The 54,403-nt window shown below is 41.0% G+C and overlaps 1 long non-coding RNA gene across 2 annotated transcripts; it reads left to right on the top strand.

The window, feature by feature from the left end:
• Positions 1 to 25,689: 25,689 nt before the first annotated feature.
• LOC308589876 lies at positions 25,690 to 35,880 on the top strand. 2 transcript variants are annotated; one of them, XR_014009526.1, is made up of 3 exons: positions 25,690 to 25,732; positions 28,787 to 28,945; positions 35,632 to 35,880. It is a non-coding gene; the product is annotated as an uncharacterized lncRNA (long non-coding RNA). The 2 variants fall into 2 exon arrangements; XR_014009527.1 differs by lacking the exon at positions 35,632 to 35,880 and adding an exon at positions 34,867 to 34,975.
• The last annotated feature ends 18,523 nt before the right edge of the window (positions 35,881 to 54,403 follow it).

Genomic DNA, 54,403 nt, shown 5'->3' with positions numbered 1-54,403 from the left:
AATGAAATTGTATTTTGCAGAAACCACAGAGATTATAAATATAGCATTATCATTTTTCATCATGTACCAGTAAACTAAGATGTCTGGTGGAAATTTGATGCAAGGCATTTGTAGCCTTCACATCAGGAAAGGGCTGCCTCACTGTGTTCTGATATAGGATTCTGAAAGTGGGATGGAAATGGTACAACTACCAATATACACTTTATTTATTCAATTTATATCCCACTTTTTTCTCTCCAATGAGCACAAGGTGGCATACATGGTTCTCCCTCATCCTCATTTAACCCCCACAACAATCCTGTGAGGTGGGTTAGGCTGAGAGGCAGTGAGTGGCCCAAGGTCACCCAGTGAGCTCCTGGCCCTAGTTCAGCACTAACCACTATTCCTCACTGAAAATGTAGTCTAGCAGCTTAATGTCATAACACAATTACTGCATTGATCTTTGTTGAAGCATGTTGCAGCCATGAGACATTCTACAGTGGGGATCTGCAGTGTCTGGTTTCCTGGGGGGGTGGCATTTGGGAGAAAACTGGAGAAGTAGGGTAGAATATTGTTACCAGATGTCCCCTTTTCCCGGGGACAGTCCCCGGATTTACAAATCTGTCCCCGGACAAAATCCGTCCCCAGAATGTCCCCTGATTTCATTTAATGTCCCCGAATTTATATTTTAAGTGTTGTAGATTTATTAGTAGGGGATGAATGTTGTGTGGTTGCTAGTTGCTAGTTCAAATATGGACACTGGGATGCAGAGAGGGGGGGTATGGGGAAGTCCAAGAAAAGAGGTTTATGAAAATATCTTTGAAATTATTTTGTATGTTTGTTTTGTTTTGTGTTTGTTTGTTTTTCTTAAAAATGTTGTAAAACCAATAAAAATTTATTAAAAAAAAAAAATGAATGTTGTGTGGTTGGTTCAATGGCACAAGACACATCATATGGTGACTTCCTGTGAGGCAAAATGGCGGGCGCCATGGCAGTGAGCAGCTCCTGAAGCCAGCCAGAGCCAACTGCGCTACCAGGCTGGGTCCGGGCTGCTGAGACTGCCGCTGCCACTGCCATTGTCAAGGGAGAACTGGGGACAGCTGGAGCATCAACTGGGGGAACCGCTGACCTCCCCACCCCCGTGACCCAAATTGAGCTGGGAGCGTGAGCGCCCTACCGGCCGACTGCCCAGCTGTGCTCTGGGGCCAGAAAAACCCTGGAGCCGATGCAGTGAAAACGAGGAGAGGAGGAGAAGGAAGAGAGAGAAAGAGGAACGAGAAAAAAGACGGGAGCCCTGACCTTGCCGCGTCGCTGCCACCACCGCCATTTAGGAGGAGAGGTAGGAGAGCACCGGGAGGGCAAGGAGACGTGGCCAAGCCCAGGCCCGGCTCGAGCCTACGCCACGGCGGCTAGCACTCCAAGAGAGCAAGCCAGGGCTCAGAGGAAGGCTGCGTGACAGAGGAGACTACAGAAGAGAAGATATTACTTCTTTAAAAAAACAAAAACAAAAAACCCAAACTTTTTTAATAAGCTTTTTTTCCCTTTACAAAAAAAAGTGTCCCCGGATTATTTGGAAAAAAAATTGGTAACCTTAGGTAAAATTAAACACATTACTTTCCCATCTGCAGATTCTACTCTGCAAATGTGACCTGCCCCTAGAGAATCAGGGGAGAACAGAATAGTCTGTTCCACTCTGTGACATTTTGACAGAGAATGGAATGTTCTATTCTACCCAAACCTGTGTGAATTGCAGAAGACAGGATTGCTTCTACAGTTCACTGTGGGTGTACACACATTGGCAGAACTCAGCAGAACTGAGACCCTTTGCATATACTTAAAGCCATCCAGTATGCTTTTATTTTTGGTGGTTTTTTGGGGGGGGGAAGAGGGGCTGTAAAAGACATCACTACCACAACAGATCATCAGATTGTTCACTTCAGGAATGTAATGCAGATTATTTCCACAACCTCTTCCACAGTGAAGCCCTTAGATACTATTAAGATGTGTTGATAAAAACTGCACCAACTGTTTCATTGATGGTCTTGGAACATATGAGGGTTGGGTTAGAGTGTCTAGTCATATGTAACTTACCCAGTGCTGCTCTCTCCCTCCCTCCCTCCCTCCCCCCCTCTCTCTCTGTATGTCTGCTTGATACTCACCATGAAGTTGCTGCAGTAAGTGCCACGCTTTGAACATTTGGGGGGGGGGGGGTAAGTGCTGGTACTCTGTACCATTGAGTACCCCCAGAAGAAAGCATTGCCTGCACCGCACTAGTCCTCACCTGGCATGCCCCCAGGTCCTTCAAGGCAGGAATTTGCAAGCAAAATCCTCTTTTCCTTCACAGGGGGCCTCTGTTTATTTCTAGGCTATGTCCAGAACTTGCTGCCAAACAGGCGATTTTAACTATGTTCTGGAAATTCTGTTATGCTCGCTGGAATATACAGTACCAGCCCAAACTCCAGTGGTAGTAGAATTTTGTTCCCCTCTTACTGATGACTGGCAGATGAATCTGGGGAACATATGATTGCAAAGGTTATGCAAAGTTGGAACCCCATGCCTTGCCACAAACAGTAGTTATTCTGCTGGTGTTCTATGTGAAAGGAAATAACTGAAACATTGGGAAACAAATTACATATGTTTCTAGATCTGCTTGGAAACTTTCATATGTTTATATAACAGAACCATTCTAATTGTGACTGTTTTGCAAGTGAATGGATGTGGATCAGTGTACCAGGCCCTTAGCTCTCTTGTCCTTAAAATGCATTCTGTGAAATGAGGTCTGTATCTGTTAATAATGTTTAACCTTTCTAAAGTGGCATCTAAGATTAAAACATGGGTGTAATGTGTTGCTTTTTCATATTATTGTACAGTCTGCTTTAGCTGAATACCTGTCAACACTTAGTGTACTTATCAGATGCATAGCTGTTTTAAATGTAATCTGTAACCATTAGCAGATGCTGCAGCATGCGGCTATATTGGATATCCACCTGTCTCTGGCATGTTAGGAGCCTGAAAATCCTTTCCCAGCTGAGAAAGTGTGAGCGTATGCAAGAGCAATTTCAAAATGTTTCTGCCTCTCGACATAAATATCAGTTTTACTTTTAAGGAACCTTGAATGTTCCCATGAATGCATCTGTTAGTGAAATCTACACAGGACCAAGTTATCTCATCAAATGGCTACAACTTTCCTGATGCTATTGTAAACATCCACAAAAGATAGGTGGCACAGCCAACAGGTAAAACCCAAGGATAAAATGAAATAATGTGCTTTGGTAGAACCAGAAAGATGGAAAGCAGGTCTGAGGAAGAAAAAAAGGGAAAGGAAAGTGCCTCATGTATTTAAAACATTGTAGTCTGGACTTGGCTCAGCAAGTTGATCTGTAAGATGTAGTCAGCCTTTAATTTAATAACTACAGTGGTACCTCTACTTACGAATGCAATCCATTTCGAGGTGCCGTTTGCACCCTGAAAAGTCTGTAAGTAGAGTGCCACTACTGCACATGCGCGAAGCATGATAGAGTGCTTCTGTGCATGCGCAAAGCATGCAAATCGTTTCTGAGCATGTGCGTGGGGCGAACCCGGAAGTAAACACTTCCGGGTTTGCCACATTCGTAACCTGAAAAGCCACAATGTGAAGCAAACATAACACAAGACATGACTGTAAATTGTATGCTTATTTAGAAACAAAATAAGGAAGAGTGTGGTAGAAATATCTTAACCTATTTTTACAGTAACAGTAATTTACACCGCTCTTAATTTACATCCGTTTAGCAAAATGATTATCTTTTATGCATATTCTCACATATGGAAGAGAAACATAACCTAGTTTTTACCCAATAGTTGCATTCCCAGTTGCAATGTACCTTAACTCAGAACATTATGATTAAGTGAGGAAATGCATTTTAAGCAATAAAATCATAATCTACTTCTGCATCTCCATTTATAATTGCATAAAGACAGAGATATTTCACATAAGCTCTGTTTAAATATGCTTAAGCATACACCCAGCAACTGAATTCAATATATGTTAACTGAATTCAATATATATTATCAGTTAATCATTGAACTGTGACATTTCACTTGAGTTTCAGAGTAATATATCTCTTCTTAATAGCAGGTAAGTTGATAACAAACAGATTTTGGTTTGCAATGGAATTGCAGAGCATGCGAGGTGATCTGTCTGTTGCTTTTCTGGTTGTAAATATTCATGTAAGTAAAATGAAAGAGCTGTTAATTGGCCAATGCACCAGTAAACCAGCAGTCAACATGGCAAAGTTGTATTTTGCATTTCCTCCATCTTATATGTAAACTCTGTATGTTATACTAGAGCAATGAGTTCAGAGAGTACTACTAGCCTGGCAACAAACCCCATTATTGTTTTAACAAAGTGGCCATTGCACAAAGGGGTTGTATTTCCCAGGAATAAAGACTGAAGGAGACATTTGTATACCTTTCAGCACTATGCTTATGGTATCTCAATAAACATCAAGGCATCTACATCCAAGCAAACCTGCGCACATGATATGTAGCAGTAGTCTCATAATGGGATTGCAGCTGTCAGGCAGCTTAGCAGGAATGATTTGCCACATTTGCCTTTAACAGGCTACTGAAGTATTGACAGCGCAGTTGCTTTGTGCCCCATCATAGCTACACATACCATGAGGCGTAAGGATTGAAAATATACCAAGGTGCTGTCTTTATTATTAGCCTATTTAGTACTTTGAATCCAAAGTGCTTGGCACTTCAATTTTTACAAATCAGAGAACTGAACAGCTTGCTCCTATGCGTTTACTCCTATGTTTACTTCAGCCACACTTTGCCCAATGAAATTGACTTCCGGCTTGCAACTGTGCATGTTCATATGAGTCTAGCTCCAGTGGCAGTCTTTTTGAAGCCACCCAGAATCTCCCATATGAATTTGGCTTCTGTCTTATATTCTTCCTACTGAATCTTCCTACTGAATCAGTCTCAAAGTGGCACCACAGAAGCTGCCTTTGTGTATTCTGCAGCCCTGATCACGCAGCATTCCAGAACATGTTTCTACACTGTCTTTTCTCAGTGTGTGGATGTTTGGGTCAGGGCCAGGGCCAGGAAGATTTGTGACATCAGGAATGACCCCAAAGGCACAGCCCTGCTTCCTCTTAATCACGTGGCGTTGCCGCCATGCAATTAACCTATGAAGGGGGCTACAGTGGGTTGTAGAACTGATTTCATGATCAAACTATCAGGTGTGTGCCTAAATTCAGTTTGAATTATCAGCTTTTGGCATGGCTAGGTTGATCTTGCTGTACCCAGCACTGGAAGCCAATTTGCTAATAGGTTTTGATAGGGTCTGGAGAAGCAAAATGAACACCTTTAATATGACATTGTGCATAACAACACTTTTATCAAATCACCATCTCCAAAATAATAAGAGATTTGCACCTTTAATGATGCTCTGTTGCTTCATTAACAGATAGCACTGTGTCTTCTCTGGGGAAGGAATAAATCCTTATACTTGTGTTTAGAAAAATGAGAAAGAGAGAAAGATCAGCATGAAGGTGTTATGAGGACATGGATATCCTCCTCCTAATCCACAGCGATTAGTGGCATATCTGCATTGATGCTACTTTGCATAAGAATATCCTTTTGCCCTTGACTTTATCACAGGCTAAACTTAATGGGCCAGGAGCTTTCATTCATTTCAAACTAGGTTACATCCAAGATGAATTTGGCTCTCAAATACAAGACTGAGTGCATGGTAATAACATAAAAAACCTGTAATCAGGAGGACTTAACCATTCTGTCCTAGCAGTCAGCAACCTCCAGCTACTGTAGCGACATTGCATCAAATAACTATGAAATTCTAGGGGGGTGGGAAGAGTCTTCTTTTCATCATAAATACTGTTCTCAAATTAGTATTTAATGGATTTGCACAGAGTTTGGTAGCTGCAGCTTGCAATACTAACTTTTGTAGTGCTTTGGTTAAATTGGTAATCAGCCTAAAAACGTCTTAGGACTGACCCTTTTTGTGTCTTAGAGAAGTGAATGAAAACTGTATATAGGTGCCTTTGTCTGATGTAATAGGCCTTTCTCTGAGTCTCCTTCCTGTCAGAGATGATGTGGGCAGTGTTTGCAGAGAGTGCCTTGTCAGTCGTGGTGCCCTGGTCTGGAGCTCATGTCCTATCCAGCACCAGCTGAAGGTTACTTTGATCAGTGGTGAGAACCACTGATTTGGACAAACCATGCCTATTTTTCCTGGACCTGACATTATATATCACATCAGGCATATACAAGTTCAAGCTGTGGCTAAAGGATGAAGAGTGGAGAGTAATCTTTGAATGCAAACTTTTGCAGCAAAAATGGACACCTTTTTATTTGGAATCAACTTTTGGTTGCAAAGGAAGAATTGGGAGGGCATTTTGAGTGCACTCCTGATTCTTCCCTTACATTCCCTGTCTTGAATTCAAAGGTCTTCCTTTGCAGAGGCAGCTTCAGTTTAAGTGGTGCCTGCAAAAGGGGGGGAAATGATCACTTGACGGCACATTTAGTGTTTGCTCCTTATTCTTTCCTTTGAAATACAAGTACTATCTCCTGGTGGCATGGTGTCATCAGGTGATTGGCAGAATGGCAGTTGGGAGGGTCTGTCCAGTTGTCAAAGGGGCCCATGGAGGTGGGTTAGTTCAACATCCATCCTGCTGGCTGGATCTAGTTTTCCATCTGTCATTTAGATTGACTCACTTTATTCTGAACTTATGATGAAATTCTAGCTGCTTTGCTTACTTGTGTGGCTTACTTGGTTTTATAATTATTTTTAATCATCCTTTGTATGGTGCCCTGAGTAAACATTCTCAACATCACTCAAATAAATAAAAAATAAAAGCTCCACATGTTCCTATCAGAATCCTACACAGGCAAGAGATGGAGTCAGGGTGAAAAGGCAAGCAGACACAGTTCTCTGAGCCCACCCCTGCTTCTGCCTCTCTTGGCTTGGCTCTGTCCCTGCTTTGTCACAGTTCAGCTAGAACTGACCCTTCTAGCATCAGTCAGATTTACTCCGCTATAGCCTGTGAAGAGCAGCAGGGAGCCTAAACCTGTGTCAACCCAATCACGGCCATGGTGGATGATCTGCACCTAGAGATGGCTGGGCAAAACTATATCCTGCTCTATTATTAGCTCTTGCAAAAGCTTTTGTTGCCAGTGACAATGAGGTGTTTGTTACGATGGGATTAGCTGGTGCTTCGGGACCTATCTCTGTTGTATATATGCCTGGCAAGGACAAGCCATTACTGCATCTTCATGCCTGAAAAAGCTAAAGGAGATGGATTTCTCCAGGTCTTACAACAGGGGTCAGGGGTCAGCAAACTTTTTCAGCAGGAGGCCGGTCCACTGTCCCTCAGATCTTGTGGGGGGCTGGACTATATTTTTTGGGGGTGGGGATGAACAAATTCCTATGCCCCACAAATAAGCCAGAGATGCATTTTAAATAAAAGAACACATTCTACTCATGTAAAAACACACTGATTCCCGGACCGTCTGCAGGCCAGATTTAGAAGGCAATTGGGCCAGATCTGGCCTCCAGGCCTTAGTTTGCCTACCCATGTCATACAATGACAAAAGGCACAGAACCTGTGTCCAAAAAGGGGGGACAAACCCATCATAGGGAAAATCTTGTTCTAGCCCAGGGGTCTGCAACCTTTAAGACAAAAAGAGCCACTTGGACCCGTTTCCGAAGGAAAAAAAACTGGGAGCCGCAAAACTCGTCATTATAAAAATAACTTTTTTGTCATTTTTTTATTATTTCTTTGTTTGACCCCTCAGAATTACTCTTCCTCATAGAAATAAACGTTAAATTAACAAGTTACCTTTTTGTGTGTGTGTGTTCTTCACTCCCCTTCAAAACAGTGACCAGCGTACATGCCCCTTACAATGTAGCGGGCGGGCGGGCGGGCGGGCGGGCGGGAAGGTGACGTTGGGATGGTGCGTGACTAACGCACGCATCGCCCCCATGCGACGTCACAGCCAGTACAGCGCCCGTCACAGTGGGGAGTGTCGGGGCGCACAATGCGCCTCCTCCCCTCGCTAGTATCCGCCCCGGAGCCGCGGCAAAGGTGTAAAAGAGCCACATGTGGCTCTGGAGCCGCGGGTTGCAGACCCCTGTTCTAGCCCCACATCATTGCAGTGTGTACATGATGCACATTATTCCCATGTACAGGCAGCTCCCCATTTTGCAGAGGTTGCATTCTGGGTCATTGCACATGTCAGTGGTCATGCATAAGCCCATTCCGCCCCCATCCCCCTCAGGGGCAAAAAGCAGCACACGCAAAAGCAGTTGTGATTACATTGGTTGCATGCAAAGTGGTCATTCCCTGTATACATAATGCCAGTCATTTCAATGTGTACATGATGCAAATTGACAAAATGCTAAAAATTGGGCATGGATTCCAAGTTTGGTACTATCGATGCATTGATGACAGCCTTTAATGAACACCATCCTCATCCAAATCAAGCCCTGAAGTCACTCTGCTTACTTAGTGCCTTTTCATGGTTGGCAGCTAAATACAAATGGGACAATTAAGATGGTATGTACACAATAATGAGCCAATGGAAATTGTTGTTTTGTATGAGGCATGAGTGCACTTACTATTGCTGAGATACAGCCCTTTCTGGTCAGTTAGGTTCATAGACTTGGTTCATAGAATTTTCCAAATGGGGTTTTTGTTCCCTAGAAGCCCCAACACTAAAATCAAATCCCAGAATTTGAAAGTGGCACAGCAGCACTTTGTGGTCAGCAATCCCTCTGTTTACACAAACTTACCATAACATATCTTGGACTTATTTTCCTAAAATCTGGCAGTTTTAGAAAAATAAGCCTGAGATCAGTGGCGTAGCGTGGGGGGTGCAGGGGGGGCCGGCCGCACCGGGCGCAACATCTGGGGGTTAGGGTTAGGGGGCGCAAATCCACGGGTTAGGGGGCGCAAATCCACGGGTTAGGGGGCGCAAATTACTTGCCTTGCCCCGGGTGCTGACAACCCACGCTACGCCACTGCCTGAGATATAGAATTATTAATGGTTTGCAAGAAGGCACTATGCAAAGAGCTCAACTGCATAAGGCCCTTATAAATTATGTGAACCTAACCATGTCTCTTGACTGAGAGTTTGCCAATTGATGCTAAAGTACAGTCTGTAATGCATTTCACAGTAGGTAAAACTGTGTGGAATACAATGCCATTTCTGTCTTAGAGTTTACATAAAGCTCCTATGTTTATATAAACATATGACAAACATACTATTCTGCTCCCATATAAGATTTGGAAAGTCAAACAAAGAAGCTCTGCTTTGCCTTCATGACACAAAAGATATTGTCCATAACCCCTTTTAGCTTACCAGCTTCTTTCAAACAACTATAACTTCCCAGATATACTTTGCATTTTGAAGGCCTTGTTGACATACTGCTAGGGTAATATGTCATGCATCATGGATCTTGGCTGGGTTCCTAAAGGCGTTTCATCAAAGGAAGATGACACTGAACCTCATGGATTCTACTGCCCCTTTCTTCATTTATATATTTAGAAAAAGCTGAGCTGCATATTCAGCTCTTTTGAAAACATATATACTGTAGTCCCTTTGCCAAAAGAACATACGTATCTGTCAGAATTTAAACCTTTGAAATAGTGCTTTCCTTCTATTTTCTTTCTTGACATGCATTTCCTTGGTTCTTCCATGGCTATTTGTGCTAAGCTAGTGGGAATGAGTGCTGTCGAGAGCTGCTATGGCTTTTACTTGGTGATTTAAAGATGAGGGACAGTCACTCATCTTCTTGCATCAGGACAAACTTCTGTCTTCCTAAAAACATCATGACCAGAAAAAGTCTCAAATATAGGATCCAAAGAACTAAGTGAATACCTCGTTTGGTCCTGTTTGCTGTCTTTCTTAGGGGGAATTGGGGGGCAAGTTCCTATTAGGAGGCAACTGGCTCAGCAGTCTTTTGTAAGGGGTGACAAGGGAATAGAATTATTTCATATTATTTTATTATTTTATTTCTACTTCATTTCATTTTTTAAAAAAAGTTATTTCATTTTCCATTTGCCTGAACTGCATTCATGTTGCTTTTGTTTTTCATGGGTTATTAGTTCATTTGTTTTTGTTTTTCATTCATTTTCTCTCCCATTTATTTCAACAGGAGACCCAGCCAGTCTTATGTTGCCTAGAACTTTGGTGTTTTCCATCCAAATGTCATGAAATTTGCAGCCATTCCCGCATCAGACCTCCACATTTCAGATAGATGGGACAACATACCTCCATTTTATAAGCCCAAATTGATATCTGACAATTTCATTGCACTTTTTCTCCCTTCCTCCATCCCTAAGAACTCCTTGTGAGCTGAACACAAAGCTCTAGCCAAGATAAATCCATGCAACTAGAAACAAATGACTTGAAATTAAGCAAACTGTCATTTTCATTTCATTCATTTTAATTCCCATTTGTTTCCACTATAAAAGCAACTGAAACAAATGGGGCTTCTTTTCATTTTTCATTCATTTTTTTTTTTAATGAATGCAACCTCTGGACCCTTGCAGTGAAATGCACATTCTAATGCAAAATAGTATTGGTTTTGGTTGCCTTGACAATAAGGGTGTATCCCTTGTTCCTACAGCAGCACATTAGCTGCCTACCTAAACCTGCACCCCAAACATAAAGATGAAATCGCAGTTCCACTATGTGTCAAATAAAAATTGTGATTACACTGCAGTAGGCCAGCACCTGGTCAGTGTTGCAGCCAAGGTCAGGCTATGACTGCCATGACTCTCCAAAGGTCCTCTTTGTGCCTTTGTGCACCACCACCCCTTTAACACAGACGTCAGTGTTTGAACTTGGGCCTTTCTGCATGCAAAGGATCTGCCCTGCCCCAGAGCTATGGCCCCTACCATCGCCAAAGTCACTGTCAAGAAGCAATGCTAGGGATGTCTGAAACACTGTGTCAAGGTCTATAGAATTTAATCCCAGCTCATTTCCAGTAACCGTTCCAAGTCTTTAATTTGAAAAGGATGACTAACAGATTTCCAACGAGTCTTTTTTGGAGGGGCCAGCACTGCAGAAACTTGGTTTTAATTTAAAGGATGCCCCTGTCAATGCAAAGTGGCTGTTAATTACTCTCCATATTTTATTCATGGTCCCTTTAGAGACTCTTTATATGAAGGCAATCTAAAGACAACATAAATGAGAACCTTGCATAGCATTTTTTTCATAAACTGCGGTGTTTTCTCCTGTCATTTCAGCATTGCAAATCTCTTGGATCTCAAGCGTGCATTGGAATGCCTGTAGCGAGAAGAGGAACCGAGTCAATTATAAATAAATATAGGCAGCTGGGAGCATTTTTCGATAAGCAACAATAATTTTAAGAAATCTCTCCTGCCACAACGTCCCCTTTTATTTTATTTTGTCTTTTTGTCTTCTGTTTCTTTGTTTGGAGGTGAGCAGGGTGGCGGTGGTAATATATGAACCTGATTTACATCTTGTAGATGCTAGTTGTAGGTAACTGGCAATGTTATTTGTTAGGTGTGGGAAAGGTAATATTAGGAATGGGTGGATCAGTTTGGCGCTTGATTTGTATTTTTTATTTGTATTAAAAAACTAATAATTTTATGCAAGAGATGCTATCTGTGCATGAACATATACCACCCAGAACACAGAGAGACATAATTTTTTAAAACAATAATAATGGTTGAGGTTATTTATTCATGAGCTACCTCTTTGCCACCAGCAACATACAAAAATTGAAGATCAGGTTAGTTTCTACAACAGTGTGATAGAAATATACCTGCATGGTACATAAATGAAGGATTCATCTAGAGCAGTGGGTCTAGAGCAGGTATGGTCATGAGGCCATACCAGGTTGGTTGCAGCAAAGCTATTGCTGCCATGTTGGATTCCAGCTTAGGCTGACCAGACCACAGGAGTACTACATGCATGTTAGGACTAGGAAATACTCTTCTGATGAGATGCTTATGTTATCCATTTTCACAAGTGCTGCAATGTGGCAGGAGAAAGGCGTGAGACATTTTTAATACTGTGCATATTGTTGGCTAACCACAATATGCTTTTCTAGCGCTATTAACTATAAATCAAAAGTGAAAATGTGAATGTAGGTCCCATGTTGCAGCTTGGGAGTCAGAGACCTCACTCCTGTCCGCAACCATGCTGCAGCATTCTGCACTAACCAAATAACTCTATTCAAAGCAGATTTCAGAGTTTTCATTTCTTCCTTGCCTTTCATCTGCATGTTAATTAGCCAGTTGTTAGCTTGAAAAATTCAAGCATACTCTGGTAAATTGCCTCATGTAGGATAAGAACTAGCATAGTGTAATGGTTAGATGTTTGACAGTGAAGAGCTGCTTTGAAATCTTCACATAGCCATGAAATTCACTGGGTGACCCTATACCAGTTCCTCACCATCTCCCAACATAACTAATTCTTCATAGAATCATAGAGTTGGAAGAGACCACAAGGGCCATCGGGTCCAACCCCCTGCCAAGCAGGAAACACCATCAGAGCACTCCTGACATATGGTTGTCAAGCCTCTGCTTAAAGACCTCCAAAGTAGGAGACTCCACCACACTCCTTGGCAGCAAATTCCACTGTCGAACAGCTCTTACTGTCAGGAAGTTCTTCCTAATGTTTAGGTGGAATCTTCTTTCTTGTAGTTTGGATCCATTGCTCCGTGTCCGCTTCTCTGGAGCAGCAGAAAACAACCTTTCTCCCTCCTCTATGTGACATCCTTTTATATATTTGAACATGGCTATCATATCACCCCTTAACCTCCTCTTCTCCAGGCTAAACATGCCCAGCTCCCTTAGCCGTTCCTCATAAGGCATCGTTTCCAGGCCTTTGACCATTTTGGTTGCCCTCCTCTGGACACGTTCCAGTTTGTCAGTGTCCTTCTTGAACTGTGGTGCCCAGAACTGGACACAGTACTCCAGGTGAGGTCTGACCAGAGCAGAATACAGTGGCACTATTACTTCCCTTGATCTAGATGCTATACTCCTATTGATGCAGCCCAGAATTGCATTGGCTTTTTTAGCTGCCGCGTCACACTGTTGGCTCATGTCACAATGTCTTGTAGAACCATTGTGATGGAAGGGCTGAAGACACCAGGGGTGGCCAGTTTTGGTGTCATTAACCAACATGAACAATGTTCAGGAATGATGGGAGCTGTCCATAATATCTATGTGGGCTATTGCTGATGTCTTCCCTCCCTAGATAAGGGACAATATTTATTTGCAGTTTGAGCTTTCTTTGCCTACTCTGAATAGAGGCAGAACTGTGCTGCTAAGAATTTCTTTAGGCAAAACTAAGAGCTTTTTGTAATTCTTAGGGGAAAGTTTGGAAAGCCAGTTAAATTAAATAAAGATGGTGTTCATAGACTTGGGACAGTTCTTCTACAGAGCGGTGTAGCTGCCCTAAGAACATTTACTTATCTGGGCATAAATAAAGGATGATTGTGGGAAATTAGAATGTTTTGGAAACCTATGCATTACTCATGAAGATTAATTACAGAGCCTTCTCCCATTGAACTTAGTGCAAAAAGATTCCGTTGACGCTTAGCAAGCAGACTGCGCCTACAGTTGGCTTTGTTTGTCTTGTAATGTCAAATAATCTTTCAGACACTCCATCGGCCTAGTATATTCCAGCCATCATTTATTCATCTCTCTTGGCTAGACTCAACAGAATCTTGCTGTGAGTGTAGTTGGCCAATATTTTGGAAGACACATCTCCTTGGGGCATGGTGACCTGTAGTATGGAAAGAATGCAAGCTAAAGTGATATAACCATGGTTTTTATTTACTGTCAAGTTGGTGAGTGGCACAGTGATGTTTGTATTCTTATCACCGCGTGCTAACATACCGTATGTATATTATTGTGAAGCTCACTGGCGTAACAGACACGGTTTCAGCAGAAAGATGAAAATAATGGCTAGAAGTCACTTGCCTGAATACACACTTTGACATATGCAGTAACAATAATCAAGGTAGTACATTTTAGGTAAATGCATTACAATTGGCATGATAGCCTAATTGCAGAGAAGGACTCACTTTTGTCTGACATAACAACTAGGGTTGTCTTCTTGCAGTGATAGTGTCTATACTTTACACACACAGATGCTGTCCCTCCCATTCTGTTCTTCAACTGGTCACAAAATTATTCAGGATGGTGCGGGGAGCCAAGCAGACTGTGAAGAGCTTCAAAAAATATATATTTACACGCCAGCCCAATCTCTTAGTGGTGCGAGATTCCAGGGGTACCAGCCATATTTACCAGGGTCTGTGTTTCCTTTAAAAATGAGACACAGTGGAGACTGTAGTGTCTTTATGAAATATGGTTTATTTATACATATATATAACATGAGCCTAAGATGGAGGGGCTCCAAGAGGGTCCTGTTTCTCCCATTACTGCCTCCTTGGATTCACATTGCTCTGATCCCCCCTTTTCCAGCTTGCAAACTGCTTGCAAAATGCAACTCTTTTTCCTTCTGCTTACATCATCACCAGCTGCAATACCAAAGTAAAAACTCTGCTTTTGCCTCTGATATCTGTCTCTCAGCTCAGGATGGCTGGCATTTTTTTTTCTTCCATCAAACCTTTATTGGCGTCACTTACAAACATTCAGAATAAATAAGCCAATGCGATCTCGTCGCCATTTCAACAGTACAGTCATTTGCCAAAGGGAAGAAGAGGCGAGCAATCTATTTCACCTCTGTGGGTCTCCAGCAAGGGCAGGGTCCTGTAGCGTACTTCGGCGGCAGAAAATCAAATAGAGGAACTTAGCTACTGTCTTGGTGAGCTCCTGGTCTCTCCCCTGTAATAAGAAGTGTATAACCTCTGTCTCAGGTTTCCATATTGGAATACATAGGTGGTCTAAGAATTGTTGGCAGAGATCATCATACATTTTACATTTAAGGGCCATGTGAGCTAGAGTTTCCACCAGGTGGGCATCACATGGGCAGATCCTATCTCCTTCTGCCATACCCACAAACCTACCCCAAAGGAGGTTAGAAGGATTACAACTGAACCTAGCCAGCGAAAAAGTCCTTCTTTCTTGCGGGTTAAACAAAAATTGTAAATAATTAAGGTTAAATTCCTTCACCCAAGAGAGTCGAAAATAAAGAGGGGGACATGTTTTTCCCACAGCTGAGATTAGTTCCTGGCAATCTATGTCCCACAGCCTAGTTTTTAACATGGGCTTGGTGACTGAAAAAGCCACAGCACCCAGAAGATCCTCTGAAAGCCCAAGTTGACGTATCTTTGTGCAGAACAGTTGTAGCCCTGGGGAAGGAAAGGAGTCTGACAGAATTTCGCATATTCTTTGCCTGCTAATGTCTCATTTAATGGTTCACCTACCAGGCCATGACTAGGCTTTGTTCCCCTAATAACCCACACTCAACAAGCTATCACCAGGCTGGCCTGGCTTGTATTTCAACATAAGCTGCATCTAGGGCTTCAGTGTTTGGCACAATTTCATTGCCCAAACCTTCATTAATTCTAACTTTAATTGGACCCTGGAATTTAGGGTATTTTGCATCCCACAAACTCATAACAATATACTCAGTAAATGAGAAAAAAAAGGCAAATGAGGTTCAGGTCAAGGTCCATATTACCTAGGTCAAAATCTATCAGAGGGTGCATTCCAAAAGTGGGTGGACCAGATCCAAAGGTAAGTGCAGGCATACATGCACACAACACATGCCCTTAAGACATACGCAATCACACAACACACTTAACACTACCACACATCCTAAACACACACACACACACAGTTCACACACCTCTTGCTCAGCTGCAAGTTCAATGTGGAGATGCTATTTAGTGTGACAAAATTAACATAGACCAGGATTCTCATAGACCAGGATAATAGTAACCAGCTGCATGGAGTGCAATTGAAATGTTTGTTAGAGTTGCTATTTGTTTTGCTTTGAGCTGTGGCAGGGAAGGAGAAGTAGGCAGACGAAGCACTTCGCCTGTGTGCAGCTCTTGCCCTGCCTAGAGCTCTTCTTCCTTGGAGTTATAAAGGGAGATGTGGGAAGTGTATCTCTTCTCATGTTGACCAAATGTTGACAATACTCCTCTGGTGATCCCCAAGCTCGCCAGAAATGCTCCCATGAAGATGTCTAGAAACTGTTTCAGAGGCTGAAGCTTAGTGAGGATTATTTCCAGATACTATGTAGTTGGGGAGAGGTTCCCCCCACCAAGGATAACATTTAGGATAATCCGCCAGGGATAATGTCCCCACTGCTACTACCTTTGCTACCACTACACTTCGTGGAGGATATTTTAAAGCAACCATGTTGTCACGGCTGCCATAGCAACCAAGAAATGTTATAAGGGGCTGACGGGCTACTCAAAAAGTCTTTTTGGACCAGTTCCAGCCTGCTCCACCAATTTCCCACCCCTGACATATACAAGGATTGTCTTATCAGATTAGTTTTTGTCAAAAAGTCAAAATGTCAACTCCATGTTAGAAAGCGGCAGATGCCATGCTAAGAATCATTAGGAAAGGGATGTAAAGTATACTTGCAAGTACCACAATGTCCTTATACTATACTCACATGTGCAGCCATGTTTGAGTATACCTTGAGTAGCTCCATCTCAAAAAGAAAATAACCAATCAGAAAGGGAGTGTAATAATCAGGGAGATGGGGAACCACCTTCCCTTTGAGAAAATGTGAAAGGGTCTCTTGAATTTAAGGGGAAAGAAAGGAGATGATAGCTGTGTGCAGAAAGTAGATACTAAGGAACTTTTATAATTTTCTCTTAATACAGTGGTGCCCCGCAAGACGAATGCCTCGCAAGACGAAAAACTCGCTAGACGAAAGGGTTTTTCGGTTTTGCGTTGCTTCGCTAGACGAATTTCCCTATGGGCGTGCTTCGCAAGACGAAAATGTCTTGCACTTTTTTTTAAAAGCCGCTTGAAGAGGCGCAGTTGCGACGGACCGTGCTTCGCAAGACGAAAAACATCGCAAGACGAAAAGACTCGCGGAACGAATTATTTTCGTCTTGCGAGGCACCACTGTACTGGATTTTGGAGTCTTCCAGTGTAATCGACTGGCAGTAGATTCAGGGACAGATAGTGGAAATGCTTATTCGCACAAAATGTAATTAATATGTGAATTTACAACCACAGAATTTTATGGTGGCCACTAGCTTAGAAAACTTTTTAAAGGATTGGCCTCCTTCATGAAATGCATATCTCTGATGGCTATCATTTATAGCTGCTAAATGCAACCCCCAGTTTCAGAGACAGCATGGGAAACAATGAGAAGAGGGCTATTCACCTCAACCCCTGCTGGTGGACTTCCAGGACAGAACAGACCTTTGGTCTCACCCAGCAGGACTGTTCATAAATTCTTATCTCTTGCCCATCCTCCTCCTTTGCCTACAAGAGACAAAAGTAGAGCCCAGCTGGCCACAGTAGTACATAAAGAAGGAAGATGATGAAAATGCATATGAAGATATGGAAAGGGTGTTGTAGTAGAAACCCCAAATTAATCTTTCCAAATATGCATAGTCAGTGCAACTCATGAGAATGAGACATGAATCAGAACTTTAAAATGTAAGATATAGAGTAATTGCCAGCATTCACATTTTGTAGAATACAGACAATAATAAATGATCCTGAATGTGAACTAGGACCTGATTCAAATTTGCTAAAATCCTCTCCTCGTGCCATTGTCAGAATTGTTTACAATCTTGGCCATGATTTCATGTCTAAGCCTTCAACTTTCACTTGACCTTGCCTAAAAGCTGTGATACATACATAGTGGTGCCCCTGTCTTGGAGTTTTAGATATCGTAGACTTGACCCACCCTATCCTGGACCATAATTGTTTTAAGTGCTGTCTGGTGCCTGACCCACAGATTGTTCCCAGTGGCCTGATCCTGTCAAAACCCTTAAAGGAGTTGATACTAGAAATTCTGTTCTTACTGTGTTGCGGCCAACTAAGTGCCCTTTCATTTCAAAAGTGAACACATAATCACTCTTTAAAGTTTAAACAGCAATTGATTCTAAACTAGGAAAAATGCACAGGTCCAAAAATGAAATTTATAATAAATAACTCTGACCCTATGCACTGACAAGAACTGGAAATTAAGTATTCTCTTATTAAGCAAGGCTGCATGCTTGCCTGTATATCTCAATTGTTGTTTGGGTGGTATTTGACTTAACACTGCAACTACACCACTAGTTCAGTTTTCCAAGGGAATGCTGCACTTCACTATCACTCCCTTTGTGAAGCAATTTAAATATAAAGTAGCCTGGCATCAATTATTGTATGCTATTATTATTATTATTATTATTATTATTATTATTATTATTATTATTATTTGCCCAATGCCTGATTCATGGACAATCTCATTTTAAGTTTCTCTCCAAGAATCTGGTACATTAAAAATAGTGTATTTGCACAACCCAAAATGAGCATCTATAAACATTGTGCTGTAAACATTTCGATAAAGTGAAGAAAACCTCAGAGTAAATACATCATCTCAGCAGAAGTCAATTCCTTTCTAAGGGATTGAGAACATCCTACAGCATCTCTTCTAACTCCATCTCCTTCCTTCCTTCCTTCCTTCCTTCCTCCGTGGCAAAACTGAAATGCCTCTTTCTTCCTGTCAGGCAGGACACAATTGTGGGGGTACCTACCCATTAAGCTGCCTGGATAAGGAAATCTTCCTGCTATGAAGATGATAACCATAATAGAAAGATTTGATTAAGAACTGGGTAGTCATTTTTTAAAATGTCCTTTCGCATGTCCGAGTGCCATGAATAAAATTGCTTGGCTGATAAAACATAAAACAGGGCTGGGGGTGAAGAGAAGAAGAGAGAATCGTCATGCAAGCAGGTGTGAATAAAAGCTTCACAGTGTGTGTCTTCCAGGTACATAACCAAAAGACACATTTCTGAGTGGTGCGTCCTCTTTGGCTTCTTGTTTATGCACCTCTGGCTGACCCGATTATGTCAAGTGCCCTTTGAATTCCTTTAATAATAGCTGCTCTCCTCTCGCAGTGATTTCAGACAAGGGCAGCGTCAGCATCAACTTTAGTCAGCTTCACATTGCCGAAACCAGTCCCTGCTCCTATGCACTGTAGGGTGTGCTACCTTGAAAGGGAGAGAGATGTGTAAATGCACCTTGGAGATCAAAAGCAAAATAAAACTACTGCAAATAATACAAGTTTGAACCTTTCTTGTTCATAGCCTTATGCACATAAGAATTCTCCAGTGGTATTTCAGAGATGTGACAAAACAAAAGTCAATCCCATTCTCATAAAAGTAAAGCTTGCAAACCCCCATTGAATGTTACATGTTGTGTTCCACCACTGTCAGAAGGCAATTTGATCCAGCAGAAGCTTCCATGAGAATAAAGGCCAGAGGAGTGATTGTTGCTGTTTCAGCCTTCCCTCTGGAGCCCGCTCCAGCCCTCCACTGTCTTCTCCAAAGGATTGGGGGACCATTTAAAATAGTATGGGAGATGACTTGGGAAGGGGGGGTCTGCAAGAGAATGGAGGAATTTGCAAAAATAACTTCCTCTGGGTCAAAAGGCTACCTGTCAGAAGAGAGATGTTGCAGTACCTGACTCTCTGCAAGTTAAAATCTAACAAAGGCATTAGGCAGAAGTGCAGAAAATACCTGAGTCCAATGTAATCAGTTGAAAATACGGAGTCTCGTAGCACTTTAAAAGCAAACAACTTTTATTATGGCATATGCCTTTAGGAATTCTAATCTACCTGTGTGAATGCTATTTTTCTTCACCGTCCCCATCCCTTTTTCCTCTTGGGTTATGTCTTGTAGATTATAAGACCGAAGATGGACACTGTAATTTTTGATATTTATCTGTAAGAGGCTCTGCAGCCTTTTCTACTGAAAAACAGCATAAAAGTACTTCAAATAATTAAATGAGTATATGCCATATGTGGAATATTTGCTATTGCTTCTCTTAATTTACTTACTTCTTATTCAGTTATGTACCTCTTATTCCCAAAGTTATGACCGTAAGAAAACATGAGCAATAAATGTTAAGGTAGCAATTGCTAATAGGAAAATAACATGATAAAAAATATACAATAATTGCAAAGGGTGGTCACAGAACAATGCAACGTCCAACTGCTATAACTGTCACTGCTCAATGGGAGGCCAGTCAGCCAGTCTATTTCATAAACTTTTAATCATGATAATGGAAAACAATTGTCAGAAGCATCCTAGTGAATATTATTTGAGGCTGGAGGAGTTGGCAGCCATCTGTTCATTAATGTCTGCCATTGACACCTATCAAAAACATTACAAAGCTTCAGGAGTGAAGACATTACAACTTTATTTCTTGTACAAATGGATTACTATCTTTGATAACTTTTAATGATTTGTTATTATGCCACATTTGTTTCAAGACAGACGATTAGCAACAAATATGCCTCCAGCTTCCCAAGATGTTCTAAAAGAAATTATTCTTTGTGTCATACTTCTGAAAAACCCCAAAACCTATTGAAACAGTACTGAAACAGTTATCATCATTAATGAGGAAATCATATTTTCACAATGCCAGAAAGCAGGAGGCTTGAAATCACCACAGATTCGGATTCAGAGGTCACAAGTCACTCATCTGAGCTAGTCGCCCACCTTTGAAAGTGCCTGGCAACCTTGTTGCTGCCTCTGGGAATAGACAGCTGACATCTCCAGCTCCTGAATGTCACAGCCAGTAGAGGGCAAAGGTAAACCAGGTAATAAGCTGCTATTTTTATTCCTCAAGGGGGACAGCTGAGGAACAACAATATTGAGGAATACAGTCCAAGACTCATATGCCTTGAACAAGCAAGAGACAAGCACCAGATGAAGTCAGATCACAGCAACGTATAGAATCCAAGCAATTGTAAGCAAAGAAGCTCAGAAATGGCAGCAAAGAGTGCTTGAGAGCCAAACGAGTTGCATGTATCCCCCCCCCCACCAAACAATGTACCAGTATATTATTGTTTTAAATGGGCGGGGGGAACATGGTGAAAGTTGCATTGGAAGGGAGGGGAACATAGCAAGGGGAAGGAACTGCTTAATTATTTCCTTCCTCGCTATTTGTTAATTGAAACTGCTCCTCATGCTATATAAATAGGAAACCTTTTCAGCAATGGCAAAAAGAGCCCTCTCCACACACTGCAGCACTATTAGGCTTTTAAAAAAAACTCTCACTTTTGGTGCCAAGGGGTGCGCCAACTACAGCATGGAGGAGGTGGTTTTTGTTGTGTTGCAGTTGGGATGGTGGGGAAGGGTTAAACCTCCTCCCTCTGCATTCCAAATTAAAATTGACCCTGCACATACAATTAAACTTTTTAATACCACAGCGTGGTGGCTGTGAGTAGGTGTGATGCAATTAACATCACATGTCATTAGGCCCTAAGTAGAGGACACTGGGAAGTAGGTTCTTTCCCTATGTACTGTACATGCACTGCTTTCACTCCTTAGTTTACACATTCCGCAATAGCCTTGTTTTTCATTTCAAAAAACCTGTCATAAGAAAAACACACAACCATGGGCTCTTCCAGGCAACTTGTTTATTGAGCATTCCTTGTTTGTTTTCACAAAAGTTATGCAGTTTTTTTAATTGTTTCTTTCCATGGAGGTTACAAGATATCATGTCAAACCATTGCTTTCCCACACTTCCCAATGGTTCCCCATTACTTTCCTTACTGCAAAAGTCTGGGTTTGGGGCCCAAGTGGATTTTTGCACAAGAGCACTAAACCCACTTCAGTTGTGCAAGCTAAATTTGACAGTGTATGATTGAAGGCCGCCCTCAAAATAGCGGCAATCTGGAAGCAGCTGTGTATCTAGTTTGGCTCTGGATCAGTACCTTTTTATTTTCCCAGCAGTACTTCCTAACCCCAGATTTAAAAACAACAACTCCCTACTGTACTATTTTGATTGGAGAATTTTTTGTCTTTTTCAGATAAAACCCAACCCTTAAGGAATTCAAGAATACACAGCATTTTGGATGGATACTGAAAATAGGTGGCACTTTGCATGCAAGTTCGGAGGATAGTTAATAATAAATGGGTTGAGTGTATATGCTACTTGTACACAAAATAGTTTTGCAAGAGAGGTTAAAAGTTCAGAGTTGAGCCTGAGTCTATACTGCCTTCACTGTTCCCTTTTAATTATCTGAGGTCAGGAAGTTAATAATACCAGAAATACCCACTAGAGACCTCTTGCTCACTGTATGAACTTTAAACTTGTCTGCATTTTTTTTTTTTTTTGAAAGGGTAAAAAGTTCAGTGAAAACACGATGGTTTTCTCCTTTGGCCTACACTAGTTCAACCTCAAGGGTTAAAAGTTTAACTGTAAAAGAGGAACCTTTGTTCGCTGAGGTAATTTCAAAAGTTCACTTATTAAAAGGTAAGATTTCAAATAAAAGGCAAAGTCCAGTGTGATTCTATTCCACAAGAATGAAAACCTTGTGACAAAGGAATACTCTTTAATCTGTTGTCACATCGGAATGACCTTCACATTTTATTGTCTTTGTGTTTTGAACTTTGGAAAAGCAATGTCTCCTGTAAGCCAACTTTATAGGTTTAACGTCAACACACAGCACTGGAGAATTCTTTATATTTTTCAAATAAATGCAATTTATGTTTATTCCTGTATGCCTTGTGTTGCTGATACCTCTCTCTTATAGATGGCAAGTAGTGATTCATAAAAATATGCTTCTTTCACACATTGGTATATTACGCTAAACTGAACCATGGCTTGGTGCACATGTACAAACATGCAGGTTCCTAGGGAGGAGCTCACACCTGCTATGTTCTTCCTTGGTCCCTTTAGCTCAGCAGAGCACTGAGCTAAATAAACCCTGGCTATAAGTCATGGCTAAGAAGGAGAAAGCTTAACCATGAGCCCGGGTTTGGAGAACAGGCCATCCTGAATCACATACTGAGCTAAAGGGCCAGGGAGGAGCAAAGCAGCTGTGATCTCCTGTCTGGGAACCTGCATATTCATGCATATGCATTAAGCCATGGTTCAGCTTAGCAAGCTACAGTGGTACCTCGGGTTAAGAACTTAATTCGTTCTGGAGGTCCGTTCTTAACCTGAAACTGTTCTTAACCTGAGGCATCACTTTAGCTAATGGGGCCTCCCGCAGCCGCCACCGTGCGATTTCTGTTCTCATCCTGAAGCAAAGTTCTTAACCTGAGGTACTATTTCTGGGTTAGCGGAGTCGGTAACCTGAAGCATCTGTAACCTGAAGTGTCTGTAACCCGAGGTACCACTGTATACCAATGTGCATGAAAGAAGCAGGGTTTTTTTTATATAAATGACTACTTGCCATCTATAAGAAAGTGGTATTTGAAAGAACAATGCACAACCTTGTAAATGTAGATCAGAGCCCTCAATGCTAAACCTTTGAAAAACGGAGCTAGGGATACCTTGGTGTATATGAGTGAAGCACACCACAAAGTTCCACCCACAGTAGACTCTAACCCTGTTCAGGTCAGTTGTTGCCATGACGTGTACTGAAAACACTTGACTTACGTTGGGAGGGTCAAGTGTGCAACATGCATCACATTTATATAGTGTTCAGGCAAAGTGCTTCACACACATTATCTCAGCTCTTTAAGCTCAGTCAAGGACTTAAATTGTTGCTAGCTACCGTGAGATCAGTGAATTTGTTTATTAAACGAATAAAGTGTTGTTTAATCGTATCTTAAACTGTTGTTACCCACCCTGAAATCTTCTAGTATGAACAGTGGGATAGATAAGATCAAATTTTAAATAAATTTCTATTGATACAATAAATTTAAAAATAAATGTCACTATGCCCATATTGTGGAGTGAGGAAGGAATGAAATTGAAAAATAGTGGCTTGCTTGAACCCACGTAGTTCATTTGTGAGTAAAGTGAGAATTTGAGCCAGTAGCTGATTAGCTCATATGTCACACTCTTAGCTGTGACATTACCCTACATACTGGATCCAAAGCTTTCCTTCTCTAGTATTTTTGCTAAGAGATCCATTAATTTTGCCTCAGTGTCCTTAATTTTAAGACTTTTCTGTGCATCTCTAACCAAACCATCTCTGTTTCTATTCCCAATGTAAAAGCTGTATGCTACGTTGCTTCAAAAGTTGGATTCAGATAATTTTTCTTTATATAAAAACTAGGAAGTGTATTTGTTCTCATTAAGGCACTCTTCTTAAAATGACATAAATTCATTTCCTTCATCTAGTTAGCAAATGGGAAGTGCTCGTGTTTGAGGCTCTGCCAGTTTCAGTGCAGTAAGTTTCAATGGACAGAAAGCCAAATTTGTTCATTTGGCCTTGTAGATCTTACAACTGAAAAAGAGGTGGTTTGGATTTTTTTTTTTAAAAAAAAATGTAATTGAAATTATAAGCAGAGGCTCTAAATGGCCATATGCTGTGAATTATTTCAAATACGTATGTTGCTTAGATAATTGGGAAGCAGCATGAAGGTTGTGTTCTCAATTTTCCTTGGCATGCTGTTTTAAACATTGTTTTGTATTGTGTTGCCTTGAATCCACTCTTTTTTGAGGATTAAAATCCACTATCCGGGTGTTAGCAGAGTCCTTCTTTGGTAGTTCCTCATGTTCTGTCCCTCACAGTTAGGTACCCAGGAAAAGCCTATCATCTCCAGATCAATATCCCGAACTTCTGTGCCCCTAAGGGAAATTTCATTTTGCTATCATGCAGGGCTCCAATTATGAAACAACGGGTAGGAGGTCAGTCCACCACCACACACCCTGTCTAAAGACTGTAGCAACACAAAAGCCCCCCCCCCTTTAATTCGAGCCATGCTATCATATTAGAAAGGAAGCTTGAGTAACACCGTGTCCTCAAGGAGCAAGCATGATGAGGGGAATATATGTATTAACTTGTCCTAGTCCGTGTCATGCCTACTAGCTCTGCATTCTGTAGAGCAGAGAAGGGGAACCTGTAGCCTGCCAGACATTGCTGGACTACAATCCCTAACCATTGGACATGGGAGTTGGAGACCAATAATTTCTGCTTGGCAGCAAGTCTCCTACCCCTAGTGAAATGGTAATATAGGCCCTTACTGTTTATTAGAAAAGATTTGAGGCAAAACCAAGGAGTGAACTAAGTGTCAGAACGAATGAAGAAGCTGCCACAACGATTTTTATACTGAATCTTTAGAGTTGCTGTTCCTGTAGAATAGCTTGTATGTTTGTTGAGAACAAGACATTTCATGATAGTAATATTATGCAAAATTGACAGTATGGTGGAGTAACAAAATGGCTATATATTCTTGAACATATAACCACATATTTCTTATAACAGTAGTCACACATACACATTTCAGTGCCTAGTAGTGTACACATGCTACATATTAGCAACTTCTGTTCCTGTAAACCTGTAAAGGCAAGTTTGCAAGAAAATACATAATATATAGAAATGTTCACTTTGGTAAAGTACTGGGTCAAAGCTACTCTCAAATTTCAAGTTTTATGCTGCATGTGCAGGGGGAAGAGGGTGTAAATTATGAAATGTCCTAAAATATGAATAAGTCATGTGGAAATAATTAATCACAGGAAACTCATTAAAATTAAAAGTGTATTTTAAATGGTTTCTTGATTGAGTACAAATGCCTCATTAATTAAGAATGCATTGACTTAAGAACACAAGTGATGTCAAAAAGAGAATAATGACTGACATGACATGGAATACAACATGCTGTGTGTTCTCTGTCTCAAACACTCAGGAAGAACAGTCTCCACAAAAGGTCAGTGGATGCATAAGATGGAAAGCTCTTCAATGCCTCTTGATTATTTTAAAGTGCCATTGTACACAGGGATGTGGGGTAGAATCATAGGATCACTGGGTTGGAAGGGAACTTGGAAGGCATCTAATCCAATCTACCACTCCAGGCAGGACCAGCAATGCTGGATGCACTTACAGCATCCCTGACAGATGGTCTACTAGTCTCTGTTTAAGTTCCTCAAGAGAAAAAGACCCAACCACCTCCCAGGGCAGCCTATTCCATTCTGAACATTTCTTCCTGTTAGCAAGTGTAGCTCTCTTTCCCACAGAGATTGTCTTGAGGTATGACTGTATTCTGCTGGTTCTCTCCATTCCGTTTCCGTTATGTTCACTAGATCTGTGTTCTCCTTTATAACCAAGCATTCCAGCTTGCCCATCTTAACTTCGGGGCTTCTAGCATTAGCATAGAAACATCGGCACATGGTGTCCCTTTATTTCCATCATGTGCATGTTTTTCCTGTGACCATTTGGCCTCTTTGACTGGCTGTCATGTTCTGCTGTAGGTTCTTGGCCTCTTGCCACATGGTTCCCATCAGGGTAGGGAGAGAACATTTTCATCCCCATCCCTTAGGAATGATAAATCCTGAAGTGAATACTACCCCCGCTTCTGTTGGCTTTCCCCCAGAGATCGTTTGTAAAAGAGTTCTATCAACTTCTTGCTGTGCAGAACAAGCAGTTAAGTTCCATTCTGTGTTCCTCTAGTGCCACTGCTCCTTGATGTTTGCAGTTGTTTTAAGAATATTTCCATTTGAGTATGAATCTTTCAGGATTGTGTGATATCACCCTACAGATGACAAAATAGAAAGGAAAATCCATGTGTTGTTTGTTAGACTCGTCATACTGTTTAGTCACTGAAGTACTATACACATTTCAGTAATGCCCAACTCCCGTATCAGCTATACATGAGCAGGTTTTAAGTTCTGGGGGGAAATATTTGGCTTGATAGATTAACAGAGCACTATTGGTATTGCATAAATATCAATAGAACTTCTACACAGACCACTTCTGAAATGGTTCTGCTTCCTAATTGCAACAAGAACTAAGCTGCAAGTTTCTTTAACATTCACTCTATATCAAAGAACTTGTTTCCCAGTATGTAACTAAGCAACCAAATGTCCTTGTGTCTTCCACCAATCAAAAGCTGGCCATGCACAACGCTGCATATCAAATATGTGTCTGTTAAGCCATAAAGATCAGGCAGAACAATGGAAATGTGAATGCATGCATCGTAGGAGAAGCTTTTCGGAAGGACTTTCTAGGTGCTCCAATTTTCCACCAGATCTTTATCGTTCTATTAACATGACTTTTCTGGGGGAAAGCAATTGCCCATTTCCATGGTGTACATCATATTTGCAATGAACTATCTCTAGTGTGTGACACTTTGTAATAATTGGCCTAATCTTTATTAATTTCTCTGATGTTCATCGTAGTAACATTAATCATTTGATGCACTTTTGGTATTAATTTGAATGTCATAGGTACTTTCCAAGCAGTTCCATTGTAATTCCGGATTAATTAATTTACTGTTCCTGCCAATTTTGATTTAAAAATTAGACTTCTAGTACAAAATCCACCTTGGCAGTTACTACTTCTTTTTTTTACATTTTTAATTGCTGGTGCAAGTGCCGAGGGTATGGTTATCTTGTGCGGCTCCTGTTTCAACAAGAATTTCACATTTTAATGGGGGCCCAAAGACATGAGCATGAAGAGATTGCTTGAATTACATTATCCAGGAAGAAGTGGAAGGAGACATTACTAAGGGATAGAATTGGCTTAAAATGTGGCTTAAGATCTAAATGTAATAGTAGGTGGAGAACATGTTGCTGAACTTTTGTGAATGCATTGATTAGGATTCATCCATTATTCTGCTGAATTTACCATATTGGTTTGCTGACAGTACTGGATTAGTTTGCTGACATCAATATATTTGTTTGGATGGCAATAGTATCACAGGATAGAACAGAAAGTGCCTTGGGAATCTGTTTACTGCTTTGCAGAAAATATTATAAAAGGAACAGTTAAAAAAGGAACACCAATCTGTTCCAGTTGTTTTAAATTTAAAACAAGGTGATACACAGGCGTTCAAAAGGGACTTCCTAGTAAGTTAATACAGTCTGCCTGTTCTATTGGTGAAGACTTACCCTGGACTAACAGGAAAAGGTCTATGTAAATGATGATCAGAGGGACAGATCATCCCACTTTACTGTAGGTGTCAAGAGCAAGCAGTGAGTCATCATCATTTGATAATTATCTTCTCTTGTGGCTAGAGCCTTGTGAACAGATTTATTGTAGTTGAGGTGACATGGACAAGTTTATTGTAGTGGAGCCTTCTGAGTGTACTAGGTCGTACTTGTCATTAGGTGTACTTGATCGTACTTGTCATTATTGTAATGTCAAATAAAATAGAGTTGTCTCATATCCCTTTGGTGGTTTTCAACCCTTAAACTATCCTGTGTCAGTGCTTTTACAGCTTCTCTACCTCTTTCCCCTGCTTCTGCCCAAAAGAAGACAGTAATGATTGCATCATGAGATTGTACATTCATTTAAGTGCAGGAACTCCCTGAATCTATGGTATAGAACTGCTTCTAGTAGACAAAGAATATGATTTTGAGTCCAGCTCTTGTTTTTGACCAGTTCCTGGAGAGGGCTTCCCACAGGCATCTGGTTGGCCACTGTGAGGATTACGAACCAGACAGGCCTTGGGTCTAATCCAGAAGAACTTTTGGGCTCTTATCTCAGAGTGTGAGGAAGCAGGGAAGAAACAAGCACTGGGATTCTAAGTAACTATCATCTTCAAGTATACTAAACTCCAGGCCAGTTTATGCCAGTCTCCTTGGTGATGTCCACCAAGAAAGAGTTAAATGCACAGGTATTTATTTTATTGGTCCAAAAATAAATGCTACAAGTAGGCAGAAATGAAAGTGGTGTGGGTTTACCACTTTCTCCAGCAATGATGTCAGGAACTGTCTCTGACATATTTTATTCCCTTAAAAATGTTATGTTTTGCTTTTGGCAGTGGTAAATATGATACAGAAGCACTATCCTGGAAATACACTGGCAAATTGATGACATTTGACTATCAGATGCTTACTTAAAAAGTAACTGCTGGAGAAAATGAAGGAGAGCTGACTATCTATGAGGTTTATTGAGGCGGCTGACATGCTACAAAAGGCAGGTGGGCGTGAAGCTTGAATGGTTTACAACCAGCAATAACAAGACTGAAAATACATCTTAATCATGTAATCTCCCACCACGTGATCCTATGCCTGAGGTGAAGGTGATGGGGATCATTCTGTTAGGGCAAGCTGGTGCCTTTCCAGGCAGATTACTGGGCATGTTAACACAGAAGAAAAAGGATTGCTTTGCACATGACGTAAGGGAGAAAGGAGGTTATGCAGCACAAGCCAGAGGAGGAAAGAGATCAGCCCCAGAGCCACAAAGGCGAGGGACATGTGGAAAGCCTTGTGGCTAATCAGGGTCTACCTGCAGTGAATTTACCTTGATTTGTCCAGAGGAAATGTGAAAAGGAAAGTGAAAGTGTCTCAAAGAAAACAGTTTCTGTTGAGATAAAGCAGAATTGGAAGCCTTGGTCAAAAAGTTGTATTTGTAGATTAAGCATGCATGGGATTATTTTAGATTAACTTTTTTTTTGTATCTCTGTTGAAAGCTGTGGTGTGTCCTAAGCCTTTTGGACAGGGCACTCTGAAAATGAAAACATAAAGAGTTATACGTTTATATCCACAGAAGGTCCCAAGCTGGGGATTTGGACACATAAGAGTTTGTCAAAGCAGGAAGGGTCAAAAGAGGCCGCATGAAAGGCAGGCAAGTGATTCTTGAAGCAGCTTTTAGACTGCTCTCTTATAGTGAGATGTTCTGATGTTTTTGTTTTCATTTGCTTTAGAGTAATCTTAAATTTGTAAACTGACCTGACACTTGTTAAAAGTATAGAGTATTAATCCCTAATGTGCATAAAAGTCATAGAACGAATATATAAGGTATCCTTGCTAAACTCAAAGGCTTTTCCTAAGTCCAGAGTTGTGTTTCAGTTATTTCACAATGAATCCCTGACGATGTTTTAATATTGTTTTGGCACTGTTTCAAAGAAAGAAAGCTCCACAGTGTATGTTGTGCATCAAGCCTCTTCATGTTAATGGCTGGGACCACTTATTATACTCAGAAGTGTGTCCCACTCAGTTCAATAGCACTTCCTTCTAGGTAAGTGAGGATAGGATCTGAAATATACTCAGAGTCGCAAAGTGATTTCATGCTCTTTATTCAGCTCATAGTGGTGAGGAGGAATGAATGAATGTCCCCTCAAAGTATCTGCTTTATATACATTATTTACACAATGGGCTGCACATGATTGGTTAATTCTGGAATTCTACTGTAAGCCAATCAGGTTGTGGATTCACTTATATCTGGAGCATGATTGGGTGGTTCCTGCCAACCAATCATACTGCTGCATTGTTCTTGGACCAATTAGACCGCTGCATTCTGAATCCTATTGTTCTAGGACCAATCAGACTGCTGCAATTTGGATCCTATTGTTCTAGGACCAGTCAGACTGCTGCAGTTTGGATCCTATTCAACTCAGTACATAACAGGATCACAGGCTGATTAAGCTGAGGTTGAGATCAAGTTTGGGCTATAAAACCGCTTTGGGCCTTTGGTGAAGTGTAGAGCTATCCTATGCATTTTTACTCAGAGGGAAGTCCCACTGTGTTAAATGGGACCTTCTCCTTAGCAAGTGTGTGTTTAGAGTCACTTAACATGAGGAAAACACCACTGGAGATCCTCTTCTGTAGCTATAAGCAGTCAGGAAACAGAGGACATCCTCAACCATCAAGGCATTTCTAAAAAAGATGAAAAGCAAAAATACATTGATTCCTTTCCTATATGACAGCAGCGGTCCTATGTACATGCGTAATTCATAATGGAATGAATTGACAACCTACAACTCACTGATTTATAGATATGAGACTCCTGTATTACTTCCTGCATATAGAAAGCTGTGACATCAGGGAACAAATGATTTGACATGCTAGCTTTCCACCAGCTTTGCAGGCAGATGGTATATTAAGAGATGGTATATTAATACGGTATATTAACTAATAGTCTGAGATATCAAATAGGTAGAGCCAGGATAAAAATTGTGCAAATTCTTGAGGATTCTAACTCTAGCTCCAAACTAGATGTTAGTAAGAAACATGATGGTTAGTTTCAAAAACTTAATTTGCATCACATAGGATTAGTGTTGCAGTGAAGCTGTTCCTGTTTCATTATTAACGGTACATTTCTTAAGCAGGTAGCAATCTTTTTAGAAAGGACAGCTTTATTGGCCATTGAAGCAGAATTTCTCAAGTTTGACATTCCTTGGTTCTTAGTATTGAAAATGTCCTAATAACTCTTAGCATTTATGTAGTACTTTAGAGAATCCAAAGTGCTTCACATATGTCTACTTCGTAATGCTATGAACCTCTTTTCCCTTGCCTCAGTTTTTTCCTGTCTGACCCTACCAGTTAAACTGCACATATCACAACAATATTCAACATGCTTTGTTACTACTTAGAATGTGTAGCTTTGTTTATTACACGTAAGACATGTCCTCCTTATTTATGAGCACAGAAAGGTTACTAAAATGAGTAACAGAAATATATTTATACTTTCCAAAACTTGGAAATAAGCATAAGAGGAAATGGAAGTAGGCAACGATTCAAGCATATGGGAGATCATACCCAAAAAGGGTGGGGGCCGTCAGGAAACAGCAAGCAAAAACATGCTTGTTGACATTCGGTAATGCAACATAATACACAGTGCTCTGGAAAGAAATTTTTTAATATGGTGCCATACTATAGCCAAAACCATCTCCCTTGTCCTTGATGGATTACACAAATTTCCCTCTGTCTAAAAGCCCATAATTTCATTTCCTAGACCCCAGAGTGATGTGCTTCTTCAGCATGACATACTTTCCTATGGCCTTTTATTCTAATTTTCTATAATTATGATCATCATTACTCACTGTGACAAGGGGCACTACTGTCCTACTTCTGCCATTCTGCTCAGTTCAGACAGGGCACCCTTCTAATTTGCCATGGCCAGTGATGATATCACCCTGGTGTGCTGACTGTCAGCAGCCTATTCAAGGAGGGCAATGATGGATGGACAGCTGAAGCACAGGAGTGGATGAGCCAAGCCTGCTGTAGCATCCTCAGAAGAGCCCTTTTCAAGGAGGGCAGGAGAACCCTTCCTTCCACCTCAAGGAAGAAAGAGAAACTGGAGGCAAACAAGCTGTGTTAGCCAGGGAGGCTGACCCTGGTCACAGGACAGAGAAGCTTTCCAGGCTGCTCTGGCTGGGTCAGGGTAAGGCAAGCTAAATCCTACCTTGTCAATGATGTTAACTCCCTTGAAGTAACAAAGACTTGGTGAGGACAGAGAGCCTAAACCTTAGTGGTGTGTACTTCTCCTGGAGGAAACTCATTGATCCATATGAAGTAGAAATATTCTCAGTTCCCAGCCCTCAGATCATGCTATCCCATAAATCAGGCTTCCTCAACCTCAGCCCTCCAGATGTTTTTGGCCTACAACTCCCATGATCCCTAGCTAGCAGGACCAGTGGTCAGGGATGCAGGGAACTGTAGTCTCAAAACATCTGGAGGGCCGAGGTTGAGGAAGCCTGCCATAAATATTTCGGATGTTCCATGATCTAACTCCTGTAATCAGCAAGGAAAAACTATGCATGGACACTGGCCTCATTTGTATCAGCACATTGCAAAAGAGACTAGTGCTCAGTATGTCGGTTGACCCAGGCTAGTAATTGAGTTTAAAGGTGGGATGAAACTGCACTCATCCTCCAAGCACCAAAGGATCAGAGTTGTAGTCTGAGCAACCTAGAAGAATACTGGATTGAAACCTAAATAACGCTGACAAATGCAGGATCATAGAATATGTATTTGCCTAAACAACAAAACCAAGAACTTACTTTCTCCATGCCTCCCAGAAACCCAGAGCAAGAGCATTTGTTTAAAAACAATGGCAACAGACAGCACTTCAGTATATGGAAAAATAAGTGTTTGGACATACTGACAAGAAACAGGACCAGATGCTATGCATCAGTTGCACCTGACAATCTTGGAAATGACTCCTGGGAGAACATTTCAAGTTAGTCAGAAGAAATACAAAATTGTTAGACACCAGATCAGTACTTCAACTTCTGCAGTGTTAGCACTTTAAGGTAGAGAAACTGCATCCAGATTTATACCATTTGAAGATTTGGCAGGTAGCAGCCAAGAAATAGAATTCATCTTCACTGGGCATAATAATACATCTAAAGATATCTTTCTATAGCAATTGTGCCATCTCATTATGATCCGTTATCCACTTTCATTTCTCATTCCATCTATTATTAAATTAGGTTGTTCAACAATGTAGCTATTACGAAGTTATGGACTTCCATGTCCCCTTTCAAGGCAAAAAGGCTCTCCAAGATTTTGCAATTTGGAATTTCAGGTCTGCCACTGCAGCTAAAGTGGATGATAACAAAATGCAGCTTGATTTACATTTCAAAGCTTTCACTGAATATAAAGCCGCTCTATTGGCCTTTAAGCACTATATCATCTGTGTCAGGCATATTTAAGCAAATTGTTGGCTCTCTTAATGCCATATTGAACACTGCAAACTGCTGATGTAGTCTTTATGGCTACATCGTAAGCTACATAAGCTGAAATTGTGTTAGTCTACATAGTGTTTAGCTATGCTCCTTAAAGAAATGGAGCTATCATTTCTACCTAGTTTTCAGCATTGTCCAGATATCTTTGTCATCGTTTTGTCATTATCACATCTTTTCTGATGTCCTTCTAGTCCAGCACTCTATTCTCACAGTGGCCAACCAGTTGTCCATGGGAAGCCCATCAGCAGAATCTGCTATTATGGGCTGTGTCCGTAAGACACTGGACTCCTGATTAAGTAAAACACACAGTCCCAAAACCATAGAACTTTGCTATTTTTCTCCTTCAGTAAACATAGTTAGTTCTCTTGTCAATATTTATATGTATAAGTGTTGTCACATTTTGCCTGTGCTGAATGATTATCTAGGTGCTTCACCAAAGGGCATGTTTCTGCATGAAGACCTTTCATTTGCCAAACAGATGATCAGCTTTCACAGCACTGATGACTTGTTTGGGTTTAAGGAGCAGGTTGTCTCCCAAGACAGATGGATGCCAACCAACCAAGAACTTGCCACACCCTGACTCTCCAAACAGCTGATCAGCCCTCTCCAAGTGCCAACCATCTGTTCAACAATGCATAGAGTTCTGAATACAGGATTCTGCCCCCTGTCCCCGCTTTCCAATGCCGAATTCTTTAGTCTGTGCGAAATTTGATGAAGGGAGGTGATTTTCCAATAGAATTCTGTTAGCTCTCAGAAAGATCACTTTTTCTGGTTTGGAATGACTGCAGGCTTAGCAAAAATCTGTGGCCATCCCAAGCACTATATTGACATAGGGCTACATGGGAAATAATACAACATTCAATCATGTAACAGTGTCTGAGCACTATAGTAAAAACGGAGCAACTGCAATGAAAATATATATAATTTTATCTCATATTCATAACCATATTCACACCTTGCCTGTGAGGAATGGACATTCATGTGTTCAGCAAAATCAGATAACAGTGAACACGTGTTGTGCTAATTGCCAAAAGAGGCTCGGGTCAACACAAGTAATCATGAATAAATTTTCAGAAGACAGGTTGCAGGCAGGGATATAAGAGCAGGCAACAATATAACAGGAATCAAACTTTCCCCATTCATTGATATGCAAAATGGGAGAAGAAAGATTGGTTCTTAGCAGCAATCTAATAAATCCAGAAATAAGTAAAGTGGTAAAAATTCAATGATGTGTGAGTTAAATGTGTGAAAGAACATTTCTGTCATTTCAGGATTCTGTTCCCATTTGTTGCCAAACGCCTCATACATTTTGTGTTTTATTTGTCAAAATTTGATTTCTTCTCATTTGTTTTTGTTAAAATCCCATTTCCTTCATGTCTTGATACTTTTGTTTCCTGTTTATTTTTTGTTCCACTTTTTGTCACCTGCAGACATCCGCCCAAGGTCCAGGTTGGACAGGATCCTAAACACCAACAAAACAGCAGAATGCAACAGATGGGCATGATTTGACTTCTGTTTGTGCCTATTAGTTTCCCTCTGGGTTTGTTTTGGATCAAATAGAAATTCAACTGAATAGACGCCATTCAGTTCTATGTTCCATTTGTCAAATAAATACACACTCCCACTTTTTCTACTTCAGAAAGCATGGCTATTTCTCTGGTCAGTATTCATATTCATAACTGTGGTGACTGTGGTGGAAATGTGGATGTCCCACCAAAGTCAAACAGTAGTCCTTATGTGTAGAACTGGTACCAAAAGAAGCCAGGTACACTAAAGGGGAACCTGTGGCACTCTCAATGTTTCTGGGCTCCTACTTTAATCAGACAGTATGGCCAATGACCAGAAATGTCACACCTCTATCCGGACACAGTGGAGTCCATATGCTGTTGGAGGGCAACAGGTTCCCCATCTCTGGTGTAAAATAAACTTGCTGGAGATAATAGCTAATCCATGAGTGTCTTTCTCCCTGTGTTGCCTGAGAAATGGAATTGTTGAATTGAAGAAGAAAAACTTACTTCAAGTTGATTGATGTCTGTGTAACGACTTTCATCAGCAATGCTCTGAAACAAGATTAATGCTACTTTTCCCCTTTAGAGGTAGACATGTGTTATCTTTTCCTATCAGATAGTCCTTGTTCATTCACACTGCTGGAACTAGGGAAATGATACGAATTTGACATACAAATTATGCATCAGTTTTTCAGAGGAAGCAGAAATCATGTCGATAAAGGGAACTGCATATCAGTAACCAATAGGAAGTGAGGAAATACAGCCTGTAAGCTTGAGCCCCGAAGGAGGCTGATGGACAGAAGTATATGAGAAGCAGGAGAAGATTTTCATGTTATCAACTGTACCTAGAAGCACTGTTTTGTATCTAGCATAGTGGTGCCATGAGAGATGGCAGAGGAAAGGGAAGAATGGCCTTGGTGAGAGCCTGTTTGCGGTACCCCCTGTGCATGAACATCTAGAAACAATAGCTGCCTGTGGTCACTTCTTTTCAGACTTGAACATGGAAGTGATTTCTTGTGATGTTGTCGTTTTGTTCCTTATTCCCAAAAAAACCAACTTCCTTTACTTTCTAACAACATCACAATGTTTGAGAGGAATGGTAGAATTTTTGGACAAAGATAATCACTTTTGTCTTTTTTCCACAGTGTCAGCTGCACTGTAAAATGGTATAAACTACTTGCATTGTAACTTTCCTTGAATTCCCAGTGACTATGGAATACCGCAGTGACAAACGATAGTATCTGAGTTTGCAGCAGTAAATTGCAGAATGTAAGTGATGGCTCTGAACCTTCAGGAAGTGTAGCAGCATTAATTTATATGGGTCTTAGTAAATGTGACATAGGAGGACTGTCCGAAAGCTAATTGAAGTGGCACAACTATCACAGTGAAGCTGGTGAAAGCTCCATGATCTTGCTGTAAAAATATGATGATGTCTATAACTGCAAATGTAAAGTCATTGCTGCCCATTAATTATAAATTATAATGAAGATCACAGTTTGCAATTTTTGCAGAATAGAAACCTGAGCCAGCTCAGGTCATCATTAGATAGCATTTGACCAGGGAATTCATATGACATATGCCACAATGCCCTGCATATAATTTGAACTGATATGCTCTGGGGGTACAATTACTCTGTGATCCTGAAGTATATAACCTTGCACTGTAGAGAAGTGTTTCTCCAATGGAAATAAAGAGAAGAAATTCATCAGCAGTGACTTTGGAATGATGATTTGTATTTTAATGCACAACTCCCGCTGATAACTCTCATCAACACTGTTTGTCTCAGAAACATAAAAGGAAAAAAATTCACACTGATTTAAAAGTGATCATAGATCAGCAAAGAACATTATCTCTGAGAAAAGTTGCCAAATCAGAATCTATTCATACACCTGATTCTGAACAAGTTAAAGCTGAATAATTTCTCTAGCATCACTCTCAATAACATATTCCATGCTGAGGAATTAGAAAAGACTTTTGCCAGAGCTACGAAGTCAAAGAGTTTGCTTTCAGCTAGACATGGGCCTTTAAAACATGCCTACAAACATTTTCAGCCAAGGCCTTCTGTTGGGGGAAAGACTCGTCATAAAGAGCTCTTGAGAGGCAATTACATTTGACACATGGTCATGACAGTCAGGCTTGGAACCATCTTAATCTGATTTCAGTTGAAAGTTTCTTCTTTCAGACCTGCCCTGAGCCACTGAGAAATGGGAACTAGAAATGGAAAGCTACGGATAAATAAATATTCCAATTTAGGTTGTCCAGCGGCATGACCGCCAAGACATTCCCTCAGTCTCTTAGCCCAGTTCTGTGAACTGCCGCACCAGTCGTCATGACTGCAGCACAGCTAATGTTGAGACAGCACAAGAGAGCAGCCCATTCTGATGTGCCAATATTGTGAACCGAAATGGTTCAGCCAGAAAAATAGGTGTTACCGTGACAGCCATGGAAAAATATGCAGGGATGATACACAAAGCATGTCTTATTTTCAGATCCCAATGCCTGTACATTCAACAAGCCAAAGGCTTGCTGCGTACAAGAGCAGGTATCTTTCTTGCTCAGATGAGCAAGTAAGCCTTGTTTAGAAGCTGTTGTGAGGGACCCACTGGGCTACTGGAAGAAAGGGCTATCCAGGCTGGTGTGGCTACTTGTGTGAACTTCTTGTCTGACAAGCATGAAGACATGTGCCTCAAGTTCTACAGGTTCTGTAACACAGAAAAGGGGTTAGAATGAGAGTCTAAGACAGCAAGCAGGTGTTTTATATAGAGTTTTAGCCACTGTCATTCATTTAGAGTGGGACTACTGATATTTACCAATTAAAAGGTTTGCTTCCGGTGTTCAAAACTGTTCACATATAGATCAGCTCAGCAATTCTTACAACAGCAGTGGGAAGCAGACTAGAATTATTATCACCGTGTTGCTGATTGTGGGAGGCTGATAGCAGATAATGGTTTGCTTAATATTGCATAGTAGTAGCAGGTTTGTGGCTGGTGTATGGTTTGAGATGTCATGGTTTCATATTATTTAATGAATTTATATACCACCCTGTATCCGCAGGTCTTAGGGCGGTGCACAGGGTAAAACCAGAATATAAAGCCGTAAAGTACATAATCAAAATAAAAACAACAACCCAATGTCCCCCCAACACATTTTAAAAGGGCATAGGCTGTCAATCAAATCATCTCACTCACATCTCACTCACTTACGCAATATGCCAACTCTCTGACCAAGAGCAAGGGTGGTACAGTGACAAGAGCCTAGCTCAGAGCGCAAGAAGAGGCTATAGTTACTTTAATTAGTGGCTACTTAAGCCATTCATGAGCCAACTATACTGGTGAACTTCTACTAACATTATGTCATTGGAGTATGAATGCTGCTGCCACACAGCACAGTAGGGTGGATTTGTCATGTAAGACAGAGTGTAGCTGTAGCAACAACAGATAGCAACAACAAGTATGTTTCTAGGACTAGGATGCTGCTTGCTCTCCTCCTTATCCATGATTCTGTTCATTGGATTTATTCAGTGATAGTCTTTGATGTTCTTTCCCAGCCACACAAAACCGTTTTCTTTTCCACAACACCTGTGCAGTGTATTTATTGGAGGCATAGGTTCAGTTCATATGCTACTGATACAGTACAGTAACTGCTAAAAAACAACAAACAAACAAACAAACAAACAAACAAACAAACACTTGCTTCCATGTGGGTTAATCTCACTTCACAGGAGTAATGTCTGAAGCACACACACACACACACACACACACACCCCACACAAGAGGCAGTAGCCCCATTCCACTGTCTGGCTTCATTGTCAGTCTCCCTGGCCTCTAGGACCAGAGAGGGACCAGTGGCAAAGCCCTGCAGAAAACCCCCTCTCCTTCCAAGTCAGTAAGAAGGGAGATTTCTCCTCCCACCTGGTGGCATGACAAGAATTGTAAGGTGGTTCACAACATGATTGAAAAAGTCAATAATAAAAATACATAAGTGTAATATCCACAAAGCAGTAAGTTTTTTGTAATCAACAAAATATGAACGTGGAAGCCTGATGGATCTGTGAGGAGAGAGTATTCCACAAAATGGATGTCACCACTGAGAAAGCCCTTCTCCATATCGTCATGAGATGTATTTCTGTAAGAAATGGCACAATGAGGAGGGCATCCTGTGAAGTTTGAAATGGTTGGGCTCATCAATATGGGGCATTCTCTCAGACAGCCTAGTCCTGAGCTGTTTAGCATTTTGTAAGCTTAAACTTGGCTTGATAGCAAATTGGCAGCCAGTACAATTCCTTCAGCACAGGAGTGCTTAGCAGCACATGACCTTTTAAAGTAGTGAATCATTTTAGTTTAGCAGTTAAATATACAGTAAGTGGGAGGCATGAATCTTAAGTGACAACTATTAGGTGAGTATGTTAGCATAATTGGGGCCTTTTCAGCGGTGGCACCTCAGTTTTGCAATGCCCTGTGTGAGGGGTGAGGATCTATTTTCAGGCTAAAGGCCACATTTTATCTTGGGCTGCCTTCTGCAAACTGAATGCTAGTGACTGGCAAGGCCAGCAGTAAAAAGTGGATAGAGTCACAGGTGAAAATGGATGGGGCAATACGTGTGAGTCTTGCCTTTCTATTTCCCTTCCACACACAAGTGAGAATTCTTTATAGACACATGCACACACCTCCATCCAGTTAGATGAGATGTATTATCACAGTTCAATGATACATTCCATCCAGATAAAGGGACTCAAGGAGAACTTGGAACAGGCCAGGTAAGAGGTGTGGTCTGGAGAGAGTCCCAATGGCTGGATAGTTAGGGTTGCTTTCAGTACCTAATAGGGTCTCCATACGTTGGAAGCAGTGTCTGAGTGGAAATCAGCAAAATGTCTGGGAAAATCTGGTTGTATGGCAACCCATGTTGGCAACCCAGCTCACAACTTTGCTCAGAAAGCTCAACAACTTTTGTGTCCGGATTTTCTCCTCCTCCTCCTCCTCCTCCTCCTCCTCCTCCTCCTCCTCTTCTTCATTGTATTGCCACCTTTCACCAGCAGTTAAATTATAGTCACAGTAATTGGGTGGGTCCTAAAACCATACATCTTGGGTGCCAAAGGGCTAGGTAAAGTAGTGTGCCTTCAGCATTTGCTGAAAGCTATGAAAACTATATAGTGAAGATAGCAGATATGCCTCTGTGAGGAGGGAATTCCGCAAATTATGCCATTTCAGCACCATGGGAAGACCTCCTTATTTTCTCAGGCCTTTAAATTCATTCCTGATTTAAACACCTATGTTTTTTATGCTGCTTTCATATGTTTTACTGATCTAATTGTGTATTCAAATGTGTTTTTTCCCTTTCCTGTAAACCACCCTGAGAACATGGTGAAAGGGTGGCATATGTATATTTTAAACAAACAAAATAAAAATAGATCCTGTGCTAATGAAAACCAAATGAAGTCATTTAAACAACAACAACAACAACTGAAAATCTGAGGCAGAATATATAGTTGGCTACATAGTCCTTCAACATCCGTTCATTTTATCACAGGAACTCCAGTGTGAAATTTGAAGTGATTTTTGCTGGAGGCAGGGAGAGGCAATGCTAATTAATAAAGAGTCCTAAATGACTGTTAATTGCCCCACTCAGTAGCCTTATCAACAAACTAGGCAGGGAAATGTTTTTAACCAAGATCACCTACAAACCACTTGCCTTTGAAAAGGGTTTCCTTTTCCCTTCCCCAGACAATTCTTCTTGCCCATTTTCCAGCTAGAACTGATATTGTACATGGCCCAATAATGTGCAAAGCGAATCAGACTAACAAGAAACAAAGGCAAGTCTTATTTTTTTTCGGAAATGAAATCATGGCCTAGTTCTATTTCCTGACCCCGGGCAAATGATTGACATTGGAGTAGACGGTGACCTGCTTAGAGTGGTTTAGTGTGTCAACTGCCACCTGGTTTTATGTCACTGGGCATGTAATGAAGCTGACTAAATAAGGCAGAGCTAACCTAGAAAAAGACATCAGACTTAAGTTATATTTTTAGGCTGATTTCTTTTCACATAAATTTAAATACCAACTGGAGTCATTCACTATGAAAGACCGTGCTGGCTTTCTTATGCTATCAGGAAAGATTAAGGGCTCAGGTTGGTTACATGGTGTTCTGGCTTTGCCTGGCAGATCTCCTTGGTTGGAGCTTAAAATATGTAGTAAACTAGGCTACTTTTCTTCTTAGATGCATAATGCAGCGGATGGGTCCCTTTTATGTGACATTTTGCTCCTGGAAAATGCAGGGAAAGGTTGCCTTTCCAGGCAGCGTCAGCACCAATAACTAGGCAGACGGCAGCTTTTGACTGGCGACAGCAAATATTAAATCTATTTTTATTAATGTAATTGGAGTGGTTTCAGGATTTGGCAAACCTACTCCCTGCTTTTTGAAAGACATGGAGAAAGGCTGCATCTTATGGGGTGTGTCCTATATGAAAGGCTATGTTCTCTTCCTCAGCTTATATCAAGGCTAGATTTTTCTGCACGACTCAGTCCTTATTACAGACTGAAAAGATATTCGGCGTTTGGGTTGAATCGTCCTGTGGCAATATATTGTCTCCTTGAATTCCTAACTGCACATAAAAGGCTGCGGCCGCTGTTTACCTTCTACAAATAGTCCAAGGTCCAGAATATTTCACTCCTGAAACACACTACCTGGGTTTGTAGTATCCCATGAAGTTGATGTGAATTAATGGGTCTGCCTCCTTTTTCTTAGCCCCTGAAACTTATTTGTGTGCACCACAGAGACTAAATGGGGGTGGATACTAATTCAAGATTACTGGTCTCAAGCATTCCAGGTTGTCTGTTAGCTCCCCATCCCAACCAAGATAAATAGGCACTGGGGAGTTTGGTACACTTTCAAAGCAACTTGCTAAGCTGCTCTCAGAAACAGAATATTGCATTATATTGGGGATAGCCAATTTGGTACCCTCCAGATGTTGTTGGAATCCAGTTCTCATCAGCCCACCTTGCATGTCCAATGGATGATGGGAGTTGTAGTCCAACATTATCTGGTGGGCATGATGTTTGTTACCCCTGAGATATATGGACCACCCTTGCTTATAATAAGTAGATGAAAAATAAGTATGAGCATTGAAGCCCACACATAACTAGGTGAGTGGTTATTCACAAGGCTTGGTTTGTGATTGTACTCAATGGTATGGAGCCCTGGTACCTCTTATTTTGCTGCTCATGGCAGCCATTTTCTGTTGGCACCCATCAGACCCAGTACCTCATTTTTAACAAAAATTAAAAGACTGATTATTTGTATGGCAGAACTCAGACTCATAACTCTTGGCTACCCTGTGCACAACCTTTTTCGAGAATGTGGTCCCATATGGGAAAGCCCCACTTGTGTTTTGAAGCCAAATTTCTGGAACTTGGCATGAAACAAAGGCGATTGCAGAAGCCCAGGCTTTGTTCTCACACCCTTCAATTTCAGTAAATGGTGAAGCTATGCACTGTGCAAACTGATGATGATGATGATGATGACGACTATTATTAATACCCTGTCTATCAGGCTGTGTTTCTCCAACCACACTGGGTGGTTCCCAGCAGAATAGTAAAAACACGACAAAACATCAAACTTCCCTAAACAGGGCTGCCCTCAGATGTCTTCCAAATGTCAGATAGTTGTTTATTTCTTTGACATCTGAAGGGAGGGTGTTCCACAGGGAGAGTGACACTACTGAGAAGGTCCTCTGTCTGGTTCCCTGTAACTTCACTTCTCACAGTGAGGAAATCACCAGAAGGCCCTCGGAGGAGGACCTCAGTGTTCGGGCTGAGCGATGGGAGTGGAGACACTCCTTCAAGTATACTGGGCCGAGGCTGTTTAGAGGGCTTTAAAGGTCAGCTCCGACACTTTGAATTATGCTTGGAAATGCACTGGGAGCTAATAAAGATCTTTTAGGACCAGTGTTAAATTCCAGGTTCAATCCTTGGCATCTCCAAGTAGAGCTAGGAGAATCTTCTGCCTTAAATACTGCAGAGCAGCTACTGGTAATTATAGGCAATATTTAGCCAGATGGACCAATCAATGGTCTGATTCATCAAAAAGCAGCTTCCTACTTCCCTATGTCCTAGACTTATTACTTTTGATTCTTTAGAAGCATTCTTAAGAAAACTAAGATTCTCGTCCAGATGCATGGACAGTGGGAAGAGGGTATTTATGAAGTTCACACACTGGCGTACAAAGGGGGGCAGGGGAGCATGCCGCACCAGGTACCATTTGGGGAAAGGGTGCCATTGTGGTAGCTCCCCCCGGGACATGCAACCCCAGGACGTGCGCCATGCCCCCATGGGCGACTTGCCACGCCGATGCGCCATGCCCCTGGGACACGTGCCAGGCGCCCGCCTGTTCTGTGCTCCAGGGGCTGCAGTATGTTGCTCCATCACTGAGTTCACATATTACAAGCACTGGAAAATATGTGTGAATTTCTAAAGAGCCCAGTTGGCTGGATGTAGCAGGAGAGACTGTACACAAAGTAAGAGCCAATGTACATAAATAAGTGATTATGTAGCTCTCACAATGCGGACTACTGCAAACTTTCCATTTGGAGATTAGCAGCATCACTATCCAATCCCACTCCCTCCAGTTTTCACAAGTATACACAAACAGATTACTGGGGGTTAGGGGGTGGGAGCAGAGAGCAATTGAAAGCAGCCAGTGCTTGTTCATGTGCATCAGCAGAAGCCTCAGCTCACTCCTCTTTGGGTTACATGTGCCCACTGTAAATTGCCTGCTTAACCCATGATACAGATTCTGCTTTAGCCATATATACATTTTCCCCATAGAACAACAGTCCTATTCAGACAATGCTCATCAAAAGAAGATCATGGATGCAGTGAGGCTGTAGGGCCATATGTTTGGTACCTTACTTTTCCAGTGAGACTGAAATGATTAGATTACAAATTTTGCATTCACTTCCACTAAAAATCTGTTTGACCTTGCAGTCTCAACCATGCATTATTAAATGGTTTCTTTATTTTTCCTAATCCCTGTATGCATTGAAATATTGTCATGAAAAGAAAATATAAAACAACATTAAAATAGGTATATTATACAAGTAGACACCATCAAAAAAGTCATACAACATTCTATTAATTAACAACTTAGATAATGGAAAATATGATATTACAAAAGGTGGAGTTATGGTAAATATATTTTCATATTATTATTTTTTTAAGTCTTATTTTATTTTATGCCTACAGCATTTATTTATTTAGCCAGCTAGCTATCTAGCTATCTAGCATTGTTACTCTGAAAGTTCATTGGCTGGCAGTATCTCCCCTGAGTTGGTGATGAAGCCGATTAAGGTTTTGAAAATGGCTACCGTGGTACCTCGGGTTACATACATTTCAGGTTACAGACTCCGCTAACCGAGAAATAGTACCTCGGGTTAAGAACTTTGCTTCAGGATGAAGGCCCCATTAGCTAAAGTTGTGCTTCAGGTTAAGAACAGTTTCAGGTTAAGAACGGACTTCCGGAACAAATTAAGTATGTAACCAGAGGTACCACTATACTTGCATGTCCCATTTTGCATGATTTTTTCCTGTAACTGTTAGCTCTCTATGCAAAAATAACTATTATGCCTTTCTTTCACTGTCAAAGATCTGGTCCAGTACACCAACCCAAATCCCATAGTGTTGTTTTTTTTAAACACACACACACACACAAATACAAAGCACAGTAACAAAAAATCCATACCCCTCCCCTAGTTAAATGGCCATGGATTGATTAATTGGCAAAGACCTGAGAGAAGGGGATTGATTGATTGATTGATTGATTGATTGATTGATTGATTGCCTGGCACCTAAAGCTATGTAATGAAGGCACCAGGTGAGTCTCCCTGGGGAAAGCATTCCACAAGCAGGGAGCCACCACAGAAAAGGCCCATTTTCATGTTGCCGCCCTCCAGACCTCTCACAGAGGACGTATACAAAAATGGGTCTCAGCAGGGTCCTGGTCAGTTCATATGGGGAGAGATGGTCCTTGAGATGCATGGTCCTGAGCCACTTAAAGCTTTATAGGTCAAAACCAGCACTTTTAATTGGGTCCGGAAACTAGTTCACAGCCAGCGCAGTTGGGTCAGGATTGGTGTAATATACTCAAACTGTCTTCCTGGTAAGCAACCTGACCGCTGAATTCTGCACTAGCTGAAGTTTCCAAGCTGTATTCAGAGGCAGAATACATACAGAACATGTTGTCATGATTTAACCTAGAGGTTACCAGAGCATAGACAACAGAAGTTAGGCTTTCACTGTCTAGATAGGAACACAGCTGAGCCGCCACGCCAGCCGCAGCTGATGGAAGGCACTCCACACCACTGAGCTCCCCTGAGCCTCAAGCAATAGCAATGGGTCCAGAAGTACCTCCAAGCTCCCTCCTTCAGAGCAGGCCTCCTCTCATCCATCTGGTTTTGGGAACCACTATTAACAGTTGCTTAGTCTTATCTGCAGTGAGCTTCAGTTTATTGACTCTTATCCAGCCCATTACTGAAGCAAGACATTGGTCCAGCACATCCACTGCCTTACCTGCAGATGCAAAGGAAAGGTAGAACTGTGTGTCATCAGCATATTGCTGATCGTTGGGTGTAAGACACCATTTGCCAAATCTGCTTTCAAATAATGACTTTTTTTCTGTTTCCAGTCCCACTCTTTTATTATAGTGTTGATCCCATTTTGAATTGGGAATAGGATTTATTGCTTTTTCCAACATGCGCAGGGTTACTTTTTGTTTGTTGTCAGTGCATGGCTTCATGATGATGACGCCACTCCCCACTGGTGTCTTCCCATGTAATGCAGGTGGCTGCGATCATATTACAAGGAGATTATGAAGGGCTGCACAATCTTTAAAACGTGTCTCTCTTCCTGTCCATCATGGTCATTTCAACAGCTCTAGCTGCTTCACAAAGTGGATGTTTCCAAATGATAAAATACAAAAATGACTGGAACCATTCCAAGAAGTTATTAAAATAATGGAAGTTCTCTAGGATCTCATCCCCATTATTGGCTGCTGTTACTTCTGAACTGAGGAGCTGAAAGTATTGAAGGACTTCAGAAGGTTTAACTTTTCTCCTAGGCTACTAGTCTTTCCAGTGCACCATCATCATTTGCAGTCCAGTGCAAGAGAAAATCTTGGTTTTAACTAGCATAATGATATGATACTGGCATACCTGGGTTAAAATTAAATGGGGCAACTGTGCCCCTGAAGGACCAGGTGCGCAGCCTGGGAGTCATTCTGGACTCACAGCTGTCCATGGAGGCACAGGTCAAATCTGTATCCAGGGCAGCTGTTTACCAGCTCCATCTGGTACGTAGGCTGAGACCCTATCTGCCCGCAGACTGTCTTGCCAGAGTGGTGCATGCTCTGGTTATCTCCCGCTTGGACTATTGCAATGCACTCTACGTGGGGCTACCTTTGAAGGTGACCTGGAAACTACAACTAATCCAGAATGCGGCAGCTAGACTGGTGACTGGGGGCGGCCGCCGAGACCACATAACACCGGTCTTGAAAGACCTACATTGGCTCCCAGTACGTTTCCGAGCACAATTCAAAGTGTTGGTGCTGACCTTTAAAGCCCTAAACGGCCTCGGTCCAGTATACCTGAAGGAGCGTCTCCACCCCCATCGTTCTGCCCGGACACTGAGGTCCAGCGCCGAGGGCTTTCTGGCGGTTCCCTCATTGCGAGAAGCAAAGCTACAGGGAACCAGGCAGAGGGCCTTCTCGGTAGTGGTGCCCGCCCTGTGGAACGCCCTCCCACAAGATGTCAAAGCGATAAACAACTACCTGACATTCAGAAGACATTCTTAAGGCAGCCCTGTTCAGGGAAGTTTTTAACGTGTGATATTTTATTGTATTTTTGGTTTCTATGGAAGCCGCCCAGAGTGGCTGGGGAGGCCCAGCCAGATGGGCGGGGTATAAATAATATATTATTATTATTATTATCAATTTATGCTGACTCGTGAATCTCATAGGGTTGTGTGGTCATGAGCAAGACAGCATCACTCAGTTGAAACTATCTTACAGATTTGTTGTAAGGAATTAATGGGTTAGAAATGTATGATGTCCAGGGTCCCCTCCCCCTTTGCATCCGTTTGTTTTTCTCAAAACTATTCCATTTTCATAATTCAATTTGGCAGCATCCAGTTATATTTGCACAGGCAAATCCTTGTGCGAAGCATGCTATCAGCACAGTAAGGAATTACTTGCCTAAGGTAGAAGATAATATATTCCAATTAAAATACAGCTAGAGCCAAATTCTAAAGAAGAGCTGATACATCAAATCCTTTATTAGATTGAATGCTGAACCCTGAATTTATTACACTGCACAAATTCCTAGGGTGGAAAAGGGAAATGAAATATAACATTAATGGCTTTGTTGGGCATTAATAATATAATATATGTTTTTTCCCTAATGTTTCCAGTTAGGACAAAGTCTTATTATGTGCCATTTTTAAAGAAGCTTCAAAATGTTGCCAATGTGCTCTTTCACTTTTTTTAAACATAAAACCCACTAATGCTGTTTAAAATTGGTTCACGATATTTCCGCAGGAAAAATGTATTGTAAAGGTTACATAGTATAAGAAACTGAGGTTTGCCACTGAAAGAACTCCAATGGCAAGTTCGCCCCTTCATAATATGTAATATGACTCCATTGAGTTGTGTATTTCTCTGGCAATGAAGCTTCGGATCATTGACTGCTACTGGTGCTTTCAGGGAAAAGTTAAAAATAGTCATGGCTGAACAGAAATTAGGGCCACATTCACACCATACGTTTAAAGCACTATGAGACCACTTCAAGCTGTCATGGACATAGAATCCTGGGAGCTGCAGTATGTTAAGGATGCTGACACCACCCTCACAGCGCTACAATTGCCAGTTTTCTGTGAAGAGGTATTGATTGTTAAAGCACTCTGAGAATTGTGGCTCAGTGAAGGGACCATATAACAGTGGTCCTAAAAGAATTACATTGGCTCCCATTTCTGAGCACAATTCAAACCGTTGGTGCTAGCCTTTAAAGCCCTAAATGGCTTCGGCCCTGTATACCTGAAGGAGCGTTTCCACCCACATCATACAGCCCAGACACTAAGATCCAGCTCCGAGGGCATTCTGGTGGTTCCCTCACTGAGAGAAATGAAGCTACAGGGAACCAGGCAGAGGGCCTTCTCTATAGTTGCACCCACTATGTGGAACACCTTCCCATCAGATATCAAAGAAATAAATAATTATATGACCTTCCATAGACATCTGAAGGCAGCCCTGTTCAAGGAAGTTTGTAGTGTGTGACGTGTTGTGTTTTTACAATTTTTTGTTGGGAGCTGCCCAGAGTGCCTGGGGCAACCCAGTCAGATGGGTGGCATATAAATATGTTGTTGTTATATTAGGGAATAGGGCTCTCCTCAGCACCCTTAAAAAACTACAACTCCCAGAATTCTTTGGTGGAAGCCTTACTGTTTAAGGCTGTTTAAAACTGTTTAACCGCAACAGTAGCTAAATAATATGTGGGTGGAATAGCTGGTACGATGTCTTATTAACCATTGTTACTTATATAGTTATATAATAGCATGCAAAAACCATTTTTATTACTCTTCAACCATATTGTACTTTATAAATAATTAAATGTGTCCTCCTTGTAACCAATCAATGGGGTTTCACAATTGTCTGCACAATTTCCAATCTCACTAGAGGTATGTCTGCAAAATCCTGCGTCCAAGGGCATGCAAGCTCTACCTATATTTAGGTGACACTTTTCAAGAAAAAGTATCCAGTTATGTTTAATATGTTTACGGATGACTGCCGGACCATATGTGATTGTTTTGGAATCCCTTGTACAGGGATTACAGTAGAGCTTTTTTGAAACTTTAGCTTCACTTCCTTCAAATAAATCAACATTTCAAGGCTCTGGTCTATTCTGCTGGGAACTGGATAAATGAAAATGACAAGGTCAGTAGATATTTTAAGCATACACATCTAATTATACGAAAAACAGTATTAATGAAGACTGAAAGCAAAATTTATAAATATATTTCCCTGGAGAATTGCACATGGAGAAACTAATCTAGAAAAATAATAAGCCAAATCACTTCATTTGATATGAACCAGGATGTGATGCTGACATAGAATCATAGGGTTCGAAGGGACCTCAATGATCATCTAGACCAACCTGCTGCAAAGCAGGAATCTCAACTAGATCATGAATAAGTATTGGATGAATGATCCAAAGCACTTTCACATTCATCAGAACTTTGTTATTTTGGAGCTATTCAGTTGCTTAATGTGTGCTTTATTCATTTAGATGTGGATATTCTATTCACAGGGCTTCATTACTTCTTCCAAGGAAACAGGAACAAATCCCATGCTGGGAGTCACTATTCACTGCAGAATGTACATAGAATTAGACTCACAGTATCTTGTAGCCTGAATAGCGGCAGGCACTTGTGGCAGGGGTTTTTCCGTAGTAGCCCCACAACTATAGAACTCAGTTTCTTCTGAGATTAGGCAAGCTTAATTACTAGTGAAGGACACGTGGCTTCAGGATCTGGTGATGATTGCAGATTTAGAGATCTAAATGTGGAAAGAGGGGTTTTTAATGCGGGGGAGGTTTACAGGTAGGAGGGGAGACTTAACTCATCCCCTCCACAGCTGTAGCACCCTGAAATCACCCTTGTGCCACAATTTGGTCTTCTTTTCAGCCTAATTTTCCCTGCAGGCCTCAGGGAAAACCTTTTGTATCTCCAGGCACCACATTGGTGACCCATGTGCTAGGCTATTGTTATTTCCTTCCCTTTTCTCATCCCTCCATCTTTCTTTTGTTTTTCTATTCCTGCTTTGCCAGAAGCAAAGATTTCTGAACTTGTTGATCTGCTATACTGGATTGGTAGGTATGTTTTTCTCTCTTTCAGACTTAATGCTAAAACACTAAAGATGCTTTTAAACTAGATGGGCTGGAGGAAATATCAGGAGGAGGTAATGTAAGACATGGCAACCAACCAACCAACCAACCAACCAACCAACCAACCAGGCAGTCAATCAACTGACCATCTTAGCTGTGAGTCCTGAGGGACCTGCCCTCTGCCTTGCAGGCCTTTTCCCATCTGGCTTGGGATGGCAGGGCTCTGACTGACTCCAGCTACAAAACCTGCACCTGTTGAAGAGGCCAGAGACCATCTTGGTTGTCTCTTAGTGCAGACCCAGCTCATCAAGCCTGAACTTCCACAGCCACTGGCCACCATGAACCACCATTGGCAGGTTGGGCAGGTATGTTCTGTGCTTATGATGATATGCTATTCTCTTCTTAATTATGCTGTTTTACATTTTATATCTGACATCCTTGAGTAATGTTTTCTTTTGAAACATTTAAGATAATTTTTGCTGTTAACTAGGCTGCATTAGATGTGCATTCTGTAGTTCACCTCCTTTGTAATGTTTTATTTTGAAATCTTTAAGATAATAGTTTAGTTTCCTGTTAATTATGCTGCTTTGAATGCATACTTTGTAGTTAACTTTCTTCAGTAATGCTTTATTCTGGATTGTTTCGTTGGATATTTTAATGTGCTGTAAAGCCCTTTGAGATATTTTTCTTAAAAATATAAAGTGGTATAGGAATGAAATAAATCATCACCACATTGCTTTATTATAGTTCTCATTCTTTATGCATATCAACACTTGATTCCTTTTTAGTTTACTCTTAGTGCTTTGCATTGCATTAGAGTGCTTGGATTGAATTTGTTTCTGTACTTCTGGAGTCATTTGGGCCACTAATTTTTATTATCTACTGTTTCTATATTATTTATCAATAAACTATTTAATTCATTTCAGTTATAATCTTTAGTCTATGGTCTTTCTACTTTAATATCTGGGGTGCAAATTTGAATGAAACTAGACCAATTATCTCCAGCTAAGATACCAGCGTGCTTACAGATATGGTTACACTTTACATTTGAGACATTATCACCTCACTCCACAACTCAAGATTTCTGTTTTTTGGGGTCTGGGAGGGGAATAGTTGTGGCTGGGTTCCTTTCACTTCAGTGGTTGAACCAAATCTACTCTCAGTTGTGTTACAATATATACCAATGAATTGTAACAGAAGTCTTTACCGTTCAAAACACTGAAGTCGGTATCAGCTAATCAAAAACAAACACTGCCTTTGGCTATTTTATTAAGCTTTCCTTGTAAAATGTTACTCTAGCTAGCATGAGAGCTAAAGTTTACTCCATTTATTATAACATTCGTAGTAATACTGTGCAGTCAAGTGCAAATGATCTTCCGCCTTCTCAATTAACAGAGTATTAAGACTTCCCTGAAGAGCAATAAACTCCTTTAATATGACAGGGGTACAAGTTCATTTATGCGCTTCTTCCAAGGTGCATTTCCAAATCTGTGTGAAATTCCCTAAGCTCCTTATTGATTGTCAAGGCGAATCAAAGCAGCTATGTTTGCCTCCGTTGGTGTTTAAATCATATCCCATAGGAGATAAACTAGGAGGAACTTTGTAGATACACTTCTTTAAAAATATTGTTGTAGCATCATTTCAGAAATGCTGTCTCGAGTGGCCTGTGAAGTAATATTCATGTATATCTGCTTCCCTCGCCACACATTTCTTCTCCTGTTCAGTATTTTACATAGCTACCCAACCAATGTGATGTGCCAAGAACAGAGTGTGCATGCTGGATCATCATATAAACAGATCATCATATAAACGGACCACATGGTCACTTAAAACTAAAGGCTGTGCACGCTCATATTGCCCCTGCAACTATGTGCTCCGGAGAGGTGTCTGCTTAGGAGGGGAAGGGAAAGAAAATTGCTCACTTGCAGGCAGAAACGGGTTCCAATTCAAGATTTCAGTAATATGATGTGCAGTGCTCCTATTCAGGGTTTCAGCAGGAGTGTTTCCCCAGAATTCTGCATTCCATTCACCCTCTTCCAGTTTTCCATTCTTGCCCACTTCCAACAGTGAGCCAGCATTCCAAGGCCACTGAGCAGACTCTGTTCTCATTGGACTGTTTTGGGTTTTTTCCCAGCCCAAAAGTGTTTTTTCCTCGATTCCTTTCTTCTTCTTTTGGTTCTTGTGCAGACCTCAAGGTTTCCCCGAGTCTGCTGATGCCTCATTCTATTGTGTGGGTGATGCTGTTTCGGCTACATAAGGATCAATATGAGAGTTGTCACAACTTGTGACAATGTGTTTTTAAGTATAGGCAATGACCATTTTGTGTGTGTTCAGTATGTGCAAAAGCCAGAAGTGACTAGAGTGCAGGAAGGGCAAAAATGGTGTGATGACAGGACCTAGCAATCCCACGAGGCTTTGCAAGTTCAATCCCAGGAGGCCTTGCACCAACCTGTGAGGCCTATGCAGAGAAAGCGGTTTCAATGGTGTTCCCAATATACACATTTCGCTTAAATGCACAGTGCCCCAGAACATAATGGGGAGTTGCCTGTATGCAAAATTTGTGGCAAACTGTATCTTTATATGCTTGTACAATTTTTTCTGAGACCTGCTTTACAAGCGAATAGCTGAACTGGAGCCATGCATCTTGACCCCACTCTGGTAATCTACTGAATATCAATGGTGGTGCATACCTTAAAGAAACAACTGCAGTGTAAATGGATACACTTTGCGTCTCTGCATTCAGAGACACACAACTTTACTCAGTTTTTTTTTCCATTTGGATAAAGCGTCCTGGGCCACAAAACTATTTTGTACAGCTCTGCTTCTCAAAATTGGGGCGCCTAGAATCTAGCTTAGTCAAACCATTTTATTTCAGTGATCACTTGTCTCTCATTTTGCATTTGGTGGTTTTGCAGAATAACTGCAAAAGTAGTACACTGCAAAACAGAAGGAAAGCATCATCTTCTAGCCCCGTATGATGATCACAAAGACTTGACCGTATGCATAGCAATGGTCACCTGAAGAACAAATGACACCTCTGACATCTACTTTTGGTGGAAATGAAGCAGCAGCAGAATGATAAGAGGGCCACTCCAAATACTTTGAAGGGGAATCATGCTTGAATTAGAGGGAAGCTGAACTTGTTGCAAATGGTGGCACAATTCATTTTGCTCACACTAATACAACCGCGCTCAGAAGCACAGACTAGTAAAATTAAGGTAGATTAGCTGGTTGATCGAATAATCATAGGGCTAAAAGAACACAGGCCAAGTTCTTACTCTGGGTGGACTCCATGTGATTACATGGGATGAGTTGGACTGCTTGTGAGTTTCCGATCTAGGAGGAATGGGATGCGGTATGGATTGTATGTATAGCCTATACCTGGGACTTATGCATGTGGCTACCACAAATATGCACAGCTGTAACTGAATAGAAATCGCTGATCTTCAAGCAAACACACACCATCAGGGGAACTTTTGAGCAAGCATTGTTAGCCTACTTACTGGCTGGACAATAAATAGATTAGAACTTCAAAGTCAATGCATTTTTGTCATTTATTCAAATTTTCTGTAGGAAGTAAACACTGAAAGAATTAAAAAAAAAACCCTCACACTGCAGTATGTACAGTTTTGTGACATCACATGAATAAATCATTTCCTAATAAAAATGAGAACAGTTAAATTAGTGAAACTCCACAACGAAAAGATTGCATAAACCCCAGAATTCTTGTGTGTGGTAACGAAACCAGTATTGCACATCTAGCAATACCAGAATAGAATTGCAGTGGTTTGAAATGGAATAACAAAACGTTAATGTTTGCTGTTGGGGGTGGGGAGGTGCTCTTTACGTTTTAAAAAATGAAAAGGAAAAAAAGATTGACTTTCCCCCCAGACCCTTTCATTTGAAGCACATTCTTTCACAAAGCTAAAATACCACAGCAGAAGTCATGTCCAGAAACAGAATACAATTGTGTTTGATAAACATCTGGCTTGACTTAAGACATATTTGCCATTGCAGAGATGCACAGGGTCTCCCATGCATTTTTCATGCAGCAGGTAATTACAATATTAAATAAAACATTTTCTATACATTCTTCCAGACTTGCAACTGTATACATACATGCAAAAAATTTTAAACCTATGTGATCATATTTACATTTAATATATGGAATATACATAACAAAAAGATTAAAATGTTTTTTCCTTTGCATTAGATAGAATACAAAATATGTATTTTTTCATTAAAGAAACCACTATTTACATCACTTTTTTAAAAATCAATTTCAACATGTATGTGTAACAAGTCTATATATTTACATATGTATACATATACATATATATATAAAATATAACTTACCAGTTCACTCAACTAAAATGTAGCAGAGATAAACCGGCAACATTTTGTTGTCATTAATGACTGCTCTATCACATTTCACTGATGTTTTGCTGGGGGAAACTTAAATCATTTATTTCAAAAAAATGTAAATTAAGCACTTTATAATCTATTTTTTAAAAATATATAGCTTAAGAAGTAAATACAT

This window comes from Podarcis bocagei (genome assembly GCF_964188305.1).
Source record: "Podarcis bocagei genome assembly, chromosome: 6".
NCBI lineage: Eukaryota > Metazoa > Chordata > Lepidosauria > Squamata > Lacertidae > Podarcis > Podarcis bocagei.
Note: the sequence above shows the minus strand (reverse complement) of the source record. Positions and strands in the feature narration are given on the sequence as shown.